The 68,921-nt window shown below is 33.9% G+C and overlaps 5 protein-coding genes and 1 non-coding gene across 9 annotated transcripts; 1 reads left to right on the top strand and 5 right to left on the bottom strand.

Moving 5' to 3' along the window:
• Positions 1 to 1,771: 1,771 nt before the first annotated feature.
• LOC113690433 (uncharacterized) lies at positions 1,772 to 2,716 on the bottom strand. The gene has a single exon (XM_072053304.1). The coding sequence runs from the start codon at positions 2,657 to 2,659 to the stop codon at positions 1,772 to 1,774; it is 888 nt and encodes a 295-aa protein (XP_071909405.1). The 5' UTR covers positions 2,660 to 2,716.
• Positions 2,717 to 6,961: 4,245 nt separating this feature from the next.
• Positions 6,962 to 11,201, bottom strand: LOC113699204 (uncharacterized). Its single transcript, XM_027219401.2, has 4 exons — positions 10,661 to 11,201; positions 10,509 to 10,574; positions 7,435 to 7,607; positions 6,962 to 7,337 (listed from the first exon to the last, which is right to left on the bottom strand). The coding sequence occupies exons 1-4, from the start codon at positions 11,013 to 11,015 to the stop codon at positions 7,143 to 7,145; spliced, it is 789 nt and encodes a 262-aa protein (XP_027075202.2). The 5' UTR covers positions 11,016 to 11,201; the 3' UTR covers positions 6,962 to 7,142.
• Positions 11,202 to 12,580: 1,379 nt separating this feature from the next.
• Positions 12,581 to 22,785, bottom strand: LOC113699194 (E3 ubiquitin-protein ligase BRE1-like 2). Of its 4 annotated transcripts, none has more exons than XM_027219370.2 (19): positions 22,585 to 22,785; positions 21,312 to 21,473; positions 21,133 to 21,220; positions 20,782 to 21,012; positions 20,494 to 20,661; positions 20,041 to 20,234; positions 19,796 to 19,879; positions 19,524 to 19,643; positions 19,247 to 19,433; positions 19,006 to 19,166; positions 18,147 to 18,218; positions 17,940 to 18,016; positions 15,395 to 15,589; positions 14,691 to 14,763; positions 14,492 to 14,578; positions 14,258 to 14,395; positions 13,988 to 14,190; positions 13,043 to 13,205; positions 12,581 to 12,828 (listed from the first exon to the last, which is right to left on the bottom strand). In XM_027219370.2, the coding sequence occupies exons 1-19, from the start codon at positions 22,651 to 22,653 to the stop codon at positions 12,697 to 12,699; spliced, it is 2,604 nt and encodes an 867-aa protein (XP_027075171.1). In that variant the 5' UTR covers positions 22,654 to 22,785; the 3' UTR covers positions 12,581 to 12,696. The 4 variants fall into 4 exon arrangements, with proteins under 4 accessions (XP_027075171.1, XP_027075191.1, XP_027075180.1 ...); XM_027219390.2 differs by having other exon boundaries at positions 20,007 to 20,234; positions 22,585 to 22,759; XM_027219379.2 differs by lacking the exon at positions 22,585 to 22,785 and having other exon boundaries at positions 21,133 to 21,216; positions 21,312 to 21,332.
• A 14,898-nt stretch (positions 22,786 to 37,683) lies between these two features.
• On the bottom strand, positions 37,684 to 39,291 carry LOC113699191 (uncharacterized). Its single transcript, XM_072051440.1, has one exon. The coding sequence runs from the start codon at positions 38,941 to 38,943 to the stop codon at positions 38,005 to 38,007; it is 939 nt and encodes a 312-aa protein (XP_071907541.1). The 5' UTR covers positions 38,944 to 39,291; the 3' UTR covers positions 37,684 to 38,004.
• Positions 39,292 to 63,009: 23,718 nt separating this feature from the next.
• Positions 63,010 to 68,454, top strand: LOC140008545 (uncharacterized). The gene is made up of 4 exons (XM_072053269.1): positions 63,010 to 64,427; positions 64,647 to 64,830; positions 65,764 to 67,318; positions 67,811 to 68,454. The coding sequence occupies exons 1-4, from the start codon at positions 63,010 to 63,012 to the stop codon at positions 68,452 to 68,454; spliced, it is 3,801 nt and encodes a 1,266-aa protein (XP_071909370.1).
• Positions 63,523 to 63,629, bottom strand: LOC113719315 (small nucleolar RNA R71). Its single transcript, XR_003454852.1, has one exon. It is a non-coding gene; the product is annotated as a small nucleolar RNA R71 (small nucleolar RNA).
• Positions 68,455 to 68,921: the final 467 nt, after the last annotated feature.

Genomic DNA, 68,921 nt, shown 5'->3' with positions numbered 1-68,921 from the left:
ACTGGTACAAGTTCTTCTAATCAAAGTAAAAAAAATCAAATAGCTTTTCCTTTTGTATGCAGTAGTTATGTTTAGTAGAAAATTATTAAAAGACTTTTGCAATACATAATTTCTCCTGAAATTAGTAACATTTTCTAAACAAATTGGAATAATTTGTAAAATATGTTTTTTTTTCACCAAAATAAACAAAAAAAAATTGCACTATTAAAAAACAAATGGAAAGAAAGGACAATGGCATAAGTATAAGGGTGAGCAACTACATATGTAGCATATCATGAGTTTAGGTATGATTTGTTTAAAACATCAATAATTTATTCGTTGATCGATATACAATGCATATTATTTTCTACAAATGGAAATACAATTTAGTATATACTAATTATCCATTAACAAAATTTGTAGCTTGAACACGATCAATTGAGCTCATATTTCATTTTTTTTTGTTATCATTTATTTTCTTACTTAGGTTGAATATTTACATTTGAATAGAGTATTGCTATTAGAACTTCAATTATTCTTAATGACACTAATTTTTTGTTGATAAAAGTTGGTCTAGACAATTAAGTGTCAATAACAACAACTGCAAAAATATATTTTTTAAAATTTTTTGAAAAATGACAATCTAAGTCCCAAAAATTTTCATTTTTGTTTTTTGAAAATATCATCTTGTTAATTCAATTCAAAATGATATTATAATAAAAAATATTACTCCTCAAATTGCCATCAATGAGTAGATGTGACATACAATATGGTAAAACATCTCTCATACATATGAGATGGATATGTCATACACAATAGATTATATGTGTGTATGTGATTTTTTTGTTTAGCTATTGGATCTCATTTTTTATTAACATCCTCCAGAGGAAAAAAAAATCTATATATATATTTTTTAAGTAGTTTAACCCTATTTTATAATTGTGAGGTGATTAATGTTATTTTATTGAACCATTGGACTAGGCTCATAAGTAGGTCAACTATTTATGTGTCCGATATGGAATCATAACTCCCAAACTAGTTGCTTAATCCTCATCTATGCCCGTACTAGTGTGGGACTGATAACTAAAATAGGAAATTACAGCAAAAATAATGTTACTGGAAAAGTGCAAATAAGTAGGACCTTTGGTGATTTTAACCCAAAATTATAAAAAAAAAAAAAAAAAAAAAAAGGATAGACTTTTTTTTGGTTTTGAATTCTAAAGTGTTTTTGTTGTGATAAAATTCTTTATTAAAATTTGAAACGGTTGAAAATTCCAGAGATAAGTGATAAGGTGACTTTTATTAGCAATTAGTTTTAGTTTGAACAAGAAAGGTCGATGAACTAGGGCAACATTTTTTTCTCGCGTTTTCTTACGTTTCCCTTATTACTCAACAACGTACAAAACCTAAATGTCATTCTCAACATTGGATATAAATTGATGGTTACACATTTTCTTGTCACACCATGTTAAATTAACAAGTGATCTAAAATATGTTAGCCAAATCCATTACTATAAGAGAAACGGTCAATCGGACATGTAATATTACAAGAGAGTAATAGACAAAAAGTTTGACAAAAAATCATTTACCTACACAGACCTTTATAAATTTGTGAAGAATTAATTTTGAACTAAAGATTGAAGTCAATTCCTCCTATAAACAACTATATATTATCTCCTTTCTACATTATAACAAATAGAAGAACATCAATTCTTACCGATACCAAATGCCATCAAGGCAAACCAAACAATATCACACCATAAACATTCCCGCCCCCCCCCCCCCCCCCCTTTCACTCTTTCGTCATTGAAAAAGTCCCTTTGTTCCTTTTCTGAGACTCAATATCATCATCATCCTCAGAGCTTGTTAAAGATTGATACTCGACTTTTCCAAGGAACATTTTGTAGAGTCCCAAATAAAGACACAGCCCAAAAACTGTAACTCCAGTTAAGTACCAGCTAAATTGAATATTCACCAATGCTTTAGCTCTTTCAAGGGCTTCATGATCATGGCATCTGACAACATAATGACCCTCTTGCAACTTAATAAAACAGCCTTTGGGAATATACTCTGGTGTCCAGAGCATGATTCCCATAATCATCAGCCAAATTCCTTGGAACAAGATGCTAAGAGACCTTATAAAACTATTCAAGAAACTCTTGGGATAGCCTATGCTTAGGAAGCTAGTGAAAAATGAGACAAGTATGACAATTTGTAGAAGCCAGTGGTATTGGCCTTCCACTCCCATGTGATCGGTAGAGTGGAGATGCAAGAGGAGAAATTGTTGGCCAAAAGCAATGGCTCCAAGCATTTGGGTAAGGCCATATTGAGCTGGTGGCTGAATCTTGTCGAGAATGATTGCAAAAAGTGCATAAACAAAGAAGGTTAAGGATATGTTTGAGTGCTCAAAGTTGTGAAGATGGCTTGATGGGATGGTTCCATCAGGGTCCAAGGGTTGGTGCTTGCTTGGAGAAATGAAAAGTTCCAAGGATATTGAGGCAACGCTTCCTCCCATGATTAGAAAAAGCTCCAAATACCTGAATTTTGAAGTTGGAAACCATGGCAAAGATGTATAGGATTTTGGATGTAGAAAATGATATCTCATATGGCTAAGTAAATGCCAGATCCCAAATAGAACGAAGGCTAATCCGTGTACCACATGTCCCCATAAACCGCCCATCTTGTTGCCCTGCTTTGATTTGCATTTGGTTCTATGCTCTGCTTGCTCGGTTTATGTGGCAAAAAAAGAACCAAGAATTGGGAAATTTCTGTGTACTCAAGCATGTTTCCAAAGAATAAAGTAGCATATGCTTGCCTTGAACTCCATCATGATCAAATCGTAAGCGATCTGACACTTAATTTTGTCCCATAAGTAATCATGTAGAAATAGTGCTTCTAAGTTACCTGTTAGAAACTTGAATTCCAAAATTATCAAATAGCATTTTGCTACTCCATAGAAACTCCAGCTAGACTTAATTACAGATCGACCCCTTAATAAAGGAGTTGGTAGCAATTCGCCCCTTATGTTTCTAACTTAATAAAAGAGTAATGAGAACACTTAATGACGTATACTATTAGCACTTATAAAAATATGAATTATAACAATCAAAAAAAAGAAACATATATATTTAGCAGAAATAATTTAGTTGATTTCTGTTTTTACTAACAGTTCCATATGATGCACTACTTATTAATAAGAGGGATAATTTCAGAAAACTCTCTTGATGTTTTTAAAAAATGCACCTAGTTTTTTTTTTTAAGTTTTAAAAATTACGCATACAGTTATCATTTTGCTAATAAAAACTATTCAATGGTTAAAATTTTGAATGAATTACCCAAAATGCCCTCTTGAAATTGTGAAGTTTACTTTACTTCCCATAAAATTCTTTAAAAAATTTGAAACATTGACAACATCACAGACTCACTTTCTAACCCTCATTTCTACTATTCTAAACCTTTCATATTTTCACATCCCAAATCAATATCACTATTTCCATGACCATTACCACAATCAATCCCTAATTTCTAAAACCTCAATCTAAACCAACAAAAAAAAAAAGCACCGTTAAAGTCAAAAAATTTTTCCAATTGCATTAATGTAACACCCTATCCCTCAAATGTTGGAAAACCAGAATTAGACCCATCCTTCTTAAACTTTCAGCCTATATTTTCTTCTATTCATCTCCAAAACCTCCAAACAAAGCTAAAATTAATTTGTAATATGTTAAAATTGTGTTTAGTACATAATTGGTTATTCCACAGGTGAATCTTGTTTTTGCTTCCATTTAATGTCTAATTGTGTGAAATACATTCTTAGGCATAAGATTAGGAGCAGATTATTTAATTGTATGAAAAATGTTAATATATTAAGATTATTATGATCATTTATAGGACCAAAGGAGGTACATGTAATATTGAAAATCTCGAGTACTAGGTGAAATTGTAAAAAATCTTAAGGGAGGTTTCTAAAATTATCCCCTAATAAAATGTTGAAGTTGCATTAAGCATTAACAAAGTTAAAGATTACACTAAAAAAGAAAAATGTTAAAGATTGCACAAGTTACTTTCACTCATCCGTTTGTTTTAATGTGCAGAGGAGAAAATAAAAAAATTGTTTATTCGAAGAAATTACTATAGAAATTACTATAATCTTTAGTTAAAATTCTTCACATATTGTAAAAGTTTTTTATATCTAATCTGGATAACAGTCTGCATTTTAAGATTCACTTGTGTTTAAAGTTAAAAAAAAAAAAAAAAAAAAAAACTTGAAGAGCCCCTAAACTATCACCATTATCCACTTTTGGCTCCTAATCTATTTTTATCTCTGACTGACCATTGAACAATTAAAAATACATAGTTTAAGTATTTCTAGCCATTTTAGACATAAGTCTAGCTGGAAATTTTGTCCAACCTTAATCAAAAGCATCAGGAGCAGACACTTATCTCCCCTACCTCTCCCATTTCCTCTTCCTCTTGCTCCAATACCTTCACTTTGGTTTTCATTGCTATTTTCACTAGCTCTACTTCCATCCTTTCTTTCTTTCCACCTTCCAACTGTAAAAGGTGGCTGCTTTCAAAGATACGCATGGTTGGAGGTTATCCACCCCTTTTCAACATCAGTCAATGAAGCATATTTCCTTGCTTTAAAGGCCTGATTCTTGAGTGGTTTCTACTTCTGATGCTGCTGACTAGACTACCTAGCCTGTAGTTGCTGTTGCTGCTAACTTGAATGTTGGCCTGTGATTGCTTCTAATGCTTTTGATTAAGGTTGGACAAAAATGCTTTGAGTCCAACTGGAGTTATGTCTAAAATGGGCAAAAGTCCTTGAACTATCCATTTTTAATTGTTTAGCGGCCAGTCAAAGACAAAAAATAGATTAGGGGCCAAAAATGAATAACAATGATAGTTTAGGGACTCCCTAAGTTTTTTACTCTGTGTTTAATGAATAGTGACTCTAGATCTTTTGCTGCTAGGTTTGTTACTTGATGGACAATTATCAATTCTAACTTTGATTCTTGAATCTTAAAAATGATTATCCTATTTTTCTCATTGGTAAAAAATCTGATATGGTGTTAATTTTGATTTCTCAATTATATTTAAGGTAATATAGAAAGATGCCTAAATGATTGACTGAGCATACTTATCCATTGATGATATATATAGTACACATCGAATCCATTTAATTTTTTAAGAACAAAGACAGGGAAATTCGCCCATGCTGCCAGTAAAGGGCCATCCTGGTCTGCAAGGCTGAGTATGATTTATCTATTTCTATTACTCTATGAGAAAGATAGAAGAAACCATAAAACATTATTTAATATAATAGACACCTGGCAGGAAGTGGGACAAGGGGAGTTTGGGGACTGAGGATTTGAAACCAGAGCGTATAGTACATTACATCTCAACTTTGATCTTCCTTAATCCCTTGCAAACATTTAGACATGGTTTAATTCCACTCTACACTATTCAACAATATTCAAATGTTTATTTTAAATCTTAAACTTTAAAATGGGACACTTTACTGCTTTAAGTATAAAATCTATTATCTCTAAATAAAATTTCTTCATTTTTAGGATTTAAAAATTACAGTGGGACAAAGTTTACTTAAGTAGGATATATTTTGGAATACATTTTATATTTTAGGAACTAAAGTTTCCCACTTTAAAATCTAGGGATCAATGTGGAAGTTCAGAAATAGTTGAAGGGTGCAAAGTGGAATTAACTGTTTAGACTTGGCTTTCCCAGTTTTGTTCATTGGATAATTCGTATGATGAAGTAATAGACAATGATTGAATATCTCGTACGCAGGTAGCTTTAGCCAAACTCAAATCAGCAGCGGCAGCACAACTTTTCTTTGAAGCCTAAAAAGGTTGTATTGCATCTCCAAAACTTGCCTTGCCTTGAACTCCAACATCATCAAAATTCTATTCTATTTAAGATATCTATTTTCCAATTCAAAAAACTAAAAGAAAGTAGACACTTTTTTTTTGTCCTTATTAGTAGTCAATTAATAATAAGGACAAAAAAAAACACGTCGCGTATAGTAGCACATTTAGTGGACAATTTTTTTGTATTTGGCATATTAAATTTTATAGAAGTGGTTATTTTATATATAAAGATTTTCTTCTTGAAGATATTAAAAAGACTTGTACAAATGTATCGGTGAATAACTAGTTGTAAATAAACCAATAAGGAGGAGGTTGGATTTATAGGCCTACTAATCTTACCATCAATTGCCCTAATTTCTTGATAATTTGTAAACAATACCAATACATATTGTCCCACTCAATATCTGAAATTTATTCATACACAATAACTTTATCCCAAATGTATCAAATATTGCCACAATGCACTCAAATTTTTGCTTACAAATTTTCTTCCCACATATTTCAACTACCTTACAAATTTGACTTGAATCTCCTCCAAAAGTTTCCAGCATTTCTATACCATCAAACTAGCTTGGATGCTCTATCTTTTGTGATGGTCAATATCGTCTAGTATTTTATACAGCTTTGTGTTTATCTTCCATGAACAGAAAATCAAATCAAACCATATATCTGTGCACTTTCTTGCATAGCATGAGACCTCATTCAAGATCTTTAAAAATATGTAACAAAGTCTCTTCATGAATGAAATTTGATTTTATTAAAAGAGAAATAAGAAAGATATTAGTTTGCCAAAACATTTCAACTAATTTGAAAAATTGTAGTAAATAACAAACCATCATAATACTGACTGCTACATATGGTTATGGTTATTATCAAGCTTTCTTTTGGTGGTTTTGTTGATTGACAAAATATAGCGAAAAAGCAAAAAAAAAAAAAAAAAAAAAGTTTTTAGCTACAAAATTTATTAAAACCTCGCAAAATAATATGGTCAAAGGCCAAACTTTTTTTTATTATTTTTTAAGGATTTTCCTTTGACTAAAGATTGATCAAAGGAATCTGGTCCCATGTTGGAAGTGTACTCACAAGTCACAGAGTTCAGACGCAAGATGTTGGAGCCATGCCATCAATATTTACAAGCAGATCAGATACATACAAAAACAACGAAAGGCTCTGCTAGAGGCTCAAGTATTTCAACATCGTCAAATTGGTTTGTCACTAGAGAAAACCACCCCTCTAGCTTTCAGAAATTCTAGAGTACCAACATAGCCAAGTTAATCAAGCAGAAGGAGCAGATCTCAGAACCCTTTCTAATTTCTCAGCTTTTAAATAATCATTTTCGTTGAGAGGACCAGCAGGAAAAGGTGTAATTTCCACCACCAGGTGTGGAGTAGGAAGCTCATCAAACAAAGCTCTAACATTGTTACAGCAAACACTTTCTCCATGAGCATTCTGCCTTCTAATTTGACAACCCTAGGAAAAAGGCCAAAGAGCTTGAGTTACAAGGCTGACACTCAAATCATCATCCATGAAAAAAGGAAGTGAACTCTTAGGCAGGAAGCAGATATACCTTGTGAGAAGAGGCATCTCTGAAGTGATCATCATCTGATAACAAAGAAGCAATGGCTTTCAGAAGACGGCGCCCTTCAGATTTTGATGGGACCCTGTAGTTGCGCTTAAGGGTACCCTTGGTTGTTGGATGCCATTTGCTGACTAGTTTCCTTCTATCAGTTGCTTCCTTATCTGCTTGAAGAAGACAGCTTCCATTTTAAACAAACAAAAATTAAAGCAAGCAGTAAGGATCCTTGTATCTAAAAACTAAGAGCAAACAAGGCACCACAAGCTCTCATATAAAGCACGTTATATCTGTAAGAGCAAATGGAGAAGTTATTTACCCATTGTACAGGTTTAATCTTGTAAGTAATTGGCATTAAGAAGGAAGAACAGGAAGGGAAATGGGCAAAAAGTATATTTACACAGAGAGAGTCACTTCTACTACCTTTACCATTCCAATATTTCAAGCACACTTTACCATTCACCTTAATACTAAGATTTTAGACTGATAATAGTGGGTCATTTCAGTTCTAAGTTCCTAATCTTCATCAACACCTGTAACTCCAAAGCTAATAAAAACCCAAGGGCGGTTCTTGATTTTATTTGATACACAATTACCACCCTTCTCCGTTCCTCATCAGCCATGTGAAGTCATCAATCTCTATACCTCTATTTCCTTCCTTCCCATGGATTTTACCATGACCAAACAAATTTTTAGTTAACAATTCTCAGACTATAGCAGCTTTGCAGACCCCATTTGAAACATTCTTCTCAAGCTATTTTCCCTAGTTAACCTCTACAGGCATCCTCCCCCCAATAAAAATAATTAAATAAAACCGAAAGAAAGATCCACACAAGCAGTCCCTCATACGTGCAGGTAGAATTATATGGGCTGGAGCCACTGAACTACTAGACAATACTAAGACTAGCCCATTAAATGCCCAAAGCAAACAGAGAACCAACTTCATTCCTGGATTTCAAACTCTCATAGTGATTAGGTTTATGCTCCAACGCAAAAGATATCAAAATGAGTAAGAAAAGTCTAAGAATTTTTAAGTTCTTCTGACCTTTTGGAGGAAGAAAATGAGAAAGGAAAAGCTAAGAGAAAAAGTTGGCAACTAGAATATAAAATATTAATGCTATCCAGATTCTATTCCAGAATGTTAGACTGAGTATTCATTGGAGTTCCTTGCCCTGGATGGTAAATTTGATGAACTTCAAGTTAGGCAACAAGTTAGATAACTTCATGTTAAGCAACTTCTTTACAAGTTCCAAGTTAGGTAACTTGGACTAAAATTTGGTTATTGCAGTACCAAGTGACATCATATTTGACATTTCATCACATAGGATCACTTACTAAATAAGTCAATACATGAGAAATGAAAGACTCCTTAAAAAAATAAACGAAAAAAGTCATCACCTCCTAAAAACTATCATTTTTTTTTTATTTTAATGAAATCAATTCATGTATCATAACATTCAGATTAACTCTTTTAATCCTGAGACAAAAGATAAGCATAATGAGATCTACCCAGCAGACCACTTGCAAATTATCCAATACCATCTAAGGAAATTTTAGGACTATTGACAATTCAATCTATTGGAGACATCTTGATCAATAAGCATACTCATGCTACAGTTCTGGAAGTTTCATCTATTTAGGAGTACTCATCTTTCTTGATTCAATAAATTAACAAGTCCTGTGTAGAGAATGATGTGAGAAGCAGTCCACTGATTGTTGCATGACTTGGTACTGTCAAACAAAAGTACTTAAGAGCAAGAAATCGCCTAACGTCAAGCTAGTCAATTTTGCTATCTAGTGCGAAGGATCTCCTATAAATACTCCTCACATGTGATCCTTAGGCATAAAGTTTGAAAAGCGTTAATGCTACACATTTGTTAGTTGTTTCCCTATTTCTTAGCTTTTCCTCTTTCATCTTTCTTCTCCAAATTCATGTCTTACGATCAGACAAAGGAAGTCTTTTAATACATGTTACTGCCAAAACAACTTAAGCAGAGGGTCATGATATGACAAATTCCTGTGCCAATTTAGCATCAAACTCAATAAATACTTGCAAAAATCAGCCTATTAAAGGAGCCAATTATTAATATTGTAATAAGTTCTTTTATCCAAATATCTTCTAAATGAGATGAACAAAACACACATGGTCTCAGAATCATATCACCCACAAAATGGGTTAATGTTTCGCTTACCAGATAGGTTAATTTCACAAAAAGAATCAGTTAACAAGTAGAACCAGATGACAGATACCTAATATTACCAATATCATCTAATACTTACAGAAGGCTGTTCTGTCAACAATTGCTTTAGTTCAGATGATCGATTTCATGAAGAAGTCCCATGCCAAGTTGGTACTTTTTCCCTAATCTTGCTTCCCTAAGTCTAGGACTATCTACAGTGGAATTTCATGGAACAGTTGCTAGGCAAACATGCATTTCCCCTAGGATTCATTCTGCTATATGCAATGTGCAAATTGTGCAGTATATTTAGGTCAATTTGAATGGAAACAGGAAAAAAGAACACACAGTTTTGAGAACAAGTTATACTCAATAAAAAACCAGTCCAGGCAATCCCCTCTTAGTCTTATCCTTACACTCTGTCTTAATGTCCTTCACAGCTCTCTCAAAAGCACACAGGGGAATAAAATTAGCACCACTGGGAATTTTATTACAGGCTCCCAATAACCACTTTAAGTTTCGCTGATGACACTATTAGCCTTCAAGGTAGTTGTAAGCCTTTGCTTAAAAATTAAATCAAGCTAAAAATATGTATGTGGTGTCACAAAATTAGAAAGAATAGATGGCATTCCACATGATCATATCATAGAACACTACACAAATGATGCAAAGTTTGAGATACACTCAACAAGCAGAGCTACTTTCCTCATTCCAAAGTTTCACCTTATTACTAGTCTGTAATTATTAAATTGCCTTTACTCAAATATGATTCTCCCCTAGCATAATTTCGATAAACCAGTATTAGAAACTACCAAACTCAAGCATTTACAACTCAACGCTTGCAAAATATAATAATAATAACAATAATAATTAGCAAGAAAATTCACAAACCTGGATTTCCTTGAAACTTCTCAAACCACTTAGAGAACCCCAAATCATCAGAACTAGTTTCCAAATCTATCAAGAAACGAAATCAGCATTCAGACAAACACTTTATTTTTGGCATAAATACGGCAAATAATCATCGTAGAATATGTTCAAACCCGAAGAGATAAGAGGGTTAGCAGGAGATCCAGCTAAGCCAGCCTTCAAGAGGACATAAAAGATGCAAACTCTACCAGCCCACAGAACAGGGGTCTCAAGCAAAGTAGCATATGCTGTTCTTGTTTGAATGGAATTAGCTCCACAGCCATTCCCACTTGAAAAAAATGAGCCCCTTTTGGTTTTATCACTCAAATGGTAGTAAAATTTAGAATCAAGACTTGGGAGAAACAGGGTCTTGGGCACTAAAGATGGAGTCTTTTGGCTCTGATTCTTGAAACAAGAAGAACAATAGCAAAAGTTAGGAGAGTTGTTCAGATTTAAAGGGCTACTAGTTGTGATTGTTTGGAGAAGCATTGCTTTGAAATTCTCAAAAAAAGCTATAAGGGCATCCAAATCTATCAAAAGTTACTAGAGAACAGTGTAGTAGTAAAGAATCCTATATAGGCACTTCAGACTTGGAAGATACTGTGATGATGATCGCGTATCAAACGGTGTCTGTTGGTTAGTGCTTCTCTGGATATGGCTGATTGAAATGCTGAATAGGAGTGTTAAAATAGACTACAATAAAGAGACAAACACTAATAAAGTGACATTGATATATTCAACAAAGTAATGGGTGGAAGAGACAAGATATGACATTTTTTTTTATCATTAGGAGTACAAGAAATAAAAAAGTAGAACCCATAGATTGGGGGTTCGAACCCCAATTAGAGTGAAAAAAATTCAAAATAAATGTTAGAGGATCTCTTGGCCTAATCAGACTTGTAGAGTTCGAATTCAAATAGAAATTAGGATTGATTTATAGTATTGAATTGAGTTCAAATTTGTAAAAATTCAACCCGTTAAGGCTCGATTCGATTCAAATAAATTTTAATATTTTTATTAAAAATATTTGTTAATAATTTTATATGAAATCATATACTTATTATTTTATTATATAGATATTATATATGCATTAATGATGATTTAATATTAAAAGTGAAGAATTAAATAAATTTTTTTGCTTCAACCTATTGAATATTAAATCAAATCGAGCTCGAGCTTAAAGTGTAAGCTTGTTAAGCTTATATAGGATTCAAGTTGAAATTCGAATTTAAACCCAAAATTTCAAATCGAACTCAAACATTGAAAAGTTCAATTCGATTCAATTCATTTACAACTCTATTAAAAAGTAGTATTATGATGAATTACATTTTAAATTATTAGTAGGAAAAAGCAAAAAAAAAAAAAAGAAGTAAAAGGAATGACCTCTTACAAAATAGTACATTAGTGCAAAATATTGGTTTGGTCAAGGAATAACTTAAAGACTTCAATCAAGTTTGTCAATTGTCACCATGCAAAAATAGGTAATTGTTGTCCCCCACACACACATCTACATGTTTGTGTGTTAATTATGTGTAGATCAACCCTTTATAATGCTTTTACGAGGTCAAAAGTTTTTTAGTACCCCCTGCAAAACCATAAGCAGTTGCTGATTGGTGTAGCTTAAGCATAATTTTTCTTATTTAAAAGTGTGTACTAATTTATTTATCCTCCCCTTTATTTACAAGAGAAAAAACGGAAGGCTACTTGACCATTTCTCACTATCCTTCTTGGTCCCATCCCTGTCTTGGTCCCCCAACCTTGCCAAGACCTGTTGATATTTTCCAAAATGTAGAGCGACAGGTTATCCTTATACAATTGTTTCAGTCAATCACTAAACCTTATCCACTTGCTAAAAATATCAACGAGTCAGAGTTGATTAAATAACAGCTGACAAAGACTTCTTGAGCCAAAAGGAAAAGGACTTCACCACTGAGAGAAACAAGCAGATAATTCCACCTCAAAGCACTCTTCAAAGGAAAGCTGCATCTAGAGCATTTAAAAGCAGAAAAGAAAAAACAAAAAGAGAGAGAGAGAGAGAGATTTTAGACCGAGAGTTTCTGTAATCCAAATAGCTTCTCCTGGGGATGCAGACCTCCACAAAATTACATAAGATCTCAAGGTTTCTACTTGAAAACTGAGTTCTATATTAAGACATCTTAACTACGTGCCTTCAAATCTTTACAAATTTAACATCGCTTTGCCCAAATGCCATTCCACAAGCTGGACACTTTCGATGGCGGATCTCTAGATTTCTTTGGATGCATGGATTGCAAAACAGATGATAACACTTGGCAATAAGAACCTGCCAAGAAACGGAAACCAGGTTATGGGCACTACTTAGCTGAAGAATTCACCAATTCTACAGTGCCTCAGGGACAATGTCTCGTAGAAACAAATTCATGGGAGTAACTACATAGCTCCCAAAAATACCAGAGGAGCACAATTATTGCAGAGAGGACAAATTTCAACAGAATTATGAGGAATAGCTTTGATCCAAAGATGTCATGTGCACAAACCTCCTTAGGACGATCAAAACACACCCCGCACTTGAGAATAGCTTTGCACTCCTTAATTTCATCCTGAAGTCTCAGAATTTCAGCCTCCTCGTTCTCAGAAGTCATCTCGTCGATAGATTTGTTCCATGTGGCAATCTCTTCCTGAATCTTCTTCCTTGCTTCTCTGCTCTTATAAAGTGTTAGTCAGACTAAACATACACAACACCTAAAGAAATTGTACATAGATGCATGAAAGACTTGTCACATCATAAACACAACCAATTGCAAAAGCAGTAAGATTCTACAAGCATGAGTGAAATATTGTAGTAAACTGTTATCTAAATCCAAGAAAAATTGAGCTTGCTGCATGACAGTCTCCTCCTTGTAAACTGTTATTCAAGGCCAACAACATTGTTAAAAGCATGACCATGAATATAATCAACCAATGGCATATAATCTCAATCCGTGACAAAACCCAGCTAGTTGAATATAGCACGATAAAGCAGCAGTCTCCCACGTTATGCAGTTCCCATAAGCATTACACAGTTCCAAGGACACTGCAATAAGTCAAGACAAGTTTGGGCAAGCATGTAACATCATTAATAAGCTAAGGAAACCTCCTCAACAGATTGTCCACTAAGCTAGGAACCATCAATTTTGCATATGCAATTGGCAACCAAAACTCAAGAATTTCATGGTAGTTTCTATCAATAATGTAGTTAAGGTGAAAAATTATGTCATTTCTGCTTGATAAGTGATACATTAATTCTATTTTGTTGCAAGAATGCTATGCAATTATATCAAGTCACTCTGTCCCAGTATTGCAACTTCATGCCTGTATTTGTTTTTAGTAAAGAGTTTTTAAGGTACATCAAATTGTCCCTGAGTGTTAAGGAGAAAGAGTTTTGAGGGAGAAGATCTAGTATTAAATGCACCCAAAAAAAAAGCCTTCACTTGAAAAATCACCTCTCACTCTCCAATTCCAATAGAAGTTCAGCCTTCTTTCGTTCAATCTGCTCATTTTCCTTTTCAGATGATGCAACAGCAGATTTCAGCCATTTAACTTCCTTCTCAGCATCCACTAGTTCCCTTTTTGAAGTTTCTAGGTCTGCTGCAAGCTGTCTATCTTCTTCTATGTACCTTGAAGCTTCCATCAGATGAACTTTGACCTGCAAATTTCCATCTCTGTAAAAGGAGAATTATCGATCAAATTGAACTACCCAAAAGAAATCCCACCTGCTCTTCACATTGAGTAATTCTCAATTTCAGAGAGTCCAGCATTGCGTTAGCTCGATGAAGTTGCTTGCTTAATGCTTGCTTCTCAGACAATAACAAATTGTGTGCCTGCTTTGAGTTCACACTCTCAGATACCAGCTGCAAAACAAAAACCAAGAATCAGTCCTGCTACTTCACCTAGATGGCACAAGGAGATTAAAAACAGAAACCCGGAGAAGGTACTTAAAGACAGACCTTAATATTGTAATCATCCCTTTCAGTCACCTGCTGTAAGAGACGCTGGTTCTGCATCTGCATATCTTCATATGCTTGACCAATAGTCTGAACATAAAAGTAAATCAGAAATATATGGTCAAACAAGATCTTACAAGAAATGTCATGGCAATAAAGAAGATTACCTGAAATATCTCAGGGTCCAAGTGTAAGTAAATACCTCAATTTCAGAAATATATGCTTCTGCCTCAGCTTCTTTTAGTTTGATAGCCTCTTGAAGCTTTAAAACATCCCTGTGGCAAAGTAAAACTGCATTAGTCTGTTCATGCAACTGGGCTTTTCTGATACAGCTGTAGCTATACGCCAAATTCCCACGGAAACATCATCACCACACACAAGATTGGTAGCCATTGACGATAACCAAGTTCAGGAAAGCTATGGGAATCTGGAAAATATGTAAAACATACATGTTTGACATTCATATATGCTCCATAACTCTAAACCTGTTCCATAAACATGCCATAAAACCCTAACTTTGTAAAATTTCTTGCTTCAGCATGTAAAGCTCCAATTTTTCATCACTAACTTCCAATACCAGTTCCAGCCCTGGTAACAGTAAGATAGAGGTAACTTTCAAATCATTAAATCAGTTCCCATCTTCTTTGACACATAATAAGCTGCTTGTAGAAGTGGCAGACATGATGCCCACTTCAATGCTCTAGACAAAGTTTTTGATACATATACCTAAGGTACAAGATTGCTTAGGAAAAGCGTTGCATGAACAGCAAGGATTCAATATTTACTAGATTCTGATTCTTAAAGACAGATTGAGAATACAGCAGCGAAGATAAACCAACAAAAAGCAGCACCAAGAAGATCAAGAATTAAGGGTGCCCAAGAATTCAACATGACAAGAAGAATGACCTGTCACAGGCATCTACTTCATCCCTCAAAGAAGCTTTCTCGGCTTCAGCAGCAGCAAGCCTTTCCTCACAAGCTGCCTCAGCTTCCTTAGCAGCCTTCACTCTCAATTCAAGGCCGTGTTCGTCTAAAGTATTTCTCAAAATTTTAACTTGAGCATGCGCTCTTTGCTCCGACTCTTTAATTTCCTTCACATCTCTGGCATAAATAAACAAAATTTGGTGAAGTCAAAGCCCATCAAATTAACGAATGTATTAGTATTTAGTTGCAGATAGAACCCAACAAGCACCAAATGAGGATATGCTTAAAATTGGATTAAGATCTGCAATATTATTAAACTAAAACAAACAATCCCAGAATTAAGAAATACAGCACTCTGAAATTTGTGAACATATTTAAAATGGGGAGTGCATGTCCTCTATAGCTTTCCAGACTTTAATGTTGACACAGGCTGTAGATGGTGCTCTGACGGTAAGGATTTCACGTTGAAATATTAACACATAACATTCATTCAAGGCCCTTCAATATTTGTTTCTGAAACTAGAAATAGCATGCACAAGACACGGGGAAAGGACAAAGGATAAAAATAGGCTCATCCCATTGAAGTTCAGTTAATCGATAGTTTCCCACCCAACCCTACCAAACAAAAAAAAGGTTAAAGCAGTTTCCAATCTCTGCCAAAACATTAAACTTCCTCTTCAGTCAATCAGTGGATCATCCTATTTGCCACTTGCAGAAGTGTATTTCTAGATTCCTTTCGAGCAAAGGTGGGAATAATAATACAATCTTCAAAGTTGAGAAGTATATTTTCACAAAAAGACAACTCAAGACATCAGGCATAACAAAATGCAACCATTGACATATCCAACCACAAAAAACTAGAAAAAAGATGGCAGCAAGAACCTGAAGGTCTGCACCTAGCTCAATATTGTGTGACCTGTAAACTTCAACTGGAAAGTCAGGCAATCCCAATCTCAACTAGATCATGAACAATGAAAGTTGAATTCACTTGAGCAACTTTTTCCAAAATATACCAGTTTCCAAATAGTGTTCCATCATTTCCATTATATGTGACTTGCAAAGGGTTTGAAACATCTAGACAAATTTGTCAAGATGCATACAACATGAATTAGAAAGAAAGAATGCTTTTTTTTTTGGCTTTCAAGAAACTTTAAGCTGCAGATTAGCCTGTATAACATTCTAAAACAACCATGACCAGGTCGCACAACAATTCAAACCACATTGATACAAATGATAGTGGGAGTGCCATTCTAAAAAAGTGGAGTGCAATTAACATTTGCCAATTCTTTTTTTTTTTTTTTATAAAAACTACAGCTACATCAAGAATACAAGCTATTTGGATAAGGTAAACAATGAGCTCAAGTTACAAACCACAGAAAGTGAAAACCATGAACCCATCTCTGCAAACCACCCCTTATTACTTCCATAAATATCATAGTATAAACAGTTTTTAATGTCCCACAAACTTGAAGGAAAAGCAAATGCGTGCATGACGAGAGCAGAAGAAACATCAAAGATACTGAAGTCTGTTCTCATGCAAGGCTTGCTACAATCTGGCTATGTAAGATGCCATTTAAAGGTTTTACGTAGAGAGATGGTTCCGGCATCTTGCCCAGAGTTTAACTTACATTAGCATCACCTTTTGTGAAACAAAAGCTGATCTTTTGTGAAGACACCTGACTTCAAAGGTCCTACCACTTTAATTTTCAAGGTTTTGCATATAGTAAATCAGTATACAATAGAGGGGCCTACCATCCCAAGACCCTGAGGTCTGTTCTCATGCAAAAGGTGTGACAACTTGCTGAGTAAAGGCTTCATTCAAAGGTTTTACATATGAGAGATGATTCTGGTGTTTTGAACAGAGTTTATCTTGCATTAGCATCATCTTTTGTGAAATACAAGCTGATCTTTTGCTAAGTCACCCAACTTCAAAGGTCCAACCACTTTAACTTTCAAGCTTTTGCATAGAGTAGATCAGTATAAAATAGAGGGGTGTGCATCCCAATTAGTGTAGCAATTGATTGACTCCATGTGCAATTGTATTTTTTCGTTTTTCATTTACTTAGAAAGATTTCTACCACCTAAACCACTGCATACCTACCACCAAAACCCCACTCAACATATTATACTTCTAAAATCATTCCAAGGCTCCAAGCTTTTTATTCACCTGATAACTCTACAATACCCATTACTAAGTTTTAAAAAATCAGTAAAAAAGGGAAAGAGCCTTTCACACGCAATATTGACGATTCAGCCCTCGTGATCTTATATTTTCAGAGAAAAAGAGTGCTCAGAATTCAACTGTAACAAACAAGAAAAATTGGTTCATTCTTCAACACCTCCTCTTGCAATAGAGTACTGTAATCAGCATTCCAAAGTTCAATATACACCAAATCATACTCTGCATTTAAAATATGCGCACTTTCAAGGATGAGCATTGGGAGGTGGCTCATCAAATTTGCTTGTGCCAAGAAATGATTGAAATGCTTATCTAACAAATCCACAAAAGCAACATATAATGGTTCACCTATTGTCATATATTTGCTGACCAAGCATGTCCACAAATATTTGTAGCTCTTCTTTTTCCTTTTGCATCTTCTCAATCTGTGAAGGTTTCATATTCATAGGTCAATATCATTCATCCAAATTTTCAGTATCTGCATTCTTATAAAGAAGCAAGCACACTGCTTAAATGTGGTAGATGTGCAGATCATATAAACATCCACAGACTTACGTATGCCTTCAAAGACTTGATCACTCCCATTTGATGTGCACATCTATCAGCCAAGTCTTTCTCTTCGGTAGTCTACAAATTAAAAGAAGGTAAAACAACCAAAAATTCCAAAATACCCACAACTGAAAAGCAAAGATACCGCATGTCCACACAAAGGAGCAACAACACAACAAATTTAAATAAATGTATGCTGCCTGAGATAACAATGTTATATCTCAAAATCAAATCCAGCATGGATCTTAACCAAGTTGATGGTCTTGAGAAGGAAAGAACAAGTGTCACTACCTAGAAACATGCAAGGTAAGCTACAAACAGAACCAAGCCTCTAACTCAATCTTCCGAATTGAAAAGCTAAAATTCACCTAAACATAAACAATTAGCTGCACCATCACTGAAGGACTTTCTATGTGAAGCAAAACCAGGTGCTCTATTTTTTGAAAGCAAAGCAATTTCACTCCATACAGTGAATTTGAACATAACAGCTTCGAACATTGTCATTGTCAATTTTACATGTTCAGTGAGATGGACATAGCCTAAAGGAGATTCGTGGTTATATTTGACTTCCCATTGCCTCTTAAAATGTTAAGCAATAGGCATTCCCACAACATTATGTGGGTTGCTCTAGGAAATAGAAATTATAGAAATATCACGTGTTTTGAACTTCTTCATAAACTTTTTCATATAAAATTAACTGCAAATAGCCTAACCAAGTAATGTTTGGTTCTAAAACGGAAAAAAAAAATTAAAAGAGAAAACATCAAACTTTAAGCTTCTGCTGAAGGCAAGAACAAATTACCCTTTGGCAACAGTAAAATGGAACATCTAGTTTGAAAAAACCATCACATATGCAAAATCAAACCTTACTGTCCACCAAAGCTTTCAGCGACTGGACTTCTTCGTGCAAGGAAAGGGACTCTTCGGCTGTCTCCTTCCACCGATTCAATTGAGCTTCCATCATTCCCATTTCCTTTGATAAAGCAGAAGCCATAATCTGAAACTCTTCTTTAACATCTTTTCTACCTGGAAAAGCCAGGACTATTGAGAATGTGATATAAAACCACCAGAAAACTGAAAGTAGTACAAGTCGCAGTTGATTCAACCTGTATCCTGCAAAGCTTCTTCCATCTTAACCTCCAGCTCATTTTTCTCAACAATCGACTTATGAAGTTGATTCTCTAACTCCTCAATCTTGGCTTCTAAGTTCTCAACCCCCTTTCTTGCAGCCTCCGCAGATTCTGCTTTTACAGAAAGTTCCTTCTCCCTTCGGATTATCAAAGATCTCTCAGCCTGCTAATCAATTGCAGAGTTAATACAAAAAGTTTGATGCCAAAAATGGATAGCACTTCTCGAAACAATTCTGTTATTCATTTCATTGACCTGCACTGATTCTGCAAGCACTTTGTACCGATCGGCTTCAGAATTCAAGTGCTGGAGCTGATCATTCAGTAAGGTGTAAGGACGAGAAGAATACACATATTTATCATCCTTCAGTTCATTCTGCACAAAGAAAAATCAAGTAACAAATTTCATCAACAAAAAAGACAGTTTGGCTGCTTAAAAATCGAATTAGATTTGCAAACAAGAAGTCTTGAAAATGCTTGGTAGCATATGACTGGTTACTTTCAACTTAGGGAATACAAATTTAGAACCTGAAGGTCCTGCAACTGCTTTAACAAGCTGAGATTGTCTTCCTGCATCTCTTGAACCTCGGCAAGACGATCCTCTGCAAGTACCTACATCATATTATGCTTTGCTTAGAAGGACACCTACACCATGTAATATCTAATAAGTAACCCATGCAAAAATACAAGTACAACATGAGACACAGAGACAGAGATGGAACAATAGGCAAAAACTCACTCAGACGCACAATCACAGAGAAAGAGAGTAACACCTTTGTCTCCTCAATCGAATCCTTCAGTCCTCGTAAACGTTTGGCCCTGTCTGCAGGTTTTTCAGGAGACGCAGTTCCATTTGCAACAACTGATATGGGGGATTGTACTGCAGAAGGCCCCTCTTTCTGCATTCTCAGATTCACAAGCTTTCTTCTACTCTCCTCAAGTTCTGCCGTGCTTTCTTCCAGCTCACCTGAAAGATGATGACCACATCATACACAATTGACCTATAACTACAAAAATGCAGTACACTACCTGTCTTAAATAAGGTTCACAAGCTTGCCATTTTCTTTATGACAAAAAGAAATAACCAAAATTACATTATGTGGAAGAAAAGCACAAAAAGGAGAGATCCTTTGACCCAAAAAAAAATATCTATCAGCTGAAACTAGAACCTTTGTCTGTAATTTCAAACACACAAGCAGGTAATGGTGTACTAAAATTTAACATACCATTAAGTCTCTTTATCTCTGATTGATCAACTGAGTTGTTCTCAATACAGGTCTGGATCTCATCAGCATATTCTTTATGCTTCAAATGAAGGATATCCATCACCTTGTGCAGATTATCAACTTCCTCTTTCATTAAAGCATCAATCTTTCCCAGTATGAGCACAAAATCTGATAGCCGAAAATGGTGATATGAATAAATGACTAAAAAAATAGGAATAGGAGATGACAAAATAAAGCGTACAAAGAAATTATTCTAACTAAACGGACCATTTATTAAGGTCTACTGACCTTCTGCAGATGATTTTCCATGAAAAGCCTGCGATATGTTCTCTATTTTAGCTCTCTGAGCTTCAATAGCATCTTCCAACAATTTCATCAATGCCCTTGTAGAAGCCTGACGCCGAGCTAGGCCTTCTTTGATATATCCATTAGCTCCATCACTTCCTGTGCTTTCAATTGCATTTGTTTGCAGTAGCCTGCAAAGAAAAATATCTTCTGCACGACATGATGGCATTGGACCTAATAGTGGAAGCACAGTTCAAAGTTGCATTACAAAAGAGCTTTATCCCTGCTCAATGAGTTTAAAAAAGCTGCAAAGAATACATTTTCTTTTTCTTTTCTCTATATTGTAAAGGCAACCTTGTAATTGATCAACTTGATCAGAACTGTGCAGAGCTGTTTTACCAGCCCCAGCTCGTACTCCCAGAAGGATTAGTTCACCATCTAACTACATGAAATACATCCAGAAAACCATTATTAATGCATATCGTGCAGAAAAGAGCTACAAATCATATATGAGTGCATGTGAAAAAAAGTACCTGATTCCAGAGTCTATTAATTGTAATCAACACTGAATCATAAGAAGCTTGTTTATCTCTCAGCTCTTTCATTTTGACTTCCAGATCAAGCAACTCCTGCTTCTGCATGTCTAATTGCTGAACAAGTCTCTGATTCTGATACTGGAGAAGTGCAGCATCAATCTTAACAAACAACAGAACCTTGTAAGTTTTTAATATCCTCTTTCTCTCCCCAACAACAAAACTTGTTCAGGCATTTAGACATTGAGAACCAAAGATTAAAACTTTTCTGTTTTTCTCTTTACAGAAACAATGTCTAAAGAGTTTTTGGTGGAAATACCGAGTCTCAAGATCATGGAAAAGCAAGTAAATGCTGTCTACAAGAAAACCATGACATTACTGCATGATTAATTTTTATTCATATCTAAAAGGTATTTGGACTAGAACACCCTTTTCACTTCTTGTACAGGCTACAGAAAGTCGAGGTCACTAATCCTTTAGTTTATGTGGTATGGTAATAAACGTTACTTATGGTTTTTACTGAAGCCCACCCCAAATCTTCTCTTAAAAAAGAGTACAAATTTTTACCAACAACTTCAAGGCCATTTCCACAACTAACTCAATATATATATATACAGAAAGACTCAAACTTTGACTAGTTTTCAGCTCCTAGCTGGTAGAACATATGAATAAAACACTGTAAACCCCAAATCCTATTACAAGACCACCGGCTTTGGAATCAAATTTCAAAACAGCTGTACTGAAACCACAATATTGTCTATCATACAATTCTCCTGAAATTCCATCTGCGAAGTATCCAATGCCTTCAAGTCAATAACTCATAATGTTAGCAACATTTTCCAGTCTCTAGAATCCAACTGGTTATCACATTCCAACACCAATTACACCATTTCTTGTCTTACACCAATCAATAAACCAAAGAATTTTCCAAAGTCTTCATTTTTGTCCCAAAAAGAAAAACAAAAAACAAAAAAACTGTTTATCAACTTTCTTCACAATTGCCGAGTGCAAATCAAAACATCCAAGCAGATATGACCAATTTAATTCTTCGCGTGCCATGAAAAAAAAAACCCTACTTTCGAAGTACAACTGGACTACAGATATATTAATCAATTACTGCACGAAAAAGAAAAATTATTTGCATGTAGACTACTCAACTGAATATGCACTTTTCAAATAACCAAATTAAATGCATATAATAAATAAGAAAATTTGCTCTATTTCTTACTCTTTTCCATACAGAAATTTATACAGTGCGAATGAAGATTATTACCCGTTTCGAGTTATCAGAGTCAGAGCGTGGCCGCTTCTTCTGCGGTTCTTCGGCCTCCTTATCCTCCATTTTTCACGATTTTCCTGAGAATTGAAAGCTTTTCACATCAGAAAGCTTTTCAATCTGCTGTGAGAATTGAAATTACTGGAGAGAGGAAAGTGTCCGTGTCTTGACTGTGGACATCTGGGGAAGAAGGGGGAGAAAAAACTGAAAAAGATTGCAAACAAGTAAGTTTTAGGGATAATTTCACAAACCTCCCCTAAGGTTTTCTTAATGTTACTTAGTACCTCATAATTTCAAAAATCTCTCTTACGTCTCCTATTAGATTGACAAGACATCTCTATTATAGATAGTAAATTAATGATATTACCCTACAGAAAACTGCTAATTGATTATATAAAATTAGCATAAAAAATGAATTTGGAAAGTAAAAAAGATTAGGACAACAATTAACAAAACTGTCATTTATAATAGCGACTTTTTCTTGCTGTAGCAATACAAAATAAGGAACTTTTCACACTACTATTACCTAACACATCAAAAGCACAACAAATGGACATTAAAAGCAAATATTGTTTATTTGGATTTCTTTCGCTCTCTGAATTTTGATTGTTGCCTTTGTATTGTAACTATAATATCGATTCCTTATACAAATAATGTTGGTGAATTATAACAGTACTTTCTAATGTTAAAACTTGTTATGATTTGGTACAATAAATTCTATTAAATTCATCTTTAAATTGATCCTTTTGCTGCTAAACTTGAGTTGACATATTAAATTCTATTAAATTCATCTTTAAGTTGATCCTTTTGCTACCATTATTGCCCTAGAGTTGAAATATTAGTTATTACGCAGTTGTAAAACTACTTATCTGCCACAATTTCTCTTTATTGCACTTGTATCTCTCCCAATTTGTCTTTTACCTATTAGATTTATTTTAGTTTTAATTGCTGCTCTAATATTTATATAAAGGACAAGAAAAGGGTACAAATAGAAGTAAATTGTTATCTTTCCTTTTTATGAATTTTTAATGCGTAGGGATTGACAATTTTATAAAACATGTAAATCAATTGGTGGAAAGAGAAATTTTTGAAACTACTAAAGTGTAACGTGATATTAAGGCAAACCTTAGGGAAGGTTTGTGAAATTATCCCTAAGTTTTAATAGTTAATACATGGTTAGAGAATGCTGAATTTACACTTTTGACCAAAATATTTTGTGCCCTTTATCAATTGAGTCCTTCCCCTACCCTTTTTTTATTGGGCAAAATTCCCTGTGGTTTTTCACTTACTCGCATAACTCAGGTATGATTTAAAAATACATAACCCCTAGTGGTTTAACTTAAAATGTCAAATAGACGGAAATTATCCTTTATCACGATTCGTGGCTAAAACGTGCCATACATATGATTGTGTTGCTTGCAGCAATAAAAAACATTCCCACGTTACCTCTAGCCAATTTAATGCATCCAATGGAGTCTCAAATCTCCACTCCAATTCTCTTTCCATGAAATGAAATTACTTCGCCTCACTTTATATTCAATTTTGGTGGAGGCACTCCACTCACTCAAGAAAATGTATTTATGACGTAAGTAAAATAATATCTAGAAAAGAAACTTGTATCCGAACACGCTCTAACAATTTACCTATGACTATTATAAAAGCGAATATATTGTTTGCAAAATTAACAAAATTTGAATATTTGATAATTGAATATCATAGGATGAACCCATTATCAACTATGAATGCTTTATTCTTGAAGTTTCATATTCTATATATACTAATGTTGTTGGTCGTTTATGTTTTCGTCCCCTTGCTCCATTCAAGTTTCGCGTCTATCACAATTAAGCTGGCTTTAAATGGTGATTCTACACTAGCTGAAATTATTTATTGCCTTTTTTTTTTTCACCACAGAACCATTAGTTTGAAGTTAAGCATTAAATTCAAAGCATACAAACAGCTAATTATGGGGTGCCCTTGGTGATTCAATATCAGTATTACAGGTAAATCACGTGTACTAACATATGAGAAGGAACCTCTCGAGTTTCTAATTTTTTTTTTACTTGAATTAAGTGGTATATAGGTGGTAAAGATATGCCAAATCAAAACTTAGCAGTACTTGTAATGATATTATCCCGTGATTATTCCATACCTCTAATTAAAACAAAACAAGCTATAATAGTTTTTTTCAATTTTTCTCTTTTGTTTTTTCCCAATGAATTGAATGACATATCGGTTTCTACAGAGGTCATCATGTCTTCATAAATGTTTAATTTAACAAGACATGGTGAAAGCAATTTTTTTTTCTCATTGTGAATTGTACTAGAATTAGGTAAAAGAGCTAGCTCGTGGAGTAATTTGTTCCAATTAAAAGGGAAATTCCATATGAAGCAACATATAATTTAAGTAACAGAAACAGACTAGACTAAATGATAAGCCACTACCTTGAGTTTAGGAATTTTCATGCTTATGTCTATCATTTAGTTTAGAATATTGTGATTTTTCACAGAAAAATTTTTACGTTTTCCGCAAACGCATATCCCAATCACTTTTTTACCTCACGACATCAAATACATTTTTCTACAAAAATTTCTAAAAATAGCAATCCAAATGGTCGTTCTATTTTTGTATTTTTAGGCAGTGTGTATTGATCCCTTCGTTGCCCCTTTTTTACTATAAAAATTTGATTGAAGATTACCGTAAGAAGAGATTAAAAAGAAGTTGAAACTATAAAGGTATTAAACCATTAATAAGAAGTTAATATTAGACAACATAAACCAATGAAAACAGCCAAACTACTGCGTACACCTGGTTAGAAACTTCGATACGTGCAATAATTATACCATTGAATATCAAGAATAATCTTTCTGGCATATTCGATAAGCATCTTCATGACAAAATAAACAAGATAGTCACAAAGTCGACCATATATTGTTAGCTGTTACAAGCTGGAGTATGAATTTTCTAAATATTCAAGTCAAAATTTATCCAGCGAGTAAGTTTGACCAAATTCGGGCCAATTCAGTTTTCACTGGCAGCTTAGGAATTATGAGGACCTAAATAGTTCTGACTAGAAATGGAATGAATTGAAAGAAAATAAGTTGCAATCGCTAGCATCCAAGGACTGGTAGGTGCAATAGAATTATGACCAATTGACAATTCAGATTGTGCTCTAGCCTGAAACTCTTTGTCAAAAATCAAATTGATTTCAAAGTGCAAACTTTGTTCTTTAATGCGACTTCTAGAACATACACAAAGTACAAGGGTGGGGAGACTTTGGCAAGTTAATGAATTTGTCACATCTTAAGTTGGCCACTTCTCACCTTCAGCATAGTCAGAACATAGGCTTCAATCAGAATGCAGAATACTTTATGTCAATTATATGAAGACTCGTATTGATACAATTTGAGGAACCATTGGTTCTTCAATCTATCAATCTGTATCAATAAGGCTTCCTAGGAAGTTGATTAGGTTAAATAATTAGGTAGTCATAGTATTTTTAGTAGTATTTTTATTAGTTTACTTATTAATTTTATAATAGAGGTTGTAATTTTATGGCGAAAAAGAAAAGGTTGCGAATGAATCTGGGTCAAATCAAGTCAGACACCCAACATAGAACCCGTCATAAGGTCTGTCATAGAACCCACTAAGATTGATTGTGATCAATTAGTCAGACATAGAGCCAAACATTGCCGAAAGTCATCTCAGCCAGATAACATAGTTTTGTTCGTTTAGGGTTTTATGTATGTTTTGTTTTTTGTTTGTTTAGGGTTTTATGTATGTTTTGTTTTCTTTTTAAAACTCATTGTAATCTATAAATAGGCATGGTTAAGATTTTTGTAATCGATTCCTCTTTTATCAAACATCAATGAAACTTTGATTGGTTATCCCAATTGTTGAGAGTTTTATCTTGTTATCATCGAATCTTTGATTCGTGTTCAGGGGTTTAAACATAATTCACCCTTTCCTCTTTTATCAAACATCAATGAAACTTTAATTGGTTATCTCAATTGTTGAGAATTTTCTCTTGTTATCATCGAATCTTTGATTCGTGTTCAGGGGTTGAAACATAATTCACCCTTTGTTCTTCTATGGATTTCGTTCGTGAAACAAATCTAATATTCACGCATCCGCTGCCTCATCACGTATGGGCTAAAAACCAGATTTGGTAGTATAAGTTTGTCATTCTCGTAAACTGAATTTATATTGCTAAACTATATATTAAAGAGATTTTAAAGAATCATAACGAATAGCAACAGTAGCACCTTATCAGGTTTGTCACATTTAGAACACAATATCAACTATTAGTGTGTACAATAATCAAATAATCAGGTTGCTTCTCTGTTTGCACATAAAAGTACAAGCCAGAACGCCAAAAATTAATGATCGTGAAAAAGAAGAAAGAAAAGATTGCTAAACCTGATTAGTTTAGCTGCAATCCGAACACTGAAAAGAAGTTCCAGAGAATAATATCTGGTCTTGAAAAAGTTAACTCATCAGATTAATCCAAATTATGGCAAACGGAGTCTGTTTGATAACAAAAAAGTGTTGAATCTGAATTTTTTCAGACATTCAAATGTTTTGAGCGTTTGATAAATGAAAATCCATTTGCTGAACTTGTTAAGTAGTGCTAAACTTGTGTGTATTTTTTTCAGCACAAGAATCCTAACTGAATGCTTAATGCTGATAAGAATCAATAGAATTATTTCAATTACCTTATCTTATCTACCAAATCTACCCTTGTTTGTTAATTATGTTCAAAATTCTTATCTAATTAAACTATCTAATATTCTCTATCTAATGATTTTCTATTTTTTTCCCTTTTTGAATGATTTTCACATTTTCTTAATACTCCTCATATAATATATTTCATCTTTTATATTAATTTGATTTAAAAATATATATTATCATTTTCATAGCTAACATTTTTAGCTAACTAAATCATAGGTTCTATTTTTTTTTGGATGAAAAAATATAAGGACAAATTTGTCAAATTTAACTTATTAATCATGCAGTTATAAATGTTTATCAAACAGTATAAATAGATTTAGCATTAAAATTCAGACATTCATATATTTCTTTTCAGTACTTAAAATTCAGCAAATTAATTATTTCAGTATTCAGATTTCAAAATTCAGACTTCAGAATTCATATTCAGTTTTATCAAACGGAACCGAGGGTCATAGGGAAGCCCCTATTTGATATTCACACTTGCTCACAATCTTAAAATTGGTTTAGAATGTAATAAAGAATTAAATATTAAAGGATGTGTAGATATCAAATAGGGGTGTTGTGCAAATATATCATTTCCATATAATTAATACTTTAAAAAAAACTTCAAAATTTCACCCACCACCTGCTAGATTATGTGTTCAATAACAACTCGTGTTAATATGGGCAGTGTCATCTTAAGAAGAAATAATAAGAAGATGAGTAATGTAAACCTGAAATTGCCCTAAAAAACTGTTAAACTCCTTGATTGTTAATCACATTGGCTTACAGGTAGTTTTTGGACCTATTCGCCCAACAATATGTTCCAAGTTGAGCGTGTGTCTGTACAGAAATACTGTATTATTTTTATGATGTGATATATACAAGACGAAAATATAATTGAAAAACGTGTTCATAATGTAAAGTTAAATAATGTTTACGAATAATGTCCACTCCAAACACTTGATCTCATTGTTGGAAATGACAATTGTTTAGCATGCTTTATTAACTGAAAAATCAATAATTACTAGCTGCAAACATAATAACATGGGCAGCCCATTAGCCTCCATTAAAATATATAATTGTTAACCATAGGCTTGACACTAACTCATCAGTTAGTCAAGGGCCATTAATATCATAATAATTGGCATCAGCATTACTGGCTATGAATAGAAAAAAAAAAGATTGGTCATTGTCAAGTTTCAAATCAATTAGATTTTTATTCATATTGGAGTTGAAGGCAAGGCGGCTTTGGAGCTACCATTCAAGCACATTGCTTTCTGGACTTCAGAAAAGTGCTGCTTCTGATGTGAATTTGGTGAAAAGCTAGCGTAAGCACATAATATATGTCCTATGCTTTCTGAAATTAGTTTTCTAATTTCAAACGTCTTTTTGTTTTGATATATATACTTGAGATAATCCACAATGGTGAGATCAACAAAGACAAATGATAATTCAGCAATAATACAACCAATAATACACATATCCTGGGATGAAAACTAACATTTAACTAGAATAAAACTCACGAACGTATCTTGGGCAGTGTTTGAACCACCTGCAGGGGGTGCAAATCTGTCAGTTTGCACTGAAACGGCCTCACTCAACTTCCCTCTAATACGTGCGCGAACCCACACTAGTTACCAATCTAACACAAACCTAATAAAAAACTAAACATTATAAAATGATGAGAAGTCTCTTTAATTTTTCAATGTGAGACAAAATCTTTTGAAATGCTACTTTATTTACAACATAACTCACCTTTATCAACAGTTAAATTCACACATCAATATCCAAACGTTTGATCTTCTGCGACTTGTCAAACGAGCAAAAGTACAAAGGCCATGCTCAAAGGTTGGAAGGATTGAGGAAGATCATTGCTGATATGCAATGTACTCTACCAGTGAGAAAAACAAGACAATCCTTTTCAAGATTCAAAATTCACAGTTAAAGTTGGAAATGGTCCCAACAATTGACAACCTAATTCTCCACGTACTATTAATTGAAGATCATTGCTGATTTGGAATCTTTATCTCTTATATTTATTTATTATTTATCTTTTGCTTGCCTTGTTGAAGGAGGAGGGATACATCAATATTCCCTTTTAGAAGTCGCCATTGTGACTCAACTAGTGAAAAACACAATTGATTCTTCCTGGTTTAGATCAGCTATCTTAAATTTATCCGCAAAAGAAGCGTAAAAGTTCAAAAGAATGATGGATTGGATGCTATACTACGGCACAGATGACTGCTGCTACTACGCATTATCCACTTATTTTATGGTACTCGTGGTCCGCAAGGCAAATGTAGCTTTCATTGGTCATGTCATGACTTTAACTTATACTCCATTGAATTCCTTGTGGAAACTGTTTCTCTTATTTATTAACTTGTTAGGACTTAGGAGTAGCCACAGTTTTTTTTTTTTTGTCAGCAACGATACATTTGTATAACCTATTCTATCATAATCTAGGGGGAGGGGGAGTCTAAGGAGGCTGTGGTAAGGGGCTAGTGGGTATACAGACCCAACTATACCAAAGGAATGTTATGACACAACCCTTAGATTTTTTTCGGTGCAGGTGAGGTTTGAACCCTCACCTATAACCCAAGGAGAGACTTAAACCCCTCCCTAGTGGCCATTGTCACTAAGCCATTGGCCTAGTGGTTGGAGTAGCCACGGTTCAACTGGTCCGGATCCCGTATCTAAGTTCTCAGTCTAATACGAAGTGACATCGTTTGGCCCAAAATCCACGTCATGCCATCTAAAATTTTTTTTGCCATCTAATTTTTTTTTTTTTTGGGAGGTGTAGATCTTGTTCATTCTTTACTTTCAACTACTGCTATCACCATTCTTCTTTGCTCTTCAGATCTTATCAATCTATTAAGGTAAACAAAAAATACATCGTTGGTATTAAACAAGTCACTAAATCTGAACTCTTTTTTAGGGGAAATTTCCGGTCATGGTTCTTTAATGATAAACAAAAGATTTTGTGTCTAAATAATTGTAATTTGTCCCAAGAAATGTTTGATTGTCTATCAAAAGTGTTTAAGGTTTGCTTACTTTCGAATAAGACTTGTCGATCTACTGGTGAACAAATATAAATGAAAAGGACATGGAGACTATAAAAGATCACTAATTTCAATGAGAAAATAGAGCATGGAGAAAGAAGAGGTGAAAGTTTGAGATTTTAGAAGTGACGTGTGGTTTTTAAAGGCAGCATGGTGAAGTTAAAAACCGATATCAATAGCATAAGCTAACGATGTCGTCCATTCTTAATCAGAGAAGTTAGACAGAAATAGTAGACAGAAGATCCCAAGCCCGGTTCAACTTTTAATTGTAATTGGACCGGAATAGACGGGCAATTTGTTAAACCAAAACGGAAACCGAATTTTGAAAATTGAAATCATAGTCATGACTAAAAGTTCAGATTCAACTTCACCAAAAATTTGAACTGAAATCGGAACCAGAATAGACGGTTTAGGACCGGTTCAAATCATTTAGAAAAAACACTTGTTATCTAAACCTATTTGGTAAGTTTAGAATTCAATATTAATAGTTAGTACGCAACACCAATAGTTTCAATCCTAACCCAACACCAACAATATTCTAATCTAACAATCCACTGTCTCATCCTATTAGTAAGTTAGATCCCATAACTAATCTAAATCAAAGGCCAATTTAATCTAATCAATAATGAGGTATTTTTCATAAGATTTGCATCATCTTTTCTTTTTTTCTTCCACATAATAATACAATAAAGTTCTTATTTTTTTTCCCTACATTTATCATATCTTTTTAGAATCAATTTTACAACAACAAGTGTTTAAGCATAACTAATCGGAACCATAACTAGAATAAAATAGGAATCAAAACAAGACCGAAACTAGGGGTTTAAGAAACGTAACTGTAATTGTCCCAATAAGGGTCCATTTAAGTCCCACTTTAAAAAATATATATATAACCCTCGATTTTTAAACCAAAACCGACGGTTTTGAAACCATGGCGTGGCCATGTCTACTTGGGTTAATATGATAAAAAAAAAAAGGGTTAATTTCAGAAACATCCTTCAAGATTTTTGACAATTGCACTAGCCTCTCTTGAGATTTGAAATTTTGCAAAACCTTGCCAGAAACACATATTTCAAGAATAAAAATTTAAATTTAAATTTAAGAGAAAGAAGACAATGTGATTCCAAAAACGCTTCCATATTACATTGGTTAGTTAATCTAGTAGAAAAGCATAAATTGTTACTTTAACAAAGTCAAAGATCAGGAGGTGTAAGCGCAAAAAGTGACAAATGCAAGTCATCAATTTCAGACTTCTGCAACTATTTGCAACGGCTTTTTATAACAGCTACATCCAAGAGCACTTATATAACAGTTACAATAAACAATTGGAGAGCAAATTCCAAAGGATTTAAATTCAAGAATTGGAGTGGAATCACAGAAGATATAGCATGAAATCAAACTAGTTCAACCATGAACTAGAGTCACAAATTATGGCCTCTTCAAGCCTTCATAGTGAATCTTCAAATTGGAGCCCTTTTCTCATGGCCAATTAGATTTTTTTTTAGTTTTAAATTGTGATTATTTCTATTAATGCAGTTAACTACTGATTTAATTGACTAGGTCCACGTCATTGCCAAATGCCTTGTAAGTTGTAAGGCTACTACAGTCATTTCACTGCAAGCATTTGGATCCAATTTTTTGACAGGGAAGGTCTTTAGAATTTTATTGAAATCTTGAGGGAGGTTAGTGCAACTGTTAGAAACCTTAGATGAGGTTTTTGAAATTACCCCTTATAACTCCGTCTTTTTAGATTTTACGGGACCACTATATATTTATACACGTTTTGTGGCTTCCTTTTTAGATACTTAATTATGACTATTATGTTATCACTTTTTTCATCTTTTATCCTTAATAAAGTAGAAAAAATATAATAGATTATATGTATGCTAGTCTGCCAAAGAAATCTTCTTTAATTTGGAGTTAATTTGTTGAAAAGCTAAACCAAAAGAAAGAAATCCACACTTTATATCAAGTAAAGGCTAGACTAACTATAGAAACCATTCTCTACTGATTCTTCTTGAACCTATTTTTGGCTTTTGATTTTGAAAAAAAATTTATTTTTATATTCTAAACTGCTATTTTTTTTTAGTCATTTGGCTTTCTTCCATAGCTAACGGAAAAAAACCAAATTCAGAAACTACAACACTTGTTCATTCAATTCTGATTTTGAACTTTTCCAAAACTAGCACTTCAAAAATCATATAATAACATGAGAATATGCCCTATAACAATTTTTTTTTTTTTTTGAAAAAATGCCCTATAGCAAATTTATGAATGGTAATTCCAATTGGATATTCTTGCCAGCGAGGAAATTTAGGAGGTCTTTCACATAATCTTTGTGGATATTATAATTACGTATTATTAAGAGGTCAGCATAACTTGTCAAGCTAAACTGTTATGTATGAGTAGTTTCGTCCAGCAGAAGAAACATAAATTTAATTTCTATGTTTATTTTTTATTTTTGGGGTTCGAAAACTAATGGAAAAAATAAAAATATCCCATTTCCCAGCTGCCATAATAGAAGGAAGCCGTCATCAAAATGATTGGAGACTAAAAGCAGCTACATATTTCATTAAAAAGGATGAAAGAAAAAGGGAAATTAAAAGGCAAAATAGGGAGAAAGGGACTGGACCAGCAAATACTAGAGATAACGACTTATGCAGAATCCTCTATTTATTTCATTGCACACGTTTTTTCAATGACTATCCACATAAATTCGGCCCATTTGAATTGCTATTTTTAGGAATTTTTGTAGAAAAACATACTGTAATTATTTGATGTATGTAAGGTAAAAAGATGATTATAAAATGTGTTCATGGGAAATGTTTTCCTGCAAAAAATCACAATCTAAACAAATTGAATTATATGTTGATATTTGGCTAGAATAAACTTTATACGTATAATATATAGTTAGTGAAGCTTCTACGAAAGCAATACAGCTAATTATGCATTTATGCTCCTTATTTAAAATGGCATTCCAATATGGCACATTTAATTTTACTTTTTCTTTTTTTTTTTTGTTGATTTGTTTTTCAGCTTAATCTTTGATATAAAACTTGTTGATGGCCAAAAAATATATGTTAGCTGTAGGTGAATGCCTTTTCCAGCATTTAAAAATTTTTATGATATTAATAATTAGTTTGACTCGTTACGGAACTCTATTCTGTGCAAATAAAGTTTGAAACAAGAATAGCCTAAAATGAAGAAAACTGGAAAAGGTAAAGGTTCAGCAATCTTGCTTTTGTGTTATGCATGCATAATTTTTTGTGAGAGATGTCCGATAAGTTTCTCTGTATTCTGTTTCAAACCCTCTATCCCGAAATTATTTTCTGTCCTATTTGTCTTGCGTTTATACAGTTGCCACGTATATTGATGTATTAATATCTCGAGCAAACTGAACGGAAAAAATCATGATTCAACTTATATGGACGGAAAAAATCATAATCAGAACCTGGATGAGATTCAAGATTCTCAATTTCTGTGATGAATATTGTGTGTTTGGGTAGGAGATTTATCTGAAAAAAGAGGTTTGGAATAACGCTTTAGCACTTTTTATGATGTAATGTATATATGATAAAATGATGGTTGAAAATTGTGTTTATAATGCAAACTAAATATTTAGAAAAACTTTTGGCAAAGTATGCTAACCAAAAAGACACTTTTGGACTACTAGTAGAGCATAAGTTAGACTGATCTTGATTGATTTTTGTTGCTGAAAAAAAAAAATCTGGGGTTTTATATTGAGTTTCAACAACGAAATCAAAACTATTCTTATTGCTTTGCCATTGAATATCTAGTAACTTCAGTAGCTACACTTGCCAATCAAATGGTCAAGCATGGAATGTATAAACATGTAGAGTGTTGTAAATGGCAGAAGAAAATTGATTTGGAATCTTTATCTCTTTTTTTTTTTTTTTTTTGCTTGCCTTGTTGATGAAGGAGGGATAAATTTAATATCCCCTTTTAGAAGTCGCCACTGGGGCACAATTTGTGAAACACACCTAATTGATGCTTGCTGATCAAGATCAGATATCTTAATTTATCCCAAAAAGAAGAATCAAAGTTCAAAAGAATTAATGGATTAGATATTACGGCAGAGAATGACAGTTTACTACTACTACTACACAATACCCATTTATTTTACGGGATTCGTGGTTCGCAATGCATATGTAGCTTTCTTGGGTCATGTCATATAGACTTTTTAAGTCTTTAACTCATTCTCCATCAAGTTTTTGGTGGCATCTTCTTATTACTCATTTACAACAACTTTGTGGCTTTTAAGCGACCAATGCATTTGTACATTTCACTCTATGTCTTCTATTGCTTATACATAATGAAGGACGTACGCAACTAAAGGGAGAGGTCACCATCCCAACTCTGACAAATTCATGTTTTCTTTCTTTAAATTTTTTAAAGTTTCTCATAGATATAGATATTTATATATATACACACATACTAAATCTTATATATAATGACAATATATACACTATCACGATTAGATGCACAACACATATGTTCAAATTCGGATTATGAATCATGCATCGAATAGTAAAAATATATACACTGTCAGTGTATAGAAAATTAATTCATATATATATTAAAATTAAAATTTAGATTATGTGTCATACATTCAATAGTAAAAATATATACACTGTTAGTGTATAGAAAATTAATATATATATATATAACTATTTGTCCCAAAATAAAGTTTTCAAAAAATTTTATGGTAGATTTCAAAGTTTAAATATGGATGCATTTCGTCTCCTCATATTAAATTTTCTGGTTTCGTCACTGTACGTATGAGTATTTATGTTAGCAATTTATTACAGCATTTGGCTTTGATGTACATGTATGAATTAATGACGATTTCTTTCAGCTTGTATCCTGATTAAATTAAGGGAAAAAAGGATGCTGTATATGATAGTGTGCCGAAAAAAATCTTCTTTAAATTGGAGTTATTTTTTTTTGAAAAGATAAACCAAAAAGAAAGAAATTACACTCAAAAATAAATTTTTGGATATAGAGTAAAGTCTAGACGAGATATAGAACCTATTCTCAACTGATTTTTTTTTGGCACCTAGTTTTAGCTTTTGATTTTGAAATTTTTGTCATTTGATACTTTAAACTGCTTTTTTTTTTATATAGAAAAAGTCATTTGCCTTTGTTATTTCTAAAGAAAAAGAAAAAACCAAAATCTGAAGCTACAACACTTGTTCTTTCAGTCCTGATTTTAAACTTCTATAAAATAGCACTTTCAACAAAATAATAATTAATTGAGTACAAGGAATTAAAAAAAACACAATATATTTCCAGTTGGGAAAGGATTGAGTACAAGGAACAAAGTCTTTTTTGACTATAACCGAAATGGTAATGCTATTAGTCGCTTCCCCACTTTTGAGTTTTCATGCTCATTTATGAAAAGAGAAACATATTGTTTGGGTAGCAGATTATTTGAAAAATTCTTTAGAATTTTTTAGAATGTGAGATAAAAAGTTGATAGAAAAAAGAGAATGATGATTAAAAATTGTGGTGATGATAAAATTTTAAAAAAAAAGTTAATTTTCTATACATTGACAGTGTATATACTATCACGGTTGAATGTATAACACATATGCAAAATTCGAATGTTGAATTCAAATTCAGATTTATATATATCATGTATCTAATGGTGAAAGTCTATACACTGTCAGTATATAGAAGATTAATATTTAAAAAATCGGAAAAATTGACAATCCAATTTCTTCTGTTCATTTGGATGCACTCAATTTACTAGTAGCTAAAAGTGAAACCATTTAGTTTACTTGTAAATACGAGAATTGAGAAATCAATCAGATAAGCAAATAAAAGTTAATGCATCACAAAGTCACGCCTAATTAGTCTGGCTTCAAGCCCAACAAATAAAATGAGCTTCAAGAGCTTAAAATTATGGTTTTTAAACAGTTAAACAACCGGATTAATCCAAATTATTGAGAGATTAGGCTTCCTTCAATGCATGAAATCATGTCCGACATAGGCAAGGCCGTAGGGAAATGATATCTGCACATCCCAATTTGATATCCACGCATCTTTGCTATTTTACTCTCATTTAAATTGTTTTTTTTAAGCTTTATAAAAAAATATATATTATAACGATTCGATATATGTAAGATTAAAAGGTGATTGACATATATGATCATGAAAAACGTCAAAATTTTTCTTTGAAAAATTGAAATCCAAACAAGGGTACGTGTAACATTTTGCTATAGTTAACCATTAGGAAATCCTTCAAAATTTCATCCACCACCATGTTAGACTATGTAGCTGATAACTACTTGAATTCTTTTAAAATGGAATAATAACAACACAAGTTATTTTAAACCAAAAGTTGCCTACAAAACTGTTAAATCTTATCCGACTGATTTTGACTACTAATAATATGACTTACAGGTAGCTATTTGACATAATTTTCCAAACATCTACTCATTAGTCTAGCAGTTAAAATGACAATTGTTTAGCATGCTTTATCAACTGAAAATGTGGGAGCAAGATGCAGTAAGGAAAGTTGAGAAAGGTTGCATCAAATAATTGCTTATTACAAAGACAATTAAATAGGCAGCCCATTGGCCTACATTAGAGTATCTAATCCTAATTTCAAGCCTGTTGGGGGCTTGACACTAACTCATCACTTTATCAGAGGGCCATTCATTAGTATCATTATAATTGACATCAGCAGTGCAGGCACTGAATGGAATAGAATTGGTCATTTTCAAGTTTCAAATTGCTCAGAAATTTCTTCATATTGCTTTCTAAAGTTCATAGAAGTGCTGCTGCTTCTGGTGTGACTTTGGCGAGAAGCTTGGATAAGCTCATAACGAATATTCCATGCATCTCTGAAATTTGCTTTCTTGTTTTCTTTGTTTTTTCAAACGTGTCTTTGTAAACAATTTTTAATTCTTGAAATTATTTTACAGATTGAATGTCCAAACATATTATTCTTATGTGAGTTGTCAAATCAACAAAAGTACAAATGCCATGCCCGAATGCTGGAACTTGGAAGGATTGAGGAAGATCATAGCTGAGGTAAGATGTTATCTACTCTGCCAGTAAATAAAACAGGACAATCCTTATCAAGATTCAAGATTCAAAGTTCAAAGTTACAGTTGGTAATGGTCCCAACAAGTAACAACCTTTGCAGGAAAGATCTGCAAGGACCATATTAATTGAACAGAGACTTTGATTTCAGAAAAGGTTATCCAGAATTGGATATATATATATATATATATATATATATATATGTATGTATATGTATAGACATTTACAAATTTGACTAGAAATGTTTAGCAAAATATTAAAGTAATAAATTTTCTCGTATAAGCAACTCTTTTTTTTCCTCCTTTGTACTTTACAACAAATAGAAGACACCAAATTTAGTCTCAACTAAAAGGCATCAAAGCAAACTAAACAATATAATATCACACCACAAACTTTTTCCTCCCCTTTTCCCTTTTTTGGTCCCTCAAACTCTGGTTTTTACTAAGCCAATATTATTGTAGGCTTAATCAAACAAAGTGGACACACACCAACTAATCTAATCTTTTTACAACTCTAACAATCAAATTTCCCCTCTTCTTCCCCTTTCCTTTCTACCCCTGTTTCCCCTCTACTTCTACTACCTTTCCATGTCGGTCAGTTCCAATGACTTTCCCAGAGGAAGAAAACTTGCCTTGGTCCCTCCAACTTTGTTCCTTTTTTGAGCCTCCAAATCATCATCTTCCAGTTCTTGATCCTCAAATTTTGTTAAAGATTGGTACTCAACTTTCTCAGGGAACATTCTGTAGAGTGCCAAGTAAACACACATACCAAAAATTGTGACTCCAACCAGGTACCAGCTGAACTCAATATTCACTAGTGACTTGGCTCTTTCAAGGGCTTCATGATTTTGGCATCTGACAACTTTATGACCCTCTTCGTTTATGAAACACCCTTTGGGAATATACTCTGGTGTCCAAAGCATGATTCCCATGACCATCAGCCAAATTCCTTGGAACAAGATGCTGAGAGACCTTATGAAACTGTTCAAGAAACTCTTGGGGTAACCTATGCCTAAAAGGGTGGTCAAAAGTGAGACAAAAATGACAATTTGCAGAAGCCAGTGGTATTGCCCTTCCACACCCATGTGATCAGCGGAGTGGAGGTGGAAGAGGAGAAATTGCTGGCCAAAAGCAATGGCTCCTAGCATTAGAGTTAGGCTATAATGGGCTGGGGGCTGGATTTTGTCAAGAATGATGGAGAAAAGTGAATAGACAAAGAAAGTCAAGGATATGTTTGAGTGCTCAAAGTTGTGAAGGTGGTATGATGGGATGGTGCCATCAGTGTCCAATGGTTGGTGCCTGTGTGGACCAATGAAGAGCTCCATGGATATTGAGGCAAGGCAGCCTCCCATGATCAAGAAAAGTTCCAAGTACCTGATTTTTGAAGTGGGAAACCATGGCAAAGATGTGTAGGATTTTGGATGGAGAGAGTGAAGCCTGACATGGTTGATTAAATGCCAGAGCCCAATTAGGAAGAAGCCAAATCCAGGTGCCACATGTCCCACCATAGTGCCCATCTTGTTATCCTGCTGGACCTGCTCTAGCTTAGCTTGCTTTGTGAGCTGCTTGCTTGAGGTTTCTTGCTTTGCTTGGCTTGGGTGTTCTGTCCTTGGAAAGAGAGAAATGAGGAGGGTAAAAAAGTGTGGGAGAAAAGGAATGGAATGGGATGGTTACTGGTTACCGAGGGAGAGAGGCAAAAAAATATACAAGGTGGGATTTGGATGGAAAATTGGATGGGAAGGGGGTTTATAAAGAGAGGAAGGGTTTTAAATTATATGAAATTTCTTGAAGGCCTTGAAGGTCTAGGGGGTTCTAATTTTAAGATGGGTTGAAAATTTTGAACAATTTGAGATTGTTTGTGACTGCAGTCTGATGGCTTGGGGAGTAAGATTAAGCACGAAGAGTTGACCAAGGACTCTCTTCACTTCTTTAGCTCTTACCTATGTGATGACGTGGCAATTTTATATTCTAGAATGAATAGGGCCAATCTTTGTGGTAATGACTTAGAATTTGTGAATGGACTTTAAGTTCTTGCATTATCTTATTCCACTAATCAGTCTTGATCTTATCATGTCATGGTTTCTTCTTTCAATGTTTGCTTAATTGGTTTTGGCATATGGGGTTGACGAAAGAGAAGAGAAGCTCAAATCACATGAAACTTAATCAAAATATGCACAAAGATGGATCAATAGATGAAGAAGAACAACATATTGTCCGTTTACTATAATAGTCAATGGCCAAGGAGCTATAATGACATCCTTGCTTTGCTAATTGTTGCAGGAATTATCAGTTTGACACTTTAATTACGAAAGGGAATTTTATTTAAGGAAATCGAACCAATTGGGCAATTTAAAAATTTGTCAAATTTAAAACACGTATTAATCCTTTGACGCTTGGCAAATAATATGGTTAATTTGGTGGCATATTATGATTGTCATGATATTAGGATTTTTCTAATGGATGCCCATTAAGCACTCATTTATACGCCTAAGATTTACCTAATTTACCATATATGTATACACATACTAATAAATATTACGCTCCCTTACATTTATATACTTTTCCTATTTAATTTTATTTATCCTACCTCACATTTATTTACTTTTCCTAATTAATTTTATATTTTTAAAAAATATAACACCTGAAATATATATATATATATATACAGAGCCATGATTTTGTATGGCAAATGCGGAAATGGCTGATCTACTGATTCTGATTCATCTGGGAGTTTTGCCACAGCACATTTGGCAAAAAGTCCAAGTGGATTTCTTAAGGGTGAGCTATTTTGCTTTTACAAGTACCCTTCATTTGACGGTATTGGTGCAAAATCGAGTAATATTCACAGTCAATCATATTGTCAACAGCTTCAAGAATCATATTGTCACAGTCTCTCAATTGGATTTCTTGCAAACCTTTCGAAGTTTCACGTCTAGATACGTTGGTTTAGAAGATTGGCAAAAGCCAATTAGACTCCCTGAAAAACCTAGAAGCTTGGTGAATGTCTTTTTATTATTTGAGAACTAAATAGGATCTTATGGATTATTTTTTACTGCCTTTGCCTTACTCACCTTTTAAAGAAAACTTGTTAGGAGTTAAAAAAAAGAAAAAGAAAAAAGATGCTTGATATCTTCTTGCAAATGATATGAAGTTTGAAGTCGATTGAGACCAACAGTACTTCAGGAAATTGGTGCCACACCCATCTGATAGTTAAGTTTGGGTTCCTCAGAGTGGTGTACTGACGAACTTCAAGTTATTTTTTAGAAATAACTAAATATGGGACCTTCCACTTGTGATTCATCAAATCAAACAAATGTTTGGCAGTTATCAAATCAAGCCCGTTTGGATGGCTATTTTTTGAAATTTTTATAAAAAAATGTGCTGTAACAATTTAATGTATGTGAGATAAAAAAATAATTTAAAAATACATTCACGAAAAATATAATTTTTTTTTAAAAATTCAAAAAACCAAAAAAAAAATTCACAATACAAGTTCAATTAGAGGGCACATGTCACAATAACTCTTGGAAAAAAAAAAACAGAAAAGCACATCCAACCACTTCATGTGCAATTCTAGCATCCTAATTTTGATTTTCTCATAATTTGGGGGTTCTTCTATCCTATAGGCTCAGAGTAACTTTTTCTGCAAGCACAATAATTTTTTCTGAGGATGTATTTAATTCAGGATGTGGGTGAGAATTTTTTTCATGAGCACATTTTCTAATTATCTTTTTTCACGTATATTAAATCGTTACAATATATTTTTCACAAAAAATCTAGAAAATAATCATGTTTGGATTGCATTTTTTTTGAATTTTTTTTGTAGAAAATGCACTGTAATGATTTGATATATATGAGATAAAAAGATGATTGGAAAATGTATTTATGAAAAACATAGAGATTTTTGGTGGAAAATTCCTTTTCAAACAATAAACGGGCAATCCTCAAAATGAACTCACCTCTTTTTTTATTTGGTGCAATTATCTTGTAGGTATAAATTGATAAAAAAAAACCTTAACTTTATTACTTTTTTTTGTTTTGACAATTATCATGTCTTGATGTATGTGGATAATATGGTCAAAATATAGAAACATTGTGCATCCCACGCTAAACGCCCAACTGCAACGGCGGCGGTCTCAAATGGTCTTGGAATATTAAAATCCAGTTCCGGACACGAATATTAACATCCAGTTCCGAAGTTGACCGTGACTATATTGTCTTGTCCTTTCTTTTCTTTTCTTTTCTTTTCTTTTCTTTTCTTTTTTCTGTTTTTTTACTTTTAAGAAATTGCCTTATGTAAATTAGATTGTTATTATCTTAGTCATGTTTGATAATTCAATTTAATATTTAAATTTAATCGATTTAGATCTTAACATGTTCAGACGTGTTTTGAAAATCAAAAATTAAATATTTGAATTAATAGCACTAAATTTCCTAGATTAAGCTTGTGTCCAAAAATAAGTAATAGACTATCCATTTATCACTTAATTACACTCAAATGTATCAAATTTAATACTTAATAATTTAATAAATTCAGATTTCATATTTCAGTTTTATCAAACGCATCCTTAATCAAAACTAAACTAAATTGTTTATTAATTTCATCACTTATCTTTAGTTACCTATGAACGTACTCCTGCTTAAGCTAAAAATATTGTCTGAATATGACACGTTTTTCTGTGCTTTGTGTGTGGCTTAGTTGCAACAAAATCGAAATTAACCCAAATATCCCTTGAATTAATCTAATTAAATGGGCTTTAATTATTTAATCTCTCATGTTACTGTAAGTACGTGCACCACAATTTCACTTCCCTCTGAGTTGTAAGATCTTTCTTTAATATAAAGATAAGATTGGGTAATGTGAAGTTGCAGATCAAAGTGGCCTAGAGTTTGAAGGAAATTATATTTTCCTCTTTATTTTTTTTGGTGCAAGAAAGATTTATTATGCCTAATTTTCTCCCTAGCTTCTTTTTTTGCTTAAGTAAAATTCTGCACTTAAGTCAAAATTAAGACAGTAGATGTCCAAGACATATAAATCACAATTAAAGCTAAAAAGTTATACATCAAGAATTTTAAGAAACAAAATATTTCGAGATCCAACCTTCGAGAATTATGCTTCTTATAATTCACAACCTAACTTTATGTGAGTTGTACTACATTGGGTTTTCTTTTTTTGCTTTTTTCATTTTTCATTTTTCCCTTTTTTGATGCTATATCACATATTGATTATAGAGGATTTGTTTAACGATTGGGCATTCTTTAAGGGACGTTGGCAATAGGTGGTAGAAAATTAAAATATTATAGGAAAAGTATATAAGTACAAAAGTGGACAATAAATATAAGTGTGCACAAGCATTTTACAATTTTGGTATGAATTAAGAGTTAATCTTATATATATAGATAGTGTATATACTATTACTGTTGGATACATGACACATATGCAAAATTTTCATTTCAAATTTAAATTCAAATTATGTGTTATGTATTCAATAGTGAAAGTGTATACACCATCAGTGTATAGAAAATAAATCCATCAATTAATTACACAATATTCAAAGGGTACCGATTAGGAAAAAACTATCGTTAAAACATACAAAGTAAAATATTACCACATATAAACAATGAAATGCTTAACGACCCATCTATGACATAAGCTCACATTATAAACTATCACAAATGGCGGGATTTCAACGAGAATATTTTAAGAATAAATTTTATAGACACTGACAGTGTATATACTATCATCATTATAACGCATGTGCACATATTGGATTTCAAATTCAAATTTTATATAGTTATTATTCATCCAAAACTGATAATGTATACACTATCAGTATAGAAACGATTAATTAATATTTTAACTAGGCATATTGAACAAGAAGAATTAATGATAAAGTTGGCCTATTTTCTGTAGATGTGGTTATATTCCACATCATATTAAAAATAAGTTTTTTTAACAAGTGCATGTCCGAACACTCATTATTACACATAAATTTGATCTAACCTGCCATATATATACACACACTAACACTTACTACCCACCCTTATATTAATACACTATCCTCAATTAATATTACCTTTCAAAAAATCTAATACCTGAATTACATCTCAACAATTGTTCGACAGGCACCGGAGGCTTAAAAGTAAGTTTTGCTGTATTTGAAAAATATGGATATCTTTTAAACTAATAACCCATTCAGAAACTTCATTTAAGAGGTGAAAAAGAAAAAACTATCTGATGCCTGAGACCAAACTTTGAAAAATTCGAAATTATGTCGATTCTCATGTTTGCTATCTCCGACATTTCTTTTCCTTTAGTGTGAAAAATAAGGATCCGAGCAAGAAAACATATGATTGTACTAGAAATGTTCCCCTTCCCAACAACCGGCTAGGCAAAATTAAGAAGGGACAAATGACAAAAGCAAAGATGGTTTTGTGCTTCGTCATCGACAAGTCATGTTTGGTTCATTTGGTCATGAAAATGGATTTTGTTCATTTGGTCACGAAAATGGATTTTTGGTCTTAAATGGAATGACTTGATTGGTACTCCAGTTCTAGCTTCAGATGTCAACATGTACGTTTTAGCAAGTGATAGGCTGAATGGTCTTTTCACTTGATTAAAAAAATAAAATTTTAAAACATTAAAAATTGTTATTTGTATAAAACAATTTCGACCCTCGTAGAACTTTTCGTTTGTTACGAACAATTACTGAGAATATAATAGATGTAACTGTAATTATCAAATTGCCTTCATGGGAAAAATTTTTGTTATACGATGTGTTTGTTTTTCAGGCAGGTGTGTTTGGACACTATTTAAAATAATTACTGTAATACTATTTGTGATGTGATATATGTGAGACAAAAAAAAGTGATTAAAAAAATAAAAAAATGTGTTGAAAAATGTGTTTATGATACAAGTAAATAATTTTTTGGTAATTATTTTACGCCCTTCCCACCCTTGTTTTAGATGTATTTAAAGCAATCCAAAACAAGGTAATTTTTCTTAAACTCGATCTATTTCTGGTAATCCGGTATTATTGAATAATTGTAATCTTATAAAGGAAAACCATCAAAACTTGCTGAAGAGGCTGAAGTGACATTTTTCCCTTTTCTGAAAACAATAGGTTAAGCTTGCTTATCTCTAACTACTATAGAAGTTTCAAATGTTTTGAAGGTCCATTATTAGTGATGTATCAAGATTTCTTGGTCTTTAGCTTTCACCATTATTCTTCAATCACACTGGTGCAAATAGATCAGTACATTAAAAGTTGCCCAAATGGATATTCTTGTTACCTATGTGATCAGTGGCGTGTTTGGATGGCAACAATATCTCAAATAACATTTCGCTTGCATCATAAACATATTTTTTAACTCATCTTTTTATATTCCCAATCACCTTTTTATCTCATATATATCACATCGCAAAAAGTGTTACAGTAATTATTTCAAATAATACTCTATCCAAACAATTGTCTGATTCTGGGCAATTATGAAAATCTTTCACTAACAGAAGTGACTAATGGATATCCTTGTAATACATTGTGCTTAAGTTAATATCAATCACCAGTCAAATAATTATGTACCATACTCTACAAAGTCTAATCATCTTCTTTATAGAATTCATGATATTACAATGTATTTTGTCACTAATGACGACAATCAACACATCAAATCAAACATCCTTAAAGAAGAGCATATTATATATATATATATAAATGGGCATATGTCACTTTATATCATTTTGTTTTCTACTAATATGGGGTCAATGATGAATGGATATGCCAAGATTCTTTGAATACTTTCCAACTTAAAAGTGGTAAAATGCCATTTTAATTTTGAAGAATACTTTTCATCCTATTTATTCAATTAGGATTCCCTAGCTTTAGCAGCAGCCATTGCTTGCTTAGTATAATTAATATGACGGGTCAAATTTGCAATTCTAATTGGTCATTTTGATTTTTAAAATCATCACGTTTAGTGTGTGTTTTTCTGTGCGTTAAAAATGTACGTCATTGTGCTCATTGAAGGTTCTTGTACACCCAATAGATTGGTCATTGGTCAATGGTCAAACTTGTACTTCTCTTGCAGGTGAAATTCACACGGATAACCAATGGGCCATATCTGGTTTACCCTTGAAGAGTCTATGTCCCCTGGACGTGGCTGTGAAGCTTCTGATGTTTTTTACTTTAGAATGTTCTGTTGCAAGCATGTGAATTAAAATGCTACAAGGTCATAGTTAACTCTTCTTCTTTTTTTTTTTTTTTAATAATCTAGGTTTGTTTGGAAAGTCAATTTTCACCAAAATTTTTTTACATTTTTCGTGAATATATTTCTTCATAATTTTTTTACCTCACATATATCAAATCGTTACAGTATATTTTCTATAAAAACTCAAAAAAAATGCAATCCAAACAAGACCTTATTTTACAAAATTTTTGTTGCTATTTGTTCAACAAGAGAAAATTTAAACAAAAAATTAATGTGTTCTGGAAGTCTATATATATATATAGGAAGAAACTTATCCTAAATATTAAGTTTGATCGACTCCTTCTGTCTCTAATTAATGAATTTTTGTTCTTGTTATTAAGAAAAAAAGGTAGTCTTTGTAATGATTATTAACCTCTTTGTCGTAGTAAGCATTTAATTGTAAGGATACTAATTTATCTTGACACAAATTAATTGTATAATTATGGCTATATCTTGTACAAGATCTCCTTCAAATTATACGCCATTTTTTTATGTCTTTTCAACGGCTTTAATTTGAGCCAACACAAATTACTTACAAAATAATTATAATTATATCTTGTATATGACTTAATTTAAATTGTATGCTAGTTTTTTATGTCTTTCCAAGGACTTTAATTTGAGCCACAAAAAATTGAGCCTAGGTCAACGCGCTCCGAGAATCGTGACAATTCCATGGGGACGTCTCTAAGTTTGGGGTTTCTCATTTTAGCGTACGGTTTTGGGCGTTTAACTTAGGTTCTTTAAATTCTTGATTTTATATTCAGAAGAATATGCTCAAAAGTCAGAGTGGGATGCGCATATTTTTCTCTAGTGGAAGGTCCTCGATTCAGCCTTTCTACTTACAATCTGTTCCATTTTATTAGAGAAAAATACAATTTTCATCCCTATTATTTGGGGTATGAGAAAATTTCATCCCTAAAATTTTAGTTAAAACACATTTCATCCTCTTTATTTTATAATTTCAACCAATTTCATCCCTAAAGTTTCATGCAAATGCATTTCATCTTCATATTTTATAAATTTGACTAATTGAGAATAATTGATGGACTGCCAATTAATTTGAATGGAATATCATCATTTGACCACGACATGCTCATTAGTTAAAAAGAATTGGATTAACAAAAAACTCAAAAATCATATTTTAATTTACTGTCTCCTTTTCTTCAAAAAAACTAAAGTTACTCTCTTTTTAATGACAAATTGAACAAAAAGATTAAGAAGAAACGAAGTTGTGAAGAAGAAACAATCCATTATAGCCAATTGGAGAAAAAAATATGAAACAATCCCATTGCAACCAATTGGAGAAAAAAATTAATTTGAAAAAAGAATTGTTTTGATTTTCATTTATTTGCAAAATTTTGTATTTTTGCATCATATACATGTTTTTTTCAAATAGTTTATCTTTCATCCAATCTATTTTTTTTTTATCTCACATACATCATATCATGAATTTTAAAAAAAAAATCTCCTATCCAAACAACTCATTATTATTTATGTAATTAATTCGATAACCGAATTAATTATTAGCAATACAAATATTAATGGGACATGCTAGTGATGTGATGATATTCCATCCAAATTGGTTAGCAATCATTTTATTGTCCTTAGTTGATCAAATTCATGAAACTATGAGAATGAAATGTATTTGCATGAAACTTCAAGATTGAAATTGATCTAAATTATAAAACTACGAGAATAAATATATGTTTTGACTAAAATTTTAGGAACGAAATTGTTCAACACTCCAAACATTGGGGATAAGAGTGCATCCTCCCCCCCCCCCCCCAACAAAAAAACCTTACCACCACCCAACCCAACCTAACCTTCCCCGGGATATGGGGATTGATTAATGGTTCATTTCAACAGAACTAAATAAATTTTCCAGCTCTTTAAGTTCTCCTCTTGTTTCTACATCAGGCTATTTTGGCCTTTTAAGAAGTTAATTACAAATGCATTGCATATCCAAATTTTTCTAGAATTCAAATATATATATCATTTTTGGAAAGTGAAATGCATATTCCAGAATTTAATATCTTGCCATGCTTCACAGGAGAAAGATTCTCAATAGCTTCAATGTCTATGTCTGTCTTACAATTAGACTAAGTTTTTCTGATTACTCCATACTGATAAAGATGCTTTTTAGCGCCCAATTAGTCAAGAATAGTACATTTATCCTCGTAGAAAACGTGTTGAACTCTAATAAATCTTTAATTTTGTAACTGCTTAAATAACGATTTGTCATCATAATCTATTTTAACTAGGACAGACATTAAATTCTTAATTTAACGTTCAGGTTCATACGGGTCGGATTCTCCATCAAATCAATGTATCCGCTGATGTCAATTTAATTTTTTTATTGAAAAAAATAAATTATATGCAAACATATTTCTATTAATCACTATCTTATTTCACCTTTTTCGAAAATTTCACGTACATTCTTCATCTTTAAAAATACTGCTACATTCCTAGTACAATATTTTCTGGATACATACTAGTATGATTTAACAGCGACAATAGTTTCTTTCCATGCAAGAAGGGTGGGAATTAAAAAGATGAATCTTTTTTTTTTGGGTCCTTGTAGAGAAGTGGTGGAATTTAAGAAGGTTAATCTTTTTCCCCTCAAGTAGGGGAGGGAATTTAAGAAGGTTAATCTTTTTTAACCCTAACTAGGGGTTTGTTGATCAAACAAGAGTATATTGCAATCAACAGCAGGCATCTTAATTTAATTTTTTGGTGACAATCTATTCAATCAAAGTAAAACAAATACAACAAAACAACCACAAGGAAGCTCTATATTTTGACAAAAGGAAAACTGAAGAAATTTATACAAAATTAAGTTTCACCAACCCAATTGGTAATGGATTTGAAAACTCAAATTTGACAAGAAGAAGAATATATATACACAGTATAGCAAAGGTAATTATTTTCTTGTTCATCATATAGTAAATTCTTAATAGTTACCTACTACTTTGTCTTGGCAAAAATTACTTGTGCAATTATGAGTTTACCTTGTATACACCATTACTTCAAATTGTAAATCATTTCTTGATTTCTTTTCAATGACTTTAGTTTGAGATTTTGCTTATCAGCGTAATGTTCTGGCCGTTTACCTTGGGCTCTTGTTCTTGATCTTTCTTCAAAAGAAGATGCTCAAAAGGTTACAGTGGGATGTGGGGACTGATTAATGGTTAATTTCAACTCAAGTAAACAAAAATTCAGCCATTACTTTTCCTCTTGTTTCTACATCAATCTATTTCATGAAGTGAATTACAGATGTATGCACGTAGAAATTGTTCCAGACTTTATAGTTTTCATGGCCACGTGGTTCGCATAGGGAAGATCCTTAACAGTTCAATGTCTACGTCTTTCTCATAATCAGACACCCTTATTCCTAAGGTCGAAATTCTACTGATTGCTCCCTCCCAATACAGATGCTTTTTAGACCCAACCTGTGCAAATAATGCCATTTATGCTCCTAGTGTTAAACTCTCATATCCTTAAGGAGAGACCAAATCCACTGTCTTCTACAAGTTTCAATATTAGTTGTACGGGTCATTAATGCATTTTTTCCCCCAAAATGATGGGTTGTTTTGTATACATCTGTAGAAACTCTAAGAAGTGTATGTACATCTATATATATATATATATATATATATATATATATATATATATATATATATATATATATATATATATATATATATAGTAGATCAGGTAAATATTAGATGTATTAACGAGTGCCTTAAGAATATCCGTTAGGAAGTGGTCAGTGGCATTTGTCCACGTGGTAAAAAAAGTATCCAATAATTTGTAATATTAGATGTATTAATGAGTGTCTTAAGAATATCCATTATGAATTTATTTCTTTTCAAAATTTAGCTTTGTAAAATTTAAAATCTTCCAATTTATATTGGTGAAGTATCCACTAATTTGTCTTAAAGATCTAGATCAATTGATTGGGATGTTAATCAAGTTATCACGAGATTCCTGATTTGACTTTTAAATCCTTCCATTTCCCCTTTTCCTGTGTAAGGTTTAGATTCCCCTTCAAATCGAAATATCCACTGACTTCAAAGAAAAGCCTTGTATTGAAAAAGAAAAAACAGAAATATGCACACGTATTTCTATTAATTCACTATTTTAATTCACCCTTTTCATAAATTTCATATGCACCTTAATTTCTTCAAATGTAAAGATGATGGTTTAAAAAATTCCAAGGTCACAGGATAGTGTACATCTGTTCTGTCCCATGTCATCAAGGAATTTGTTTCTCACAAATATCAATTGCCATTTCTTAGATTAATTTGCTCAAAAAATTTTTTTTGGGTTAAGTGACAATTGGCATTTTCTAATTGATGGATATTTCCTTTAGAGCTAACTGAATAAATTATCAAAAGATTAACGAATCCAACAGTCATGAGAAATGAACAATCTTGTCAGGTTGCGTCCTTAAAAGAAGACATGCTATAGTAAAACATTATGCCACAGAAAAGCATGCCGTGATTAATAAGTTAATCATATCTCCGCACTTTCTCAGCAAGTGATTGGGGAAAAAAATGGAAAGAGTCTAGCAAAAGCAAGAGAAAGCATGTCAGTTAAAAATTTTCAGAAAGTTATGAAAATGACAAAAACAAAGCAACAGAATATCGTCACACCACAGAGAGAAAGCTTTATTTTCAAAAAGTTTGTCTGCATATTTTCCTATCGAAAAAGTGATTGTGATCAATAATAAATGTATAATTATTTCCTGGAGATTTGCGTGGGAGGTGTTTAATTAAGGAGGAGGATCCTCATGTTCATTTGGTCATGGTCATACATATTTGACTACTAGGAAAAGTGTCACTGGGGGAGCAGTTGGTATTAAAGGACATCTTTGATTGTTTTCTAGTGGTAAACTTTGATTTGCTTGTCTTAATCTTCATGCAAGCACCAGGAAGGAACGAAGCAAGGTGAGAATGTTCATGAATTAGTTGAGGAGAGCAACATTGTGAGATTAATGATCCTTGAGGATGTTGTTTACCTTGCGAGAGTTGTTGACATACACGACTTATAATTTCCTTATTTGATAGCAACAAGAGAGTCATCAAACTTCACCTATTCTCTTGGTGATTTGAACCAGAGATCTGTAGGTTACATGTGAAACGTCTTATCAATTGATTTGAAGTTTGTTGAATTTATTAATTTTACGTATCTTACATGTTACGATAATACATATACTGATCGTGCAATTATCATTAACAGTCTCAAACCCTATAACATATCAAAATTAGAAATTTTTTTCCGTGGAAAAAATAACGATCGGGACTCTCAAACTTTTTTTGGGTAGTTGATTAAACTTTTGAGACATTCGACAAATCTGGAATTGCTGTGCTTCTCAACTAGCTATTTCCCACTTTTTTCAAAATAAAAGAAATAGGCAGAATTTGAATCTGCCTTTGCTCTACAATTTTCCTATGTCGATCTTTCTTTTTCGAAAGTAAAAAAGTTGGGAATCCAATCCTCTTAGAATTTTGCCATCTAAACTTGTTTTTTTTTTCTCTCTTTAATTTAATTATTAATTTTTTCAACATCAGCTATTCCATAAGCTACCCGTAGACGGGTTGATTTCTCTCGTTGGATACAAGCTATGTATACAAACCATTTATACGTGATACATTTACGTATAGAACAACCAATAGATGATATCCATTTATGTACGGAGTGATAAACCACAAATTCCAGTCAAAGACTAACCACAGCTACCGTGTCCATTAAAGATTGTTACTTTCTAGAAGAGATTAGTATTAGTTAATTTCATGGAGAATTATACTTCGTTTTTTGCGTTTGATTATTCGAAACTATAAATGATGAAATACAAAATTCATAAGTATCTTCTACAACTGTACCAAATGTCTACGGCGGGTATGGATGATTGCTAGTCCAACCGGTCCAAAACGGTTCTGCTTAATTCAACAGGATAGAAGTTTGTTTTTTCAAGATGTAAATCACTTTCAACACAATATAAATTTAGAAAAATTTTTGTAAAGGAAAAATAACCTGTTTCATTCCTCATATTTTGTAAAAATATTCTTTTCATCCCTCACTTTTAAAACGAAACAAATTCGTCCCTAGCATTTAAAAATTGAAACCATTGCAATCCTAAATTCAACTTTCAATCTGAATCAAACTGTTAAGTAACCCGGTAATAAATTTTGGGGAGAGAATTGATAAATCACTCAGTTAACTCCATCACATTTACATGACATTTATTGAACCAAAAAAGGAAAAAAATTTAAAAAAATTATAACTTAAAGGGGTCGTTATTTGTTTTGGAATAGTGGTTTTCTTTTTCAGTAAATCTTTTCATGCACTGTCAATGTATACACTTGCGAGTCTAGATGTATATCATACATACAATGTTTGGTGTTTAAATTTGAATTGAAATGATGTAGCGGATATCTAAACCATCAGTGTATATAATGACAATGTAAGAAAAATTGATCCTTCTCTTTTACATTATAATTATTTATTTTTTCTTTTTGGGTTCATTAAATTTCATGTGAATATCAAGTTGAGTTAATCAAGTGATCTACCAATTGTACCCCCGAAATTTGTAATCAAGTTGTTGGGTGGTTGGATTCAGATTGAAAGTTGATTTTAGAGATGTAATAACTTTAGATTTTAAATGTCAACGAAGATTTCGTTTCATTTTCAAAGTGAGAGACGAAAAGAATATTTTTGTGAAATATGAGAAATGAAACTTTTGTAAATTCTACACGTGACATTTAAAAAGATGTATGCCACGCGGTGGTTGCGTGTGTGTATATATTTCTAGCCCTTGATCCGCTCCTAATTCTTAGTGTGCCCTGACAAGTTATCTGTTGAAGTTTGTTTTTTGGGTTGGATACTTGGATGGATGGCCTACAGTCCAAAACTCGGCCGCCAAATTTTGTCGATGTAAAAATTGGAGGCCGAGCAAGACTGTAAGGGGGATGAAGCAAATGTAGTCCAAACGGCAAATTTCAATAGTTGGACCTTAAGCTTCTAGAATTGGTGATTTTCTGGCTTATTTTTCTGTATCCGGCCTCCAATGAATCACCTGAAATTTGAGAGCTTGATGTTCGAGGTCCACGGTCAAGGACAAATTGACTTCAAAATTAATACAACCTTAATACTAGTCCGGTAGAGTTTAATATTAATTTTGTATACACTGATAATGTACACACAGGTAGATATAGATGCTGCGGTAGGATTTTTTTTTTTTTTTTACCATTATTCTTCAATCACACACTGGTGCAAATAGATTAGTAGATTAAAAGTTGCCCACATACTGATAGGTATCTACCGTAAAGTAATTCTCTGATTCTTGGCAATTATAAAAATCTTTCATTAACAGAAGTGGCAAATGGATATCCTTGGAATACATTGTGCTTAGTTGCCATTGTACTTAATATCAAGGGATAATATCAGAAACCTCCCTCGAGATTTTTCTTAATATCAATTAGCATCCTTAAAATTATAAAAAATAATTTACCGCTCCAAGTAATTACAAAATGACTCTATTAACTCTCACTTGGTACATAATTCACATATCAACTAAATGGAGCTAAAAACATTATAAAAAAAGAATCAAAAGTCACTTTCTTCCCTTGCCTCTTTCTCCAAAATTCTCTTTTACTCATTTTTTAGATGATTATGAGATTTTTATTTCTAAATTATAATAAATTAAATTTTATTTACCTTTTTCTTTTTGTGATTGTGATAAGGTGGGGTGTGATTTATTTGTTTATTCTGTGTTCATTTTTGTAATGATTTAGCACAACTTAAAGGCTTGGACCATAGGTTGAGAAAGAGGTTGGGAAAAAAACAAGATTAATAAGAAATTGGTTTAAATATATAGAGTTGAATTGGTGCTAGTATATCTCTTTACAAACATTTTTTTTATTTTCCAAAGTTATATTTTTACGGACTATAATTTTGTGATGTGGCAGTACAACTAGAAATTATTTTTTAGGTGGTGGTTTTTTCTTTTAAAGTAAACAAAGTGGTTTCGAAGTATTTTTATTTAGCAAAATGAGCAAAAGGGTAGTTTGGGTTTTTCTAAGTTTTATTACACAAATAACAAAAGTAAGAGAGATAAGTTATTTTTTAAAACCTTAAGAGGTGCGACGTGAATAAAGAGAAACCTCAAGAAAGTTGTTTGATATTATCCGTAATATCAATCACCAATCAAATAACTCAAACAAAATAATTGCGTATCGTACTCTACAAAGTCTAATCATCTTTTTTTTAATAGAATTCATGATATTGCAATGGATTTTGTCACTAATGACGACAACCAGTACATCAAATCAAACATCCTTAAAGAAAAGAAAAATATATATATATAAAACAAAGGCATATGTCACTTTATCATGTTGTTTTCTACTAATATGGGTCAATGATGAATGAATATGCCAAGATTCTTTGAAGAAATTTCCAACTTAAAAGTGGTAAAACACCATTTTGATTTTGAAGAATACTTATCATCTTTCTCAACTGGATTCCCTTGCTTTAGCAGCCATTGCTTGCTTTTAAAAGCAACAATTTAATTAAGGACAATTAATATGACGGGTCAAAATTGCAATTCTTATTGTTCATTTTGATTTTAGAATCATCACGTGTAGTGCGTGTTTCTGTGTGTTAACAATGTACGTCATTGTGCTCATTGAAGCCACATTGAAGGTGCTTTGTACACCCAATGGATAGGTCAAACTTGCACTTCTTTTTCAGACGAAATTCATACCAACAACCAATGGGTCACATCTGGGTTGCCTTTGAACGGACGAAATTTCCTGGACATGGTTGTGAACTGTCTGATGCTTTCAGAATGTTTCTTTGCACGAGTACATGCAACCAGATTAAAAGTACTTCCTTTTTTTTTTTATTTTTTAAATCCTATTTTATTACAAGGTGAGGTCTTGGGAAAGGGAATGGTGAGCGGAGTGAAGACGCCTCTTGTTGTTGTTTATACAGTTTGTCTACTTGCTAGGGTTGCTGCTTTGGCGGAATTGATGTTGACAGAATTCGGCCCTCGGGGCTTAGTCTTGTGGCTGGGGTTGCTGAAGATGGGCTTAGGTCCCTGATTCAAACCTTATTACCAGCAAATTGCAGAGGGTGGGGGAATAATCTACCGGGCCCACTCCCTGTAGGACACCTCTAAAAAAATATAATTAAAAAAAACTGCAAAAAAATTGACAAAAAAAAAAAATGTTGACAGGATTCGAACCTTAGGGAAGAAACTTAAATCCCTCCTAGTAGTAATTGAACCAAAACCCAGTGGTTAAAGTACTTTCCCTATCCCAGTATATATGTCACAGTTAACCTTTTTTTTTTGGCCAAACAGAATTATTTTGCAATTAATAGCAAAGTAAATATATTTGGTTTTTGATGATATTTTTTCAACAAGAGTAAATCTAAGTATGACTCGATAGGCTGACTATAAAACTTAAATTAACGTGAAGACTGTACATTCAATCGGTGGTCGTTGTAATGATCAATTTCTTCTTCATCGTGGTAAACAGTTAATTGTAAGGATACTAATACATCTTGACACAAATTACTTGTACACAAATTACTTGAAATTGTACATCATACTTTACATCTTCTTAACGATTTTATCTTCAGCCAATGATAATTACTTTACAATCATAACTATATCTCGTATACACAATTTACTTAAGAGCCATTTGCTTCAAATTCCACGATCTCTAACATTATGGGTATAATAAATTACGGCATAACAATGAGTTTGACAAAGACTCCAAGAATATTTGGTAACTCTATAACAATGGATTTTAGTAGCAATGGATTTTAGTAGCAATGGATGTTAGTAATAAAAAATGATAAATAAGTGAAACCTACTATTTAATAGTTATCGTGAAACTCATAGAAGGGGTCTACAAAATCCATTAACTGATTTTAATTGACTCAAAAACAAATATTATATATGGGTATAATTGAAATTGAACCTCATTTCTTCTCTTGAATACCTTACTTGTTATATCTTTTCAAAAACTTTAATTTGAGCCACAAAAATTTGAGACTAGGTCAACTTGCCCCACGAGCATTAATTTGTGACAATTTCCCAGGGGCCGTGGCTAAGTTTGGGAGAAAAAGTGGCCCTGAGGGAGTGATTGGTATTAGAGGAATTCTTTTATTTGCTTGTCTTAATCTTCGTTCAAGCACGAGTGAGGAACGTTACTATATGAGAACATTCATGATTTGAGGAAAGCAAGAAAGAAACATTATCCTTGGAGGAAGTTTGATTTCCATAGAGTTTTTGACATACACTTCTTAAATTTTCCTTAAGGATTAATTTAGGTTAGTTTATTTCACTCGACAACAATAAAAGCGTGGTAAAATTTTAAATACCCTCCTTATAATTTGAATCAGGGATTCATAAGTCAAAGATAAAACGTCTTATCAATTAACTTGAATTTTGTCAAGTTTAATACCCCCAACATATCTTACATGTTATATGAATGCACGCATTGTTTTGTGCAATTGTAATTAACAATTATAAAAGCTCCACAAATCTACGAATTGGAAATTTCTTCATGGGAAAAAAAGTTTAGGTTGTTGATCAAAATTTTTAGAAGTTTCTTCGTGGGAACGAAACAATTTTTCGTGTATGCATACATGTTATGTGTATGCATACATTGTCTTGTGCAATTGCAAATTTGCAATTAACATATCTTACATGTTATGTGCATGCATGCATTGTCTTGTGCAATTGTAATTAACAATTATTAAAACTCCACATTTCTCTGAAATTAGAAGTTTCTTGCATGGGAACGAAAAACTTTTTGGGTTGTTGATCCGACTTTTGAGACATTCGACAACTCTGGAAATGCTGTCCTCTTCAACTAGCGGTTTCCCACTTATTTAGCTTTATTTGAGGAAAAAAAAGGCTTTTCAATCTGCTTTTGCTTTACAATTTTCTAATCTTGAACTTTTATTTTAAGTGCTTGCGATGTATAAAACGTGGGAATCGATACCTCTTAAAGTTTTGCCAACTAAAATTGTTCTTTCTTTTTTAGATATTAATATTTTAACATCAACTATTCCTTATTAAACCTATCGATTGTAGATAGGTTGATTTTGGACCGAAACTACTGATCCACATAAAACACCTAATAACCCTCATAATTATAGTTACTTAGGTCCTATTTGATTATCTAATTTAGTATTTAAATTTAATAAATTCACATCTTAACTTTTCAGACGCATTTGATACCAAAAAATTCAATATCTGAATTTATTAAGTGACACTGAATTTTCTAACCATAATTTACTTCCAAAAATAAGTAATAAGTTATTTACTTATCATCTAATGTGATACTCGCTCAGATGTATCAGATTTAGTACTTAACAATTTAATAATTCAATGGATTCAGACTTCAAGTTTCAGATTTCATATTTTAATTTTTAGACTTCAATTTTATCAAATACACTCTTATAGGTTATCTAGAGAGAAAGAATAAAAAACTTCCTTATAAATTCTAAAATAGTTTTTCTTTTAAACTCCCATCCTTCCTCATATCAATTGTCAAGATTAAGATTCAAATCTTGAATCTAACAGCAGAGCGAACTAAGTCATTCCTGACTATTGAGCTAACTCCAATGGTTTAACGATATATAATATCTTTTAGGAATTTCAAATAGAACATAAATTTTTTAAATGAGCTCCTTCTTTTTATCTTATGATAATAAACCCATATCACATTTATGATATAAGTCAGTGATGGAGCCAAGACCCCATGGCGAGGGGATGCAATAGTCAATTTTAGTATAAATCATGTTTTTTAAATTTATATAAGAAATACTATGTACTTTGATTGAAAGGCCAAATCCTTTTTTCTCATTAACGTGTCATTAATGTTTAATTTGGAATGGATCCAAACTTTTTGTTAGAGGAGGTAATCAATAAAAAATCTTAAAAATATCAACACAAAATCTTATTTTTTTTAGGGGTCAATGTGGGATGAGAAAAGCATATATAATGGTAAGAGGATAATCTATGTATAGAAGAGAATTTTCTTAAATTTAAAGGGAACAATGCAACAAAAGAAGAGAATTTTATAAAATTTAAGGGGTGCAAATATGATGCAAATTCAAAAATCTTAAAAAAATTTTAAGATCATTATATAATTTTATCAAATTTGAGAGTGCGCAAAATTTAATTGCCCACCCTCACTTCTATTCTACCCAGCTCCGCCACTGAATGATGAGCAATGCATATGGATCATCTACGCATGATACATTTACGTATAGAACAATAATAGATGAACAGCAGCAACCATCTTTTGTGTTTTTTTTTAAGAATATAAAATGACGCAATGGAAGCGTTTTATCTTTTATATCTGTACCAAATATGAGATGGTGCCTCAACGAGTTTTAAAGTTTTTGGGTGGGATGAAGGGCCGAGCGACACTGAAAGAATGTTGAAGCTATGATATGCAAACGGCAAAGGTCAAATAATTTGGGCCTAAGGCAACTGGACTAGATGATTTTCCGGCTACTACTGATTTCTTGTGTATCAAGCCTGCCAATGAATCACCTAAAACTTGGGAGCTTGATGTTGACAACAAGGTCCACTATCAGGTACGCAATTGGGTATGTTTAGATAGAAAATTATTTAAAATAATTATTTAGTACTTTTTTTTATATGATATATATGAGATAAAAAATTAATTAAAAAACATATGCATGATGCACAGCAAATAATGTCTATCCAAGCACAATTGACTTCCAAATTACTACAAGTTTAATACTGATTCAGTTGTTGAGGGTCGATACTTGAGATTTAACTATCACAAGTACACAGTGAAAGGAGATTGAGGGGATGGGGTCAAGCTTCGAGGTGATTCCCATAGTTAATCCAATCTCCAAAGAGAGAAAGCAGTTTTAGGGTAGAGAAATGGTGGTGTTTGAGCATGTGTTTGCCATTAATGGATATGTGACAAGATATTTTAATTGTCATATTTGTGTAATCACTAGGGGTGATAATGAATTGAGTCGAGATCGAATATTGCTATGCACTAGGTTGAGTAGTGCTATGCTCGAATTTGAATTCAATGATAAGTAAGTCTACTCAAGTTTGAATTCGACTCGAGTGAGCAGAAATTTATATAACTCAACTTGATTTGAGAAAAGAACAATTAAAGCTTGAACTTGACTCGATAAGGCTCGATACTATTCTTAAGCCTTGTCAAGCATGAGTACTTAGAAACTTGAAATTCAAAAGTTTGCAATAAACCCTTATTGATCATTTCATAATAAAAAATATATATTATGTAGATAATAAAATAAATTAAGCTACTCGACCCATACTCAAGCAATACAAAGAGAGGTTCGAACTTGACTTGCTTTCTATATCGAGTTCGAGTTATCGAGTTACTCAAGCTCGAACTCAAACTTAATTTTTTCGATCAAACCAAGTTCGAACTGATCGTTTGATTGACTTATTCGCAAGCAGCTTGACTCGCAAGCACCCCTAAATCACCAACTAAATTTATACAACTTTGTGTCAAAATGCTAAATTCTTTATAAAACTCTATGGGCTTGAGATTAATAGCTGAATAACTCACGTAAAGACCAGCCCATGAATCAAATAATCTCTAAAGTCCACAGAAAGCCTCTTTGTAAGGTTGTCTGCCCTATCAGGGGAACACATAATAACTGTTAAAAACGCAAGTTACTGTGGTCAATGACAAGTGTTACCGTTTGACTAATAATAAGCATGTCCATATGTCTGCAAGTGAAGAAGGAACAAAACAAATCGTAATTTAAGCGGTTGCGTTGTTGCAAAAGTGAAAATAAATCATAATTTAAGTGAGAAAAAAAGAAATGAAAGGAATGATCTTATATGTCATTCGCCAAATTTCTGGAGAAAACATCGAGTCCATTTGAGAACTGTATTTTGGGAAATTTTTTTTAAACGTTTTTCTGATTATATCATCAACATAATTTTTAATTATCTTTTTATCTCACCTATATTACATCATAAAAAGTGTTATAATATTATTCTAAATAATTTTTTTCAAATAATTTCCTATCCAAACACACCGGGCCATTTCCTTCTTTTATACACAACACAGAACTCCTTCAAACCTTCGAGATCAAGGGTGTTCTGATTTCTACTAACCATGATCCATGTAGTTAGATTGAAACTAAGTGGGATGACAGGATGGTTTAAGTGCAACCTTTTATTTGTTGAACAAGCAGTTTGCAATTCTCTATCTGCAAATTCTTCTAGAAGCAGAGAGTGGAAGGATATATTAATAGCTACTCAAACTTGAATGTTGCAGAAAAAAAAGTTGAGAATACTCCTTGATCCAATTACTAGTTGTATCCCCATCCAGATTAAGCATTACCAGTGCAAAAGAAGGAATGTTCAAAGAAAAAGATACAGGACTAAGATATCTGCAGCTCTATTCCCATTTAGAACAGCGAATGTGGGATGGGCTCCTCTCCATTATCCCTTCTCTCCAATTTCCCTCAATACATTCTTAGATTTTTGACACATGAATCAAGCATTTATAAATGGTTGAGATCATCTCTAGCTTACCATATTTCTTAACTATAGTCATCAAACTTTACATTTGACATCTATCCCATTCGAGTTATCTAAGGGAAGTTCTCAACTTTCCTACTCAAAATTTGATTGCATAGCATATGTTGGGTTTTTTTTTTTTTTTTTTTGAAGATTGGAACTGATAATTTTTTTTCTTGACTTTGGAAACAAGTAAAAGAATTGGAAAAGGAAAAAAGGTAGTCACGAAAAATCTTATGCATCCTAAAAAAAAAAAACAAAAGAAATTTGGTTATTTAATATGAATTGAACATTCCTTTTCTTTTGTTTTTTTTAGAAAAATTTAGTAAATGATGAAAAACCTAGATTTGATAACAAAAGTTTTTTGAAAAAAAAAATTTTCATTTTTTTGGATTGTGAATCTAGGCAGTTTTTATCGAATCCAAAAAATTATAGATTGACCATTTAAATGTTTTTCTAATTGCTATAGTTGGTGTGTCTTTCAATTTAAACACCAAAAAGATATCAAGATTCATAATCAAAATAATATGAAAATTTCATTTTTGTATGGTTTCATGTTGTAAAAACTAGGTTTACCTGACTTGTTGATTAAAAATGAAAAAGAAAAGAAATGAGAAAGAATGAGCAATAAATTTAATCAAAATCATTTTTTTTGGTTTATGGGATGCATAATATTTTTCATATTGAATATTGTTTATATTATTTTCATTTCTTTTAGTTTTTTTTTAAAAGTGAGGAAAAGATATATCAATTGCAATCTTTATAACATAAAAGATATATAAATTCTAATCTTGAAAATTGCAACTAGTAGGAACTTTCCTAAGTAGGTAACTTAATGGGATGATGTCATAGTTAACACTTAACATTCTACAAGTTAGATAGAAGTAAACCTAACACTTCATAAATATTTAATATATGTGTCACTCACCCAAGAGTGTATTGAGGGAAACTAGAAGGAAAAAGTAATGGAGAGGAGCCTAGCCCTGGTAGATGTATCAACACCCATTAGCATACCTAATCCCATGTTAAGTTCAAGATAACAAGAAGATATGTAAATCTCCTCAAAATGCTCAAGCAATTCAATGCAATCCAAAATTTAAGTAGTACTCCATTTCTTTTTTTCGTGTTTGGAGGCCTGCATAAATCATAAAAAGTAGCAAAGCGACTTGACTTATTGTTCGAGTGCAGATTTGATAGAGCAGTTATTTGGCACATTTTGCTGTGTTATTTTGGTCTAATTTCGACTATTTACTGTGCTAAGTACTGAGGTTTAACTCATATCTCACGTTCGTATGAATTATAGGTGATCGGCATTAAAAATGATCTCGCGGGGTAAATTTCCAGAAGACTTGTCATCCCAGGACGTAGCCACGCCTTGAAAGGTGGACGAAACCGAAAGACGGACCGTGGTCCATGTGGACCAGGCGCATCGGATCAAAGCTCCAAAAGGGAAATAGCTTTTACGTTGCTTTGAAGAGAGAATTTTCCGGCGGCGGCTATAAGAGAGAAAGAAAAGCAAGATTCAAAAAAAACTACTTTTTAGCCTAGGCTCTCTTTTTCTACTTTCGGGAAAAAGACTTGTCAGACACTTTAGTTTTCTCTTTTGTTTTCTTCGGCGGCTCTGGGTCAGACGTTGGAGACTTTCTCCGTTGCTGTAGCTTTTGCTTTTGGCTTCTGTACAATTTTTCCTATTCGATTTTTGCTTCTACTTTCGCTCCAGGGGTACGAACACGAAACCCAACAAAGGGAAGTGAAGTTTTTTCAACAGTTCATACGTTAATTCATCTTTTTCAATTCTTCGGCAATTAATTGAATGAATTCAATTAAGTCACGCGGGATTGATACGATGAGAAGCGGCTAATTTTCCCCTCTACCCAAAGGTTGACGCGAAGGCGCGGTCCATAATATCTGTGAGATCTAACCGAATCTTCACTATTTCCTCCAATTAATTGCTATTCGTGCGTTTCCTGAATTAATTGTTCATGGGTATTTGATTAATTGAATATCAACGGCCGGGTATTTGATTTAATTTAATAGCCTACTGCCACGTTAATTAAATAGAATCCGTAATTGTTCATTTAGTTAGCGCCCCGTGGTAACCACCATAATTGGTTTTATGTTGGGGAAACGCAAGATCTAATTTAAATAAACCCTCTTAGCGTGTTTATTGGTTAGGGTTGGGTTCTTCTAGTTTTATTGCAATTGGGTAATTAAATTCCTACGGTCGTACCTAGGGTTGTTATCTGGTTAGAGAAGCAGTCAATGGTCGTACCTTGACTGTCGAAAAAGTAAGGAAGAGCTGGTTGTCAGAGCTTATTGATGGCTATAACCAACCTAGTGATAAATGGATGAAATATCTTTGCATCGATGAGCATTTAATTGGACCGTGCCTGAGCAGTTGATCCTTTGGGTAGAACTTTTGTTAATTGCTATTTTCAGTGAATTGTGCTTTGTGAGTTAGTTTTGAATTTTGTTTGTTTTATTTTATTTTATTTGCGCGCCTCCCATTGAAAATCCCCCAATTCTGTTCTACTGATTTGGAAAGAAATAATTTCCTACCTGCTCCCTGTGGATTCGACCCTACTCACCGCTATATACAAAATTTGTAATTTTCTTGAGTAGTTATTTATTATTGCACAGGTTCGGCACCTGTCAATTTTTGGCGCAGTTGCCGGGGACTTGGCGTTTGGATTATTTGTTTCTTTTCAAATTCAGTTTTTATTTTATTTTATTTTATTCTTCTTGATACTTTTGCTAGTTTATGCCCCGTTCTTCTCGCACAGGTGAATTGATATACGACGCGGAGGTTGAGAAGGCAGCGCGTAAGCGGAGGCAAGAGACCAAGAGACGAAAACAAGGGCACTTATTTACTGCAAACGAGTCAGCGGAAGACGAAGTAAGCATGGCCAACAACCAAACCTTGAGGGAGCTGGCTGCCCCGGAGCTGACTCACCAGCCCTTATGCATCACATTCCCCACTTTGGCTGAGAACACTGCTTTCGAACTGAAGTCGGGATTGATTCACCTCCTACCTTCTTTCCATGGCCTCTCTGGCGAAGAACCTCACAAGCACGTCAAGGAATTCGAGGTAGTTTGCTCTAGCATGAAACCTCCCGGGGTCACTGAGGAGCAGATTAGACTTAGAGCCTTCCCGTTTTCTCTCAAAGATGCAGCTAAAGATTGGCTGTACTACATACCAGCAGGTAGTATTACCACATGGGCGCAGCTGAAAAAGAAATTCTTGGAAAAATTCTTTCCTGCATCCCGGGCTGCGAGTTTGAGGAAGGAAATCTGCGGTATTAAACAATATCCCGGTGAGTCCTTGTATGAATACTGGGACAGGTTTAACAAGTTGTGCACTAGATGCCCGCAGCATCAAATTAGTGAACAACTGTTAATCCAATACTTCTATGAGGGACTCCAATCAACCGATAGAAGTATCATTGACGCTGCAAGTGGGGGAGCACTGGCAAACAAGACACCGAGGGAAGCGTGGGAGCTCATCGAAACCATGGCAGAGAACTCCCAGCAATTTGGCTTCCGTGAGAGCAACCCTCCCCGTAAAGTCAACGAGGTAGAGATTTCATCCCTACAGCAGCAAATGTCAGAATTGACATCGGTTGTTAGGCAATTAGCCATGAGAGAAACACCGCGAGCAAAGGTGTGTGGGATCTGTACTAGCATGGACCACTGCACGGACACGTGCCCCATTTTGCAAGAGGACGGGGCGGAGCAGGTGAACATGGCTGGAGGCGTGCCCGCGCCTCGTAGGCAGTATGATCCATATTCCAACACGTACAATCCGGGTTGGAGAGATCATCCCAATTTCAGCTATGGGAACAGGCAACAAAATTCATTTCCGAATCGTCCACCAGGATTTCAGCAACCATGGCAACCGAAATCACAACCATCATCCTCCAACACAGGGAGTTCCTTGGAGGATATTGTAAAGAGTCTGGCTACGACTACCGCCCAGATCCAGCAAGAGACTAGACAGTTCCAGCAGGAGACCAGGTCATTGACCGCAAATATGGCTCAACTCCAGCAAGAAACTAGAGCTTTAACCATGAGCACCAATCAGTTCCAGCAGGACACAAAATCAGGCATGAGGGATATGGAGGCTCGAATAAACCAGATGGCAACTGCCATAAATCGCTTGGAGTCCCATGCTTATGGAAAGTTACCTTCACAACCCGAAATAAACCCCAGGAATGTAAGTGCCATGACCCTGAGGAGTGGCAAGACACTGGAAGGGCCGAAAGAGGGAAATTCAAAAAGCAAGAGTGAGGAGGAGATAGAGAAGGAAATTGAAGAGGAAGGGCGTATTCGCAAGGATCCTGAGGTAACCTTCACTTCTCCGCCCACTCTTAAATCTAACTTACCTCCTTTTCCTTGTAGGCTGGAGAAGACAAAAAAGGTAGAGAAGGAAAAAGAGCTTTTGGAGGTGTTCAAAAAAGTGGAGATCAACATCCCCTTGTTGGAGGCAATTAAACAGGTACCGAAGTACGCGAAATTTCTCAAGGATCTATGTACCCATAAGAGGAAACTGAGAGGGGACGAAAGAGTAGCGGTGGGAGAAAATGTGTCAGCAATGCTCCAAAGGAAGCTTCCACCCAAGTGTGGAGATCCAGGTATGTTCACGATCCCCTGTAAGATAGGGAATACACCGATTAGGAGAGCAATGTTAGATTTAGGGGCGTCAATCAATGTGATGCCCAAGACTATTTTTACTTCTCTAAATCTTGGGCCACTTAAAGAAACAGCCATCATAATCCAACTAGCTGATCGTACTAATGCATATCCAGAAGGGCTAGTTGAGGATGTCTTGGTACAGGTAAATGAATTGGTTTTTCCTGCAGATTTTTATATCTTGGACATGGGAGATGAGAAATCATTAAGCCCATCACCTATCTTGTTAGGTAGACCATTTCTTAGCACTGCCAGGACTAAGATAGATGTGAATGAGGGTACTTTGTCAATGGAATTTGATGGTGAAACTGTGAATTTCAATATTTTTGAGGCGATGAAGTACCCAGAAGAATCTAATTCGGTCTTTGCTTTGAGTGTTATTGAGCCTTTTGTGCAGGAAATTTTCGAATTAGATGGCGAAGACGCTTTGGAAGTGGCTCTAGCCAAGCACTTGGAGTTGGGTGTAACTCATGATGTGGACCTAAGGGGAGATTTGCTCCATGCAGTGGAAGCCTTACACTCACTTCCACCCGTATCCCCAAGGTATGAGCTTACTTCTTTTTTTGTGCCAGAGGCTCAAACGAAACTGCTTCCTTCAGTTGTGCAGGCACCAGATTTAGAATTAAAGCCTCTGCCGAAGCATCTTAATTACGCATTCCTAGGAGACCAGGAGACACTGCCGGTAATCATCTCTGCGCACCTGTCTCCAAGTCAAGAAGACAAACTAGTGCGAGTCCTGAGGGAGCATAAGGAGGCAATTGGGTGGAGTATAGCAGATATCAAGGGAATAAGTCCATCCTTATGTATGCACCGAATTCGGCTCGAGGAAGATGCGAAGCCGGTAAGACAGGCTCAAAGAAGATTGAACCCCCTGATGATGGAAGTTGTGAAAAAGGAGATACTCAAGCTTCTAGAGGTGGGGATCATTTTTGCTATCTCGGATAGCCCATGGGTGAGTCCTGTCCAGGTAGTCCCGAAAAAGGCGGGAGTGACCGTGGAGGAGAACCAGGAGGGTGATATGGTCCCGGTCAGGAAAGCAACTGGCTGGCGCCAGTGCATCGACTACAGGAAGCTAAATGCCGTGACTAAAAAGGACCATTTCCCCCTCCCCTTTATTGATCAGATGGTAGAACGATTGGCAGGTCGTGTTTACTATTGTTTCTTGGATGGTTTTTCAGGTTACTTTCAGATCGCAATCGCACCAGAAGACCAGGAGAAGACTACCTTCACATGCCCATTTGGCACGTTTGCCTACCGCCGGATGCCTTTCGGACTCTGCAATGCTCCAGCGACCTTTCAAAGGTGCATGGTAAGTATTTTCTCCGAGTATGTAGAGAAAATAATTGAGGTATTCATGAATGATTTCAGTGTGTACGGGGACAGTTTTGATGAATGCTTGGAAAATCTGGCTTTAATTCTGAAAAGATGTATAGAGACGAATTTGGTACTTAATTGGGAAAAATGTCACTTTATGGTAGATCATGGCATTGTCTTAGGGCACGTCGTGTCAGCTAAGGGCATAGAGGTAGATAAAGCAAAAATTGACCTTATTTCTGCTCTACCTTACCCCGCATGTGTCCGGGAAGTGCGTTCGTTTTTGGGCCATGCAAGTTTTTACAAGAGATTTATCAAAGACTTTTCGAAGATCGGAGCACCCCTGTTCAAACTGCTGCAGAAAGACGTGCCGTTTGATTTCACAAGTGAATGTAAGATGGCGTTTGATAAATTGAAGGAGTCACTGACATCGCCGCCTGTCATTCAACCCCCAGATTGGAGCCTTCCGTTTGAAATTATGTGCGACGCAAGTGACTATGCCGTGGGGGCCGTGTTGGGACAAAGAATTGGAAGAGCGCCACACGCGATCTACTACGCATCGAGAGCCTTAAGTGGAGCCCAACTTAATTACTCCACGACGGAGAAGGAATTACTAGCTGTTGTTTTTGCACTAGAGAAATTTAGGTCATATTTATTGGGTGCAAAAGTAATTGTTTTCTCTGACCATGCAGCCTTGAGGTACCTGTTGGCGAAAAAGGATGCCAAATCGCGGCTCATTAGATGGATCCTGCTCCTGCAGGAGTTCGACTTAGAGATTAAGGATAAAAGTGGAGCTGAGAATTTGGTGGCTGATCATTCGAGCCGGTTGCTCACAAATCAAGAAGATCTACCGTTGAGAGAGTCGTTCCCTGAGGAGCAACTTTTGGCCATTGATTCGTCGATACCTTGGTACGCGGACATTGTCAATTTTTTGGTCACGAATCAATTACCTGCAAGTTGGCCAAAAGCTAAAAGGGATAAGCTAAAGAGTGATGCCAAACATTACCTTTGGGATGACCCGTACCTGTGGAGGCAATGTTCAGACCAAGTTATAAGAAGGTGTGTAAGTGCAGGTGAGTTTCACTCTATTTTGACTTTTTGTCATTCGTTTGCATGTGGAGGGCATTTTGGTCCAAAGAGGACAGCTCGTAAAGTGTTAGAAAGTGATTTTTATTGGCCTACTCTGTTTAAAGATGCATATCTGTTTTGCAAATCTTGCGATAAGTGTCAAAGGGTGGGGAATATCTCTCGAAGCGATCAAATGAGTCAAACCCCCATATTATTTATTGAGATTTTTGATGTCTGGGGTATAGATTTCATGGGTCCATTCCCCTCGTCTTTTGGTTTCTTGTACATTATACTTGCTGTTGACTATGTTTCCAAATGGGTGGAGGCAAAAGCCACCCGGGCTAATGATTCTAGAGTGGTTGCAGATTTTATAAGATCTAACATTTTCGTCCGTTTTGGAATGCCAAGAGCTATAGTGAGTGACAGGGGCACCCATTTCTGTAATAAGACGATCACTGCTTTGTTTCGTAAGTATGGTGTGCTCCACAAAGTTTCCACTCCCTACCATCCCCAAACGAATGGTCAAACCGAAGTATCAAACAGGGAAGTTAAGTCGATCCTGGAGAAGATGGTGAGGCCTGATCGAAAGGATTGGAGTGTGAAATTGGAAGATGCTCTCTGGGCCTACCGCACTGCGTATAAGACGCCGATTGGGATGTCCCCATACAGGTTAGTTTTTGGTAAGCCTTGCCACCTCCCGGTGGAATATGAACACAAAGCATTTTGGGCACTTAAGCGGTGTAACATGGATCTCATGGAGGCTGGAGGACACAGAAAGCTCCAATTACAGGAGTTGGAAGAGCTAAGGAATGAAGCCTATGAGAATGCAGCAATTTATAAGGAGAAAAACAAAGTCTTTCATGACCAACAAGTCTCGAGGAAGTCGTTTGTCGTTGGGCAAAAAGTCCTACTTTATCACTCGAGGCTTAAGCTTTTTCCTGGTAAGTTGCGTTCCCGTTGGATTGGTCCATTTGTTGTTACTAATATTTCTCATTATGGCGCAGTGGAAATCCAAAGTCTCAAGACGGAGAAAAAGTTCGTGGTCAACGGTCATCGTTTAAAGCCTTATTATGAAGGGTTTAATAGCGAGCAAGTGGAGGTTCTATTCCTTGATGATCCAAGTGGTGAAGTCTAGACAGTTGAAAGCCATGTCTAGCCAAAGACGTTAAAGAAAGGCGCTGCTTGGGAGGCAACCCAAGAATTTCAATATTAGTTGTGATCATTTTTCCTTACTTTATGATTTTTCAGTTTTATTTTACTGTTTTGATGGTTTTTGTGGTGTTGGACAGAAGAGTAGGGGTTCCAGGGCGTGCCCACGCCTTGCCAAAAAAAAAAAAAAAAAAAGGAAAAAAATCGTTTGGACATCATTTGGATGTTGTGGGCAGAAGAGTATGCTCTCCAAGGCGTGCCCACGCCTTCCAACCCTTCCGATAACGAAAGTCAAAGAAGAAAGCCAATTCTTGGACCGAGACCATACTTCGTCACTTTGTCTTTTCTTTGCATAATTCTGCCCAGTGCCTTTGACTAAGTTCTCTGACGCTGAAAATTTCCTTTGTCCTCTTCTTTGTCTTTGTTTTTGCCTTTGTCTTCTTTGTTCTCCCC

This window comes from Coffea arabica, chromosome 1e (genome assembly GCF_036785885.1).
Source record: "Coffea arabica cultivar ET-39 chromosome 1e, Coffea Arabica ET-39 HiFi, whole genome shotgun sequence".
Classification (NCBI taxonomy): domain Eukaryota; kingdom Viridiplantae; phylum Streptophyta; class Magnoliopsida; order Gentianales; family Rubiaceae; genus Coffea; species Coffea arabica.
The sequence above is the reverse complement of the archived record's forward strand: the minus strand, read 5'-3'. Positions and strand labels throughout refer to the sequence as shown.

Bases quoted from the DNA above. Each gene is read 5' to 3' on its own strand.
- LOC113690433 (XM_072053304.1), bottom strand. From the start codon at position 2,659: ATGGGCGGTTTATGGGGACATGTGGTACACGGATTAGCCTTCGTTCTA.
- LOC113699204 (XM_027219401.2), bottom strand. From the start codon at position 11,015: ATGCTTCTCCAAACAATCACAACTAGTAGCCCTTTAAATCTGAACAAC. The intron at 7,608-10,508 runs GTTTGTGAATTT...TTCTTCAAGCAG, and splicing joins GAAGTTTCAAGGAAATCCAG to ATAAGGAAGCAACTGATAGA. The intron at 7,338-7,434 runs GTATATCTGCTT...CCTTTTTCCTAG, and splicing joins GAGATGCCTCTTCTCACAAG to GGTTGTCAAATTAGAAGGCA.
- LOC113699194 (XM_027219370.2), bottom strand. From the start codon at position 22,653: ATGGAGGATAAGGAGGCCGAAGAACCGCAGAAGAAGCGGCCACGCTCT. The intron at 20,235-20,493 runs GTATGTTAAATT...ATCATCTTTCAG, and splicing joins AGAGATAAAGAGACTTAATG to GTGAGCTGGAAGAAAGCACG. The intron at 14,579-14,690 runs GTATTTACTTAC...TTTTATGTTCAG, and splicing joins CATATATTTCTGAAATTGAG to ACTATTGGTCAAGCATATGA.
- LOC113699191 (XM_072051440.1), bottom strand. From the start codon at position 38,943: ATGGGCACTATGGTGGGACATGTGGCACCTGGATTTGGCTTCTTCCTA.
- LOC140008545 (XM_072053269.1), top strand. From the start codon at position 63,010: ATGCCCCGTTCTTCTCGCACAGGTGAATTGATATACGACGCGGAGGTT. The intron at 64,831-65,763 runs GTGTCAGCAATG...ATTCGGCTCGAG, and splicing joins GAGTAGCGGTGGGAGAAAAT to GAAGATGCGAAGCCGGTAAG. The intron at 67,319-67,810 runs GTGCAGGTGAGT...TGCTCCACAAAG, and splicing joins AGTTATAAGAAGGTGTGTAA to TTTCCACTCCCTACCATCCC.